Genomic DNA, 59,297 nt, shown 5'->3' on the forward strand with positions numbered 1-59,297 from the left:
TAAAGCATAATATTTAATACACTAATAATAATAATATATAACATAATAATACTAGGCCTCTTAATTTTATTTTATTTTAATTTTAAAATTAAAAAAATGAAATATTGATGCTTGATTTATGCTCGGGCTTCGTTCACAATGGCATTGGGGGCACCTCGACCTATACTTGGGCATAGGGTTCAATGTGTCAAATTAATATGGAAAGGTCAAATGCTAGAAGAAGAGCATACAAATTAGCTTTTGAAAGTAATAGTGATAAAGAGTATGCTGTTCAACGACTTAGGTGGATAAGAGAAAGGGTTGATGATTTCAATAATTTGGACAAAATTGATTTTATTACTAGATGAATATAGATATCCCAACATTTTGCTTTTTTTGGGATATCACACAAGGTTTTAGGTGATGGCGTATCTCTAGGTATGTGATCAGTGATCACATTGAACTGATTGGCGATCAAGAGCCACTCACTAATCTTAGCCTCTTGATCGCATTTAAATACTTTAAATTGATACCTGCATGCATGTGATCCTGTGTGTTGTTAAATTGCAACCGCTTTCAACTCACATAGGAGTCATCAGGCTAGTAAAATAGTCTTTTCGCTTCATTCTAAGTCTAGACATAACTTCTGCCCGATCACGTTGTGTCCAAAGATTCTGAATACACAAAGCTATATACAACTATTTGACATTCATGGGATGAGAGAAGCTTTCTCAACTAAAATGTTTACAAACTTGTCAAAGATGCATTTTCATACCTAACAGAATTTTCTGAGGAACATCAAGTTTGTGTTTAATACAAGAAATCTTTGTTGTATACGAGTCCTTTTGGGAGGGATGTAGGTACTGCGGGAATTTTTTTCTTGACGAATCCAGTTAGAATGAGCTTCACAGACCAGAACAGCAGCTCTACCACACTTAGCAGACTAATACCAAGGAACAGACCTGCAGTACCACCAATACCAACTACAAACAAACATCACTATGTTATTACAATGGGATTTACAATAAACATTAATACCACAGTATATCCAAATAATTATTTAAGTTTTATGTTCAGTAGTGAAGAGGTTATTTGACACTATATCTAACGATTTAAGAAGTTATGAATACATATACAAAGCTTGGTATTTTTTTTTTATTATTTTATAGGAATTGCGTGGCAAGCTTGCTTTATAAAAAAAGAACAGTTTTGACTGGATGGGTAGATTCTTTGTGACTTACGCCTCAAATCAGACATTTTGCTACTTTTTACCTATGCTTACTATATCCCCCAAAAATATGTTTTATAATTATAAAATTTTTGTGTCCATAAGACAAGTTGAGTGACCTATTTCCTTTAATCCCGAGGGGGGCGAAGAGCAGCAACAAATTCACTCCATACCATTTTTATCCATCTGCTTTACTTCTCCTTACTTCTTGCCTTCTTGCGACTCTATCTCAACTGTTATCCTCCACATGATTTTTGGTCATCGCCTTTTACTACTTCCTTGAGGGTTCCAGTCTAGAGCTTCCTGCTAATGTTGTTGTGACCCTAAGGTGTAACATATCCACTCACACTTCCTTCTTTGATTAAGAATTCGACAGGGTCCATCTGGGCTCTCCTCTAGTTTTTGTTTCTAACTGCATATGGCCAATGGATGTTGAAGATTCGTCGGAGACATCTATTAATAAACTTTGAGCCAAACAAGAGTACAGATGTACGACATTATTTCCAAATATTCTTAGTTTGGTGCTTCTTATTATCTGGTTTAATTGCCAGGTTTGAGTGAGCTAGCCAAAATCCCTTTGCTCTCTAATCATCTTCTTTTTTTTGTCTGTCTTCATCTGCCCCACCTGTTGTTGAAACAATGCTTCCGAGATATACTAACTCTTAGACATTTTATATGGCTTTCTCGTTTATCATTAGATGGTCATTATTTATTGAGTTTATTCTTATTTCTTTATTTTGTCCAGGTTTATCTTTAGGCAAACTTTCTTCCCTTCTTCATCTAATTCCTTAAGTTTGTCTTCCATATCTGTTTTCCTGTGACTGCAGGGGCGGATCCAGGATTTCATTTTGGGGGGCACCGGAGGGTCCGGGTGTCTTTACCTGGACAACTGTAAAAATTGTGTGATTAGAATCATTACTTTAGCTCTCCATGATTTTATATACTTTAATACATCCGTTTTAAAATTGACAAAAATAGTGATAATAAGAAACAAGACTTTTAAAATTATAAGAACTAACTTTTTTATTAACAAAGTATTGAAAATTAGCTGATCTGACACAGTAAGTGCAGTATATGGATGGAAAAGAAACAATAAAAACATATGAGTAACTGTATAAAATTTTATTAATAATTGTACCTACGTTTCATCAATTTGCATAATCAGAAATATATAATTTATAATTATGAAAGAGACATTTGGGGTAAGAACTCATCGTGTTTACGCATATGTTCACAAGCAGAAGTAAACTCAACGCTCGCATCTAAACTCACACTGACAATGACGCTGACTGCGCCCAGACACGTCACCCATTAGCCCACTAGCGATTTGAGCGAGATGCGGATATAGCTGCAACTACTAAACACTCCATCAGCCACACCATGTCTTTGAATAATTTATGATTCTGGCAACCTCTATTAATGAAAATGTTGTTTTTAATATCCTTTGCACAAGTTAATGATTTTAAATAGATTTTAAGTATGTTACATTATATATTTGTGACATAACGTTTTATAATGTTTATTAAAAAGGGATCAATGGGGTCATAATTAATTACCGCTTTGCATGGCTTCTGGGAGGATCCGCCCCTGCCTGTGAGTCATGATACTTAAATCGTCAGCAAAGTCTTCTTCCAGTCTCTCCACATATCCCCATTGTATGCATCTAGGCATTCCTATCCCTTTCCTCATTACCCCATCCAATACAATGATGGAGATGATGGGTTAAAATAAGCGGCCCACCAACCTGACCAACAACCTGGTGGTGGGACCAAGAACATCAGAACATGGGGCGAATGGGGATTACAAAAGAAGATGTGTAATATATAAAGGAGTTGTATCACTGTGACCAAGCACTGCCTAGTCAATGACCAAGACAGTACTGGTATGCAAACTTAAGTGAAAAAACATAAAAAGAATGAAAAACACTTTAAAAGATGTCAAATGGTGATAAATTTCCAGTGTAAACTTAAAGCATTGTCAGACCTAATTGGCATGCATTTAACAATAGAATAGCACTCGCCTAAGAGATCTATCCAGCCGAAGGTGACGTCTCGTTGATAATACACAGCTCCTCCGTACTTGTAGTAGAGATCGAGGTAGCCGTAGTTCTCCAGCGCTCTCTGTTGTGTGTCAGTGGTCAGGTCAGTGTCGTCGTCGTAGTAACTCTCATGACATGTCGGCAGACATCGTGAGCAGTTCAGTGGACTGACGGTCTCAGTAGCTGCAAACCCTCTCATGTTGGTGTTGTTTGGTGGTCTGTAGAACTTGAGATTGGCTAGAGAATTAACAAAGGCCTAATTGCCATCCATACACGCTTATGTTAGAGTATAATTTAAAATAAATAGTCACTTTCATTATTGTGTTACCCTAAACAAACTGCTGTAAATAAATATAAGGATTTTAAAATACCCCCGCCGCAGCAAACCTGCAGACTAAGCGAATTTCCATTTGACTGATTGGATTTACACTGAAATGTCTACTTAAAAATATAACATTTATTCCCTATTTAAATAGAATTAGTTTAACAAGTACTTAGGTTTGCTGCGTCAGGGAGGGTAAAATTGTTTTTTTTTTTTTAATGATAATAGTTAGTAAGAAATTAAAACATTTACCAAATTTGATCAAAATATGTTCATAAACAAGTAAACTACAACAGTTTACTTATTCTCCATAAGAATAACATTGGAATTTTAAATTTACAATTTTTTGGAATTTTCTCCGTAACCATTAGGCGTATAACAACGCTTCAATGTACTAAATTATTTGTTTTTTTAAGCTCTACAAAATGATTTGGAAAGAAATTGCTAAATTTTATGTTTTTTGGGTCAAAAATGGGAAAAACCTATTTTTACCCCATAAAACCCCCCATAAACCCCCGTTCCCATGGTCCGATCATGCTGGATCGCGAACTCGTTCGAATAAACGTAGGTTTACACGTTTGTACCAAATTTCATCAAAATCGGGTCATTTTTGCTCGAGTTATCGTGCTAACGGACACACATATATATATATATATATATATATATATATATAAATATATAAATATATATATATATGAATTTGAACGGATGGTGTTTTTGGCCTCTAGGGACCTCAAAATGAAAAAAAAAATCGGTCCCGCGTCCAGGTCTTACCATGAGTACTACGGTAATAGCTTATTCCCTATATGGGAAATTCGCTAAAAGGAAAACAGTAGAGTTCAGCAAGGTTATCTGAGAAAATTAGAATCTAGGGTCTAATAGATAAACACAATAAAAGAACACAAAACAAAACACTGATATTTTATCCTGATTTAGGATTTCGTCAGAGAGTAGTTTGAAGAAAATGTAATACCAAAAATGTATTTCTCTCCAACCTACTCATTGAAAAAGACATCACAGAAATATCAGTGTTGTGGTTTGTTTATTCCTCTGGTGTAAGCTGGTCAGGACCGTATCTGGTCAAAACTCAATCTAATCTACAGACATTTTAGCTATTCTCAAATATATAAATGAAGATAGGAACAAAAACATTTTTCTTCTGTCCCCTTCACATCCGATTCCTAGGACTCTATTCTCTAGCCGGGAACTGTTTTACACATTGCTTCAGATTAGACCAAGGGGTTTGTCCAGTTTTTGGCCTCATCACTGAGATAAAATCCATTGACGCTTGGCAACATTTAAACCTGGGATCTTAAGTACCCAAGCCCTGCGCTCTATCATAAGACCAGTTCCGCCTCGACAAAAACATTAAAGACAACAGGTAATACTAATGAAAAGAAGTAAAGTGTAATTCTTAGCTAACTCCAAGAGTTCTTACTTGGAGATACTAAATGGCTGTGTTTTAAGATGCTCAAGAAGGCCATTATTGAATACTTGTCTGAAATAAGAGAATCTTCTGCTGCATTGCTCTAACCTCACCCTTTGGAAGTAAAGCTTTAGGTCACAAGTAGATTGTGGTGAGACGTAATCACGGTTCCGCAGCCTCTCATTTAGCATTCACTCTTCCTTCAAAGATCTCCCATACCAACCATGACAACAGTATCATGCAGTGGAGACCTGAGGTCACATTGCTTTAACAAAATACCCCTGCCACAGCAAACCTGCCGACTAAGCGAATTTCCATTTGTCTGAATTGATTTTCAAGTAAATATATTTAAATAACATTAATGAGTACCTAGGTTTGCTGCTACAAGAAACTAATAATGTGTGTTTTTAGTAAAATATTGATAGCTTAGTACAAAATAAATAAATTTGCCAACTTTGATCAAAATATGTCCATAAACAAGCAAACTACAACATTTGACAATATTCTCCATAAGAATAACATGGGAATTTTAAATTTACAATTTTTTTAATTTTCTCCGTTACCAATCACCGTACAAAAACACTTTCATATACTAAATTATTTGTTTTTTTAAGCTCTTTAAAAAGGTCTAAAGAGAAATTGGGAAATTTTATGTTTTGAGGGTCAAAAGTGAGAAAAACAAATTTTTACCCCATAAAAGCCCCCGTAAAGCCCCGTTCCCATGGTCCGATCATGCCGGTTCGCGAACTCATTCCAGGTTACCCCGCTTTACACCTTTAAACCAAATTTCATCAAAATCGGAAAAAAATTACTCAAGTTATCGCGTTCACGGACGTATATATATATACATATATACAATTTTGAACGAATGGTGCTTTTGGCCTCTGGGGACATCAAAATGAAAAAGTAAATCGGTCCCGGCTCAAGGTCTTACCGTGCCACCTATGGTAATAGCTACTTCCCTGTAGGGAAATTCGCTAAAACAACCTCAAGGTTGCATTTTGATGTTTTTTAACTTCTTGAGCATAATGATTGTGATTCAAGAACTGCACAAAATTATTTTAAGGTCGGTATTTTGTACTGTTATTCAAGGTGTCTGTTGGCATAGACTTTTAGATACTTTACGTACCAGGATATCCATCCCATCTATGTGGACCAGCTCATGAGCCAATTTTCTATTAAATTAAATATAATTATTTTATTGAGCTGATCTATCTTTCAGTGCTGAAAAATTACAGAAACAAATAGCTGAAGTTAATGTATATATATACATGATGTATATATATATATATATATGATGTATATATATACATGATTATTAATCTTTGACTAATGTGATAACATTATGAGAATGCTAAAGCTTATACTTACATCCATGGTTTGCAATACATAGAAGCTGAGTAGCATTGCAGATTGGAATTCTGTTATCTGGAATTCATTTTTATTTAAAATCTATTGGATGAAAGTACATTTTCAAACTAGTTATAGTGTAATATGCTAATTATGTCAACTTTTTTTAACTTTGAGCTAAGAAGAGACCAAACAAAAATTGTAATGCTATTCTATAGATTTGTAACATTACATAAAGTTTCAGCAATGAATACAAACCCTTTTGTACAAACTTTTCTTGTCTAGTGTAAAGTATGTTAATCCAAACATTAAACCTAAGTGGAAGATCAGAGTGAGACAGGTGAGATGCCTTATATATCTTTTCCTACAGTTACCTAACAATGTACATATTCTCTCACTGATTTGAGAAAGCAAAGTGGCCAATTCGCTCATCAGTGAGACAATGTTAACATTGTCTTACTCTAATTACTTTGTCTCACTCCAGATTTGCAACGTGAAGGCACGAAATAGTGAGCGCGTAACATGCAGGCAACGTCGTATGCGCGCGAAATACGTTGACAGCACTGGCTGTAAATCAGCTGGTCAGCTGTTGTACTGTTGTATTTGTCACTTCACATTAAATGTTATATTAAAAGTTCACTTCTGTGTAAAAATAGGTTATGTTTCTTCATCAATTTATTTGTTTTATGGTAACTGTAGGAAAAATATAATGTGCAACTCGAGTTCAAAGTACAATTGCCTCACTCGAGAAACAATTCTAAGGATTTCTCTCGAGTGAGTCAATTGCTCACTTTTCTCACTAGTTGCACAAATAACTATTGTTAATGACAAGATCAGCTGATTATTTCCCCAAGAACTTGTTAAAGAGACTAACTTTACTGTACCTAGCATATTGAAGTAGTACGGCCTACAGCCACATATCTGATGGAAGTAGTGTAGTCTACACTCGATGAGACAGCTGCGTTGGGAGTATTGTACTGCTACCTCCAGCTCCGTCTCATCAGGGAAGTAACAGTTGCGTTCTCCCAATGGTAGCCCCCTTACAAGAGATCTTTTACAATTACAAATTCAAATTGGTCTTAGCACTTTGCTTTTGTTCTGAGGCGAGTTGCTAAAATCAATCAAATATTTGATAAACATTGACAGTTTTTTTTTTATCTGATAGACAAAAGTAGAACAAAGAGAAATACAATATTTTTTACAGAATAAATTATTGCACAATGTCTATCCTGTAAGAACATTGAATTGAGCGGTTAGAGTTCCAGAACAGGCGAGCAGTGTTGCCGCTTAGATAAATAATTCAATTCTATCACTTTGCATTCACAGTTGTATTCAAATGTATAAGTTACATCAATAAAACACTAAATGACATAACATTGGATGTGTATCTAAGCCAAGATTTATTTTCTTGAAAATTAAAAGGTAGCAAAGTGACTACTTTATAACCACTTAAACCCTGATCTTTTTAGCTGTGAAACTTTTAATACTTTATTTTTTAATACTTTTCTTTCAAATGGCGACCATACAAAGTAGGTATTTTAAGCCAAGTATGAATGGAGATTAGTGTAGGATAAGTAGCGCGATCTTGTAGTCTTCGACATATTTCTTAGGCACAGCTGATAATTAATAGCCCATACAGCTAATGGCAACTAAGGGACCTAATCCGAACCACATTTTTGCTTTGGCATTAACGAATTGGTCTAATTATCAGGATAGTACTGCGGATAATAGTAATCACTAGTGCGGACGTTAATCCACACCAGGGAGTATCACATCCACAGTGCATACCTATAAATATCCACAATTCGTGACCTCCAAGTAGCTGGATTACAGGAGGACGCCACCGTCCCAGTCATAAACATCTTACCTGATGGCAGGTAGACTTTCGGTGAGATAAGCTTTGATAGTGGTTGTCATTTTCATCCCAGGTTTGGCCGGGACTAGGACTCCCATTCCGGCCTCAGGGTACTCATCACTGGTGTGGAGTTGGACCTAACAATATACCATTTGATTGCTGATTGTTTACACTAGGGGCCACGAGAGGCTGCAGTTGGTGGCAGCCAATAGCAGGACTGGACTAGCGTGACATTGCAACATCGCCTGTTCACTAATTTTCAAAACTAATATACTAAACAATATTTTCAAATCAGCTAGTATTATTAGATTTGGCAATAACACACTGTCTTCGTTGGCTCCTTCGAAGTCACGTGGTAAATAGTGTAGTAAATCTCCCTCAACTGCAGACTCTCGTGGACCGTACTGTAGGTGTCATCACACTCATACTTGGTCTTAGTTAGTTGTGTAATTTGATTGATCTAATGTGCTGCTGTTGGTTTATATCTTTGTTTATGGTCCTCTTTTGGGTATTGTTTCTTTAGGATTAACTAGTGTACCTGTTGCTCGAATTCGAGCAATTGCGAAGTATTACAGGCGTTATTTTAAAACGAATAACAGTCATAATTTCCGATGACTTTAAAAGAGTTGACTCAAACATTATTGAAATACTCTCGATGTTCATAACAGTTCGATATAATCAAAATGTCTTGTAAATATCTATTTTTTCAGTTGTAAGCTGATCTTGTTTTTTAATGTTTTCTACCAATGTTTCCCACTCATCAAAGCCACATTAGGTTGTCCATAATAACGATTATAAACTCTAAAAAACACATTATATCTATTTTTTCTACTTGGTGGTGTTCTATGACTTTCCTATGTTTCCATAGTTTGCAAATCGGCTCTTTCAATGATTTATCAAGAAATGCAGCACAGTGTCCAATCCTATCAGTCCTAAATTGAACGTGAAATCTTTAGGCGGCTGTTGGAGAGCACACTTAAACCCAACACGGAAAGTGCTTGCTGTATTCGGCTATCAACGACAATAGTATTATCTGTATTTCATTCGCGTCTACCAGTCAAAGTTCGTTGGCCTCCTCCTATTGGCCGTCCTGATCGACGTCTTATAGTCTCCATTATTTCGAAAGTTTTTTTAGTTATGTTTTAATTTGTGCAAATAAAAACTGGTTTAAAACAGTGAAACATCAATATTTTCAACTAATCTAATAAATCCTTATAGCACATGTCTCCAATTTTAGTATAACTAGCTGTTTCAAATATTAGTGTCAATTTCAAAGTATTCATCTGTTCAAATGTAAACAAACATTTTCTCCCTAAGAATAACATGGGAACTTTGAAGGCCACTGGGGCAGAGCCCGGATGAAATTCCAAAGTTTTTTTGTTTGATGGCAAAACTACATGCTAAGACCTTTCTAACGACACCTTGGACATGGTGATAGGTAGCACCACCGCTCCAAAACAATTATGACAAAAATATGCCTAGCGTATTAAATATATAGATGATCAATTTGGTTGCTTTGGTGTTCTTGATGTTGCTAATCTATATATATAAAATCTTTCCATAAACACAGCTTTGTCAATACTGTATGTAAATTTTAAAAAAATCATCAAATATTTATCAAATTATGTATATTGAATTTCATAATTATTTGTTTCTACATACAGTACATGTTGTGTTCTGCTTTAAAACATTCTCAAACTTGGACAGTTGATATTTAGCTAAATCCTCAAAGGATTTCATATTGGATACCACTGCATTTGGCATACCGTACTATGAATTTATGCTATCCCATCGAAAATATGTACTTGGTTTGGCAATGAGCTATTAAATCCAAGCTTTCATTGCATTCAGTGTCTTCTTCAATTACTTTCATCAGGTTTGCTTTTACACTTTTTTTAGTTCCATTTTCAAAAGCAAGCCTTGGAGGAAAACCAACAATTTTGTGTGTTAAGAGTTCTTGATTGTTGAAACCCCTTTCATTTGCCAACATAACGGTTTGTCCTATCTGGTCTGAAGGCTCTTTTGGCTAATATGACTTTGGTTCTCGAGATATTTGTGTGTGGTGCCTAGCTAGAACAATGACCGTGACGCTTGTTATGCCTTTGATTAGATTTATTGGATCTGAGGATCGTATAGCTGTTAAGTTATATCGCAATAATTTTAACTATGGAAATATTATTTTCCTATTGTATACTACTCTCCAAAGTTGTTATTTTAAAAATCAGTAGTTCTAAACAACAACAAAATCCTCACGCTTTTTTCTGCATAGTTTGACATGTCTAATGTATTCATATGACTTTTGATTCTTGAGATATAAGCTATTTTGTGCGCAACTTCACCCCCTCCCTATCATGTTATTAACCACCTAGGAATGCAACAACATTGATTTTATTCATCTACTAGGTACCTATAGCAATAATCAAAAGTCAAATTTCGTTGCACTTTTATGCATGCTCAAACCCCCTCAGAGCCTGGACTAAACCGTTGAATTATGTATAACTTAAGTAAACTAGTTTTGTTTTTTTGGTATTAGATTGAATCATTAATCCATTCATTACGGCTTATCTATTCAAAGTTTTGTGTCATAGAAACTGAGAAAACTGTAAGGTTTAATAAACCTTAAAGTTCTTTCCAATTTTATTACCAACAGATTGGATAGTTTGTGTTAGAAGTCAGCAGCTGATCACTTAGCTATGAGAGGGGCAGGATAAACTAATATTTGAACAGTTTAAACCACTTTCTCTTTAAAGTGTACAGTATCCTCTATTATGAAATCCCCCCAGAGTTCAAACTACAATAACAAATAAATTTAAATGAGGAATTTTGTGTGGACAATTATTTTCTTAATTGGCGTTGTAAATTATTGTTGTGATTAAAAATGCTTCAATTGTAAACTTGTGGAATTAATTGGCAACATTATATATTCGAACCTTGACGCCAGATTCCCCTGTGATGGTAGACCAGTTGATCAGAAGCTGGGAGGTGTCAAAGTGTCGTAGAAACACCTCAATGCCCGTCGTAGTCCCAGCCGCGGAGTTTCGTCTCAAGACACACTCAGTGTCCACCTCCGCTTCCACATCTTTGAAGCTCACTTGCTCATCGTAGGTCAACTGAGGACTAATGTTATTGATTCTGGTAAGCTATTTAATTTTTACATGTGAGCTGCGGCTAGTATTAGAGATTGAGTTTAACAGTATTTTTTTTAACTAATGGGATTTTTAGTTTTATAATGTAAAATTTATGGTTTTTCAAGGTATGGATGGAGTCCTCGTGAAAGAGGACTTATAGTGAGTGTTAAAATAAAATGAGAACATGAATAAGAGAAAGATAAACTCTATGTAGCGAACAAACTTCAACCAGGACGTGATTGAGCCATGCGAATACTTATGAAGTTAAACGGGGCAAAGCCCACGGGTACAGCTAGTTTAAATAAATAAAGTACAAATTAATGAGCTGATGTCACATGTCTGCTATGTTATCTTATGGGACGTCTGATACTAAACAACCCTACTTGCGACGTTGCCAATTCTACTAGGCCTCGGCCTGGAGTTAAAGGTGGCTGTGCCGTGAGCCAAACGTACCATTGACTTTGGATACTGCAAATAGGCATTTCATATATGAACCAAATATAACATTGACACTGCAAGTAGACATCACATTGACGCGAACCAGACCATTGACTTTGGATTCTGCAAATAAACAGTCCATTTATGTCAGCCAAAAACCCTTGACTTTAGATATTGCAAGTAGAAATCACATTTACGAGAAACTGATGAAGTGATGAAGCATTGATAATTAGGATACTGCAAGTAAACATCCCATTTATGTGAAGCAGATGTACCATTGACTTTGGATAGTGTAAGGAGACATCTCATTTACCTGAATTAGATTTAGCACTGACTTTGGAAAAGAATTTGATTAATATACTAGCTAGGCTCAACATTGCAAGCAGACAACTGAATTGTAGACCTAGTTATTATTTTCCTCTATTTTTTTAGTTTTGTTCTCAGTATCTGCTTCTGAGGATAAAAAAAACAGATTTTCTTTCTCAGAGGAGCTGTTAACAGTTTATGTATGATAAGCAGGGAGTTATCAATACTGCACACCTGCCTTAGATGATAAAAAATTCAAAGTGCATTTGAAATCTCTTTTGATAGAATTAAGTGTGTATGATGTTGACGAATTTATCACTTATTTAAGGTGTCCAGTTTTGTAAATAGAAATTTATTGTAAAATATTACGATGCCATACGTATGTTTTGTATGTTTTACGGCAATAAATGATTTGATTTGATTTGCCATCTAATTTATGATCAATAATTTTAAGTTTTGTCTTGTGTGGTATGTCTCTAGCTATCCAAAATGCCCCAAGTATATAGAAGGTTTAATTTCTCATAATTCTTCCTAATTTATTCTGAACATGTTTACGTTACCCACATTTATTCTAATGTATTCTATTTCAAAAATTATTCCTTAGTTTCAATTCAATTAAGTTCAAATAAGTTATTTTTATTTGAATACAATAAAAATAACTTATTTGAACTTAATTGAAATACATTACTCAGTTTATTCCCTAAAAACATTGACTAAAGATTTAATAGAGTAGAATATATTTATAAAAACTAGACTTTGTAATATCTCACCAGTTGGATAGCCTGTGTGATGTAAATGAGTTGAAAGAGTAGCAAAATCCTTCCTCTGAGCGTTGTATATGGAAGATGTCACAACAGTTCTCTGTCATCCCGTGCCAGGCGCAGGCGGAAAATACCTCATCACAGGTCGGCATCACCTGGACAATCCACCATATTTTACTCTAACTAGAAAGTAACATTGCACATTTATGTTCTCAATTACAGTTTTTAAAAAGCATAGAAGACATTAATTTTCTGTTCCGAAATATACTTTAAGGAAAGATTTGTTTTTATTGTGCAAAAGCTTTTACTTCTTAAACAATCTTAAAGAGTATTTTATCTGGAAGCAATTTGTACAACTCAGGGTGAAATATGATATTTTTTTAGAAAAGAGAGTAATAATTCAAATTTGAGCAGCTTTTTGGGTAAACATATTTTTAAAAGGGTGGTTAAATAGGACCCCGCATTGGGATACTGTAAAGGGGTTAAAATATCTCAGTTTGAAATATGTGAATGACAATTGGTTTTATTTACATTTACCTTTGACCTTGCACTCCCGGGGATATAAAATACACTCTACTCTTCTATTCCTATTTTATGTATTCTGTAGCCTCACTCAACTCAGATGAGTTGTATCTCACACTCTCAAAACCAGATGAGTTCAAACCAACTTACTATACCACATGATACTAGCTTATATACTATATTATAAAAAAGAGGTGGTTGCTGTATGTGTGTATGGGAAAAGTAAACTCGAAAAATACTGGTCGGATTGGGCTGAAATTTGGCATGATGATAGCTCACATTCCCGATTAACATATAGGCATATTCTTATTTCAAAAATCCTTTCGGGCTCCGCCCCAGTGGCTCTGGAGTTTCCCATGTTAACCTTATGAGAAATGGAATTATTGAATCTTAACAGCTGTTTCAATTAAACAAGTTGGTTCTGTTCTATGATGTTCAATAGCATTAAAGTTACAAGGATTACCAACAGGATGCAGCACTATTATTTCTTTTACATTTATGACAACAGCTAATTTGCAACCAAAAGGTGAGTGAGCGTAGCGAACGAACTTCAACCTGGAGGCGAGTTAGCGTAGCGAACGAGCTAACCTGAAGGCAAGTGAGCGCAGCGAACGAGCTCCAACCTAAAGGTGAGTGAGCGTAGCGAACGAGCTCCAACCTAAAGGTGAGTGAGCGTAGCAAACGAGCTCCAACCTAAAGGTGAGTGAGCGTAGCGAACGAGCTCCAACCTAAAGGTGAGTGAGCGTAGCGAACAAACTTCAACCAGGACGTGATTGAGCCATGCGAACGAGATAATCTTGAAAATTAAGAAGTTAAACGGGGCAAAGCCCGCGGGTTACAGCTAGTAGCTTATATATTATACTAGCTATAAGGGATTGTTGTAATGCTAGAAGCACACTAATTTATTACCGTTGTACTCATGGTAAGACCTGGACCCGGGACCGATTTACTTTTTCGTTTTGAGGTCCCTAGAGGCCAAAAACACCATCCATATATATATTTATTTATTTTATTTATATACGGCAAACACCATTTTACATTGTACATTTGCAATTTTTTTACAGACGGCCAAAGGTATAAAAAAATGACGTTATAAAACATGCGTGTGGCCATTACAGCTATCTACTACCTACACTTAGAATTAACGAAACAAAGTTGAGAAAAAAAATATGATAAATATCACAGCAAGTGGCAATAAAGACTAGTTAACAAGCAGGAACAATAATAACAATAAATATTAACGAAGTGGAGACTAACAATACAACAATACAAAGTCCTTAGGGCATGAGGTGAAAACTCATCTCGAGACATTCTGACAACAAATCCCAGAGCAGAATAAGCCTTCTTACTTATGTTTCTTAAGTGAGGTTCTGGACTTAAATTCGAGGAAACAGTTACTCCGAGATCTTTCACTGTAGAGGATCGGTGGATAGTCGAGTTAGACTTTCTTCTCCCTTTTTCTTACGTTCTTCAAGCTCACCCCTAATTTTCTTCAGGTATTCACGTTCCTTTACCATACGATCTCTTCCTATAGACAGACCCTCATTTATGTGTCCGTTAGCACAATAACTCGAGCAAAAAAAATCCGACTTTGTTCAAATTTTGCATAAACGTGTAAACCTACATTTATTCCAACGAGTTCGCGAACCAGCATGATCGGTCTATGGGAACGGGGGTGTGTCCGCTAGCATGATAACTCGAGCAAAAATGATCCGATTTTGATTAAATTTGGTATTAACATGTAAACCTACATTTCTTTGAACGAGTTCGCGAACCAGCATGATCGTACTATGGGAACGGGGGTTTATAGGGGGTTTTATGGAGTAAAAATAGTTTTGTTTTTATTTTTAGCCCTAAAAACACAAAATTAAAAAATTTTTTTTTGTAAACCATTTTGTAAATCTTAAACAAGCAAATAATTTAGTATATTGAAGCGTTATTATGCACCTAATGGTTACGGAGAAAATTCCAAAAAATTGTAAATTTAAAATTCCTATGTTATTCTTATAGAGAATAAGTCAACTGTTTTGATCATATTTGAATTTGAACATATTTTTATCAAATTTGGAAAATGTATTTATTTTTTACCAAACTATTACATTTTAAAACAAAAACACTTTGTTGTAAACACTTTAATTTGAAGGATGGTGTTTTTGGCCTCTAGGGACCTCAAAACAAAAAAGTAGATCGGTCCAGGTCTTACCATGAGTACTACAGTAATAGCTTATTCCCTATTTGGAAAATTTGCTAAAACACCTTCTTACCCTCCCTATTACAGCAAACCTAAGTACTCGTTAAACTAATTCTATTTAAATAGGGAATAAATGTGATATTTTTAAGGAGACATTCTAGAGTAAATCCAATCAGGCAAACAGAAATTCGCGTAGTCTGTAGGTTTGCTGCGACGGGGGTATTTATTTTACAACACTATTACCGGACCTATGAGGTTCAAGGATTGAGAGAAAAGAAGTAAAATTGTAATGATTCAAACTTCAACTTATCAGCTGGAAGACCAATTTAATGGTTAATGAGTGGTTGGTACAATGAGTCGTTCATCACTTACAGTGGCAATGAGAGGTTATAAACTAAAACATAACCTCTCTTAGAAGTTATGAGTAGGTAGTGTTTGTTAGTAATTAAAAACTGGTCTTAGGTAAAGTAGTGTATGCAACTTGCGTAAATAAATAGTCTCTAGGCGGTCTGCGTAAACTACCTACTATTTTAAGATTGTTATATTTCTGAGATGAGCTATTTAATTACTTCTCAAATGTATTATCATGAAATTATTTTATTTAAAAGTTAAAAATAAATTGAGTCAATGTGAATACCTTTAACATAAAGTCTGTAAGGTTAAGCTTTGAGAGATGAGGTAGTAAATCCTGACAGTTGGCCAGGAACTCGCTCATCCTGCTGTACATCGGGTGTTGCATCATTGTCATCGCGGACAGGAACTGGTCAATGCTGTCATTGTTGACCTTCCCTGTTGTCAGGTTTAACTTTCTGTACAACAAAGATTAGATGGGTTAAAAATGATATTTTAAATCATCAGAACTTACAATTTCTTCCATTTAGCTTGACATTAAAATTGAACATTGTTTTATTGATCCTTCTAACGTACTATTATGAGAAAAAAGTTATAATGGGTAACAATAGGTTTTTATGAGAAAACTAGCTGTACCCACGGGCTTTTACTTCATAAGTATTCGCATGGCTCAATCATGTCCCGGTTGAAGTTCGTTCGCTACGCTCACTCACCTATAGGTTCGAGCTCGTTCGCTGTGCTCGCTTGTCTTCAGGTTAGCTCGTTCGCTTCGCTAACTCGCCTCCAGGTTGATGTTCGTTCGCTACGCTCACTCACCTTTTGGTTGCAAATTAGCTGTTGTCATAAATTTTAAAAAGTCATCCCTTTTATTGTTTATAATTTTTTGATAAAGGTTTTTATGTTTTAATATTTAACATTGGAAAATTTAAACGTTGTTAAGTGCACAGGTGTGCTGCGATTGGGGTTTAATACATTTGGACTTATTCAAAAGTAAAATAGTTTTCTGTGCTGCACTCTGTAGAAACACTGTGGCACTATTTCTAATGCTAAACACATGCAATTTAAAAACTTTTTAATTCTTGAAATCTTTTCCATAAACCCACTTGTTTAGGAGTTACAACCTTATGGAAAAATGACTTCCGGTGTACATTTAACATCATGTAGCTCCTAAACAAGTAGGTTTATAGCGAAAATGTGAAAAGTAAATAAGTCAAATTAGTCTTAAAATTGCATCCACATTCCAAAAAGACCATAAAATACACAGTTTTCCACTTTTCAAGTTTGCCGCCATTTTGGAAAATGGCCGCCATTTGTGAAATAATAAAATAAATATTTTTAACAAATAATATGGTCTTTTTGGAATGTGGATGCAATTTTAAGACCTATTTGACTTATTTACTCTTTGCATTTTCGCTATAAACCTACTTGTTTAGGAGCTACATGATGTTAAATTTACACCATATAAGAAGGGTTTTCCATAAGAAATTTCAAAGTTGGCCACCATTTTGTAAAATGGCAGCTGGATTTCGAAAGACTGAAATCATATGTTTAACTGTCACAAAAAATTAAGGAATGTCCCCCATTTAAAGTTTTCTTTAATTCTTACCGTTTCCGATATCCCAATGGTGGCCTCCTTGAGTTGCCCCTGTATATATCTCTATACCGGGTGTCCAAAAACACCCGTACACCCCTTTAAAAACGAGGGAAACCTTTTCTTACAAACAACAACTAATACAGAACCAGATAAATTGGACACAATCTACCAAATAGTGATATTTTTAAATCCAAAATCACACCGGAAGTGGCTTTTTCAGACCGGAAGTTGACTTTTTTAAATGTAAACTACCAATTTTGATTACAGAATCGGATTCTACGTTAAAAAATACATAGCTTTTGTCTAAAACGTTTTTTGAAAAAAACTTGTTTTCTACCTCTAATCCCCCATTAAAGTCAATCATTTTGAGTCATTCATCTGTCAAAGTTACTCGAAACAATAATAGAGAAAACAAATAACAAAGATTACATTAAGACAATAATGAATAGAATCAGCTGTTTATTGTAAACACCTTAGTAATTGAGTAACAGCTGGTCTACGTCTACACATTGCTTACCGTACTTCTCTGTGATTTAATTTTTTTTTTGTAATCATTTGTTTTTACATTTGACCACTTTAATCAAAAATGATTTATTTTTTATTTTTAAATTAAGCAATGTGTAGACCAGCTGTTACTCAATTACTAATGAACAGCTGATTCTATTTATCATATGTCTTTATGTAATCTTTATTATTTGTTTTTCTCTATTATTGTTTCAAGTAACTTTGGCAGATGAATGACCCAAAATTATTGACACTATTGATTTGTGTTTAATAGGGGATTAGAGGTAGAAAAAATGTTTTTTATTTTAAAATGTTCTAGACAAAAGTTATGTATTTTTCAACGTAGAATCCGATTCTGTAATCAAAATTGGTATTTTACATTTAATAAAGTCAACTTCCGGTCAGAAAAAGCCACTTCCGGTGTGATTTTGGATTTGAAATTATCACCATTTGGTAGACCGTACCCAATTTAGCTAGTTCTGTATTATTTTTTGTTTGTAAGAAAAGGTTTCCATCGTTTTGAAAGGGGTGTACGGGTGGTTTTGGACACCCGGTATATAGATATATATATATACATTATATAATAAAAATTTGAAAGAATGGTGTTTTTGGCCTGTGGAGACATCAAAATGAAAAAGTAAATCGGTCCCAGGCCTATGTCTTACCATGAGACCTACAGTAATAGCTACTTCCCTATAGGGAAATTCGCTAGATCAAAATCTTCATTTGCTAGATAAAACATTTCATTCTTTAGGTTTTTTATTTGTTTATTTTGGCTTACTTACTCGTAGATGTAACTGAAGGCGACATGTCTTTTGATCTTATCAGTAGGGCAGACGGAAACACCGGGAAAAGGAAATAAATACAAAGGATAGTGTGTGTCTTTCACCTGTGAACATGAATGTAAAATATAAATTTAAGTACAACCACTTATGTAATTACACATTGAAAATAAGTAATTTCTAGTATATTTCCTAGCATATATTACCTGAGTCACAGTTGGGCCATTGATATATCGCACGACCATAGAACTGCAGAGGGCCAGGGCACAAAATAGAGACATCAGAAACACGACTAACCACATGAACCTGTGCACAATATAAAAAACTAGAAATTATAAGTTAGAAATTATAACTCATCATCAATCATCATGATTTAGCTTTTGTAATTGTTGGTTTTCCTCATCCTGTAATGATTGCATACACTATTCGTCAGCTGTTTTCAAGTTGAAATAACTACTGTACCAGTAATTAAAGTGTTTAAGATTAAGAAAAGAATAAAACATTCCACCTACGAAGAGAAAATTATTTTTCCTACAGTCACCCGACAAAGTGGGCTTCCTTGCACAGTATAGTACAGAGAAAGCCTTACTTTGGCACACAGTTTTTACTTTGGCGCACACCAGTATTCCAACCAGACAACACAAAACAGCTTGCTTTTATTATCCACGTAATCCGTGTACGCTTGAAAATAAGTTGCCAACACTTAAAGATATTACGACTACGATCAGCTGGTGCAGCGTTTCCCATTTTGATCAATTTTTTTGTTTAACCTAACTTAAAAACGTGTTGTACGGTGTTTGAAAGTTATTTATATTAATTATTATTAAAGTGCCACTTCGCCCACTAGTTACACAAACAACTATTTCCTACAGTTACCTGACAAAGCGGGCTTTCTTGTACTGATTATAGCACGCAAAGTAGCTAATTGCTGCATTTACTTACTTTTCCTGCACTCCAGTATTCCAACCAAACAACACACGTGTGTATATGCTTGAAAATAAGTTGGCAACACTTAAAGATACTATGACTACGATCAGCTGTTCCAGTGTTTCCCATTTTATTCAACGCTTGGATTTAAACTAACCTAAATTGTGTTGTTTAGTGTTTGAAAGACTAATTATTTTTATGCTTTATAGTAACTGTAGGGTGTCGGAAAAATATAATGTGTAACGCGGGCGCATAGTTCCACTTTGCACACTAGTTACACAAATAACTATTGCATAGCTACTTTATCATCCATTATTTACATGATTTTTTTAATTAATACTTTACTAAATATCAACCAATAATATTAAGCAATTCTCATAAGTTCCTGCTACTCACCTATCTATCAGCGAGCATCTTTCATTAAAAATATACTGCAGACCATGTAAAGATGATTCATGAGCATATTCTTTTAGCATCCTTGTAATAGAATTATTGGTCCAACTATCACTCTTTCTTGATGTTTTTTTTCTCAAAGGAATTACTTTCCTTTTATGAATTTGTGGAACGGTGCCTGGAAAAATGTTATTTCATTTCATGCAAAATTTTCACAATTTGCATTACTAATACTACTATATCATATTATATCTATAAAGAACTGTATTTTAAATTTATTATTAATAAATACATAAAAGTTTATACCTACATCAATGTATAACACATTTAAATAAATAAACATAAATCACAAATACTTGAAAAGAACTGGTATGGATCATAAACATAAACAATTGACGTTTTTGGCCCGCAAATAAACATTATTTAACATTGCTTAATTGGAACTGCCAAAACATATATTAATGCTATTAGTATAGGATTCGGGTCAACAAAGTGATTTGTTTATGTTTATTATCCATACTATGTGACATAAATAAATACAATTTGAAAAATTAATAATAACTAAGCACATACACATTTAACGTGTCAACACACATTGAGACTTTTTTCCTTCTCAAATATAGGTTTGGGATTCTGTTTTACAAATATTGTCATTGAATACAAATACTATTACCAGATTTTCTACTGGCAACAACCACCAAATCTATTGAAATATTTAGAACATGGTGAATGCCAACAATAAGATGGTAATAAGATACTGTAATCACTTGTTAATTACAGTAATTGTTTTAATAAATATTTACAACCAACCTGGTCCAACATCTATTGTGATCGTTTGCTTGTTAAACATTTTAAGAATATTTCAAAACTTAAGCTTAAAAGGCAAGCAACTCTAATTCAATTGACAACTTCTTATAACTGGCTTCAAACTTGCCTAGAGGGAGCAAATTTTCAAACTTACATAAAGGCTGGGTGACATGTAAACTGATTGTGTATATCTTCTAAGAAGTCTGAAAAGCTTTTCCTACAATCAACAGTTTACTTGGCGCAAATGTAAACGAGTTGCCTTTATTGGTTGAATGGTGGAATGGTAAATGTAGTAGTGAGTTATTTAGAGCGGTTTGTGTTACTCGTTCGGTTTGCTCAGTTTGCTTGTATATTTAACCTTTAGTATCTTAAAGCCCTTAAAAATAGCACATAATTTAATTTAATCGCACATTTCTTTTGGGTTCAATCTTTGCGGCTGCACAAAAATCTATAACTTGGGTAGTGTGTAGTTAACTTCTGAAAAATTACTTCGCATCATATTGAGATGTAAATTTGAACTGATAAAGAATTATGTAAATAAAGAGGAAACAAGACAGTTTCCACATGAAATATTCTTCAAATACTAATCAAATTTAAAATTATAGGTAAAAATTTATTAAAGGGCCCATTCTAAGCACAAGGATCAAGTCGTTAGTTAAAACTGATTACTTTTTATTTGACATGGATGAAAATAATTTAGAAGAGCTGGTGTGCATATTTAGCTAGCGTTTTTCAAGAGATGCTGGAATAAACATTATCATCTATGCTATGTATACAACTTAATACAATAAGGGTTTTCTCCGTTGCATCTTTTTTCCATCTGTCCACTACACATTTTTACGATTGAGGTGTAATTTAAAGAGTATGATCTTGGCCACTTGCGAGGGGTAATTAAATAGGCAATTAAGGTAACTTCCTTACACGTTTATTTTATTTCTAGAGTCAATTTTCAAAAATCCATTTAGTTATGTTGGCCAACTTTCTTGATGTGAAATGTGAATTGTTATTCAACAGCTGTTTCTTCAGTTGAATGTTTAATCACAGTCAGATTGTAAACGAGAGACTAAACAGTTTATGAAAATGTATTTTGAATAGCCTACTTTTTTGACAATTTTGACCTGATTGAGGTAGGTAAATCACTCTTTTATAGTGTAGATTTAAAGTTGATCAACAAATATGTTGTAAAAAATAGTAGTTCTATCATACATAAAACCCTTAGTAGATTTCTCATCCTGACGGAGCAGCTGTAGCCAATTTTATTGTTAGTTTTGTCCGAAGCACTGACCTCTAGTGTTTGTTTTACAATTTGTTTCTTGTTATTTCAGTAATGTAAAGCCTTGTTTAACTAAATAAAACAATCTAATATAAACAATAACTCGCCCCCTAGTTATACAGGGTGTCCCGGAACTCTCTACCAATATTTTAGGGCATTGCTCCTGGGTAAGAAACATACCTAAATATCATATTTAAATTGTCCGGAAGTCCTTAGTTACTCACACGGCCGCCATTTGGTTTTTTTCAGTTATTATTTTTTTCTAAAGAATGGTTAAACATATGAAATTGAAACTTTGCACAAACATTTATGACAACTAGAAAAAGCTACAAAAAAATTATGACAATTTTTCATATTCATAAAACAATATGGCGGCCATTTAAAATTTTGTCTCTTAAATAACTCAATAACCGTTGATTTTATAAAAATTTTAAATGGCTGCCATTTTGTTTTATGAATTTGAAAAATCGTCATAATTTTTTTGTAGCTTTGTATAGTTGTCCTAAATGTTTGTGCAAAGTTTCAATTTCATATGTTAAACCATTCTTCAGAAAAAAATTAATAACTGAAAAAAACAAAATGGAGGCTGTGTGAGTAACTAAGCCCTTCCGGACAGTTTAAATATGATATTTAGGTATGTTTCTTACCCAGGAGCAATGCCCTAAAATATTGGTAGAGAGTTCCGGGACACCCTGTATAACAAACAGTAAAGCACAAATCATGAAATTAACCCTAAAATAACAGAAAAAAATTAGTCGACACTAGCAACCAGTGTCACCGGACATGAACTTGACACGAAAAATGAGCTTCAAAATTTACAATGGGATGAGAAGTCTACGGTTCTATTCACCTAATAACTGTTCCAAACAAAAAGGTAAATCTTGAAAAGGTAAATGGGTATTGCTCTGGATTCAATTTACCTTGGAACAAGTTTTTGGCCCTATAAACTGTGTAATTGGTGCACGGATCCCATCTGACATACATATTAACCAGAAGAAAGGCAAATTCTGCCAGTTTTATAATAAAAAATAGAAATAAACTAGTTCACCTGTTGCTCGAATTCGAGCAATTGAAAAGTATTACAGGTGTTATTTAAAAAAGAATACGGTAACAGTGATGATTTCCGATGACTTAAAAGAGTCAAATCAAAGTAAAGATAATGTAATCAATCACTCCACTCCAGTTATCGAAACTGAAAATGAACTCACTCTGAAAACTAACGCTCTTGTGTGTATCATGTGTTTACTTTGTACAGCTGTTTTAGTATGCAATAAATACAAATTATTCGTCTGTTTAAGTAAACAAAATCTTTTCTTCATAAGAAATAAATTGGGATTTTGATGGCCTGTGGGGCAAAGCCCGAGGACTTTTATTACAGGAATTGGTGAAAGGGGCGTCTACACAAAAAGTACTTAATTTTGACACATCGTTTGTAAAAATCCGTCTATTAATAATGGAGGAGAGTGTTTTGTAGAAATCGCCTTCATATACAGGGTGATTGATATAAGTGTGCCAGCCGTTTTATTCGCAAAACCATAAGAGATATCAAAAAAAGTTAAATGGTAACTGCCTTGGATTTTTTATTTTAAAAATTATGGTCAAGTTGAAAAAATCTTTTTAGCCGCCATTTTTCCAATATGGCCGCCAACTTTGATTTTTCTTATAGAACACCCTGTATTTCATGATGTGTTCCGGTAGAAAATGTAATTTTAAGACGATTTTATTCTTGTGTTTTTTTTCATAAACCTAACCGTTTCAAAGATAATAATGGTTAAAGTTGTGAAATTTTGAATTGTTTTTTAATAAAACAGCTGGCATGCTTGCTTAGGCCTTTAATCGTGACTCTTTCTTATGCCTAATTTTTAAAACTTTAAACATTATTATCTTTGAAACGGTTAGGTTTATGAAAAAATCCCAAGAATAAAATCGTCTTAAAATTACATTTTCTACCGGTATACATCATAAAATACAGGGTGTTCTGTAAGAAAAATCAAAGTTGGTGGCCATATTCGAAAAATGGTGGCTAAAATAATTTTTTTGACTTGACTAAAATTTTTTAAATAAAAAATCCAAGGCACTTACCTACCATTTAACTTTTTAGCGAATTTCCCATATAGGGAATAAGCTATTACCGTAGTACTCATGGTAAGACCTGGACCCGGGACTGATTTTTTTTTTCGTTTTGAGGTCCCTAGAGGCCAAAAATAGCATCCGTTCAAATTCATATATATATATATATATATATTTATATATATATATATATATATTTATATATATATATATATATATTTATATATATATGTGTCCGTTAGCGCGATAACTCGAGTAAAAATGATCCGATTTTGATGAAATTTGGTACAAACGTGTAAACCTACGTTTATTCGAACGAGTTCGCGAACCAGCATGATCGAACCATGGGAACGGGGGTTTATGGGGGCTTTTATGGGGTAAAAATGGGTTTTTCCCATTTTTGACCCAAAAAACTTAAATTTTTGCAATTTATTTCCAAACTATTTTGTAGAGCTTAAAAAAACAAATAATTTAGTATATTGAAGCGTTATAATGCGCCTAATGGTTGCGGAGAAAATTCCAAAAAATTGTAAATTTAAAATTCCCATGTTATTCTTATGGAGGATAAGTAAACTGTTGTAGTTTGCTTATTTATTAACATATTTTTCCCAAATTTGGAAAATGTTTTTATTTCTTACTAACTATTAACATTTTACATACAAAAACACTTTAACCCTCCCTGTTGCAGCAAACCTAAGTATAACTGATTTGATTTAAATAGGGAATAAATGTGATATTTTTAAGGAGACATTTTAGTGTAAATCCAATCAGGCAAATGGAAATTCGCTTAGTCTGCAGGTTTGCTGCGGCGGGGGTATTTTTATATCTCTTATAGTTTTAGAATAAAACGGCTGGCACACTTATATCAATCACCCTGTAGGGAATGTTGCTGAAAGTCAACAGTCCCGGAAGATCAAATAATTTATACCTGTGCCGCTAGGTCAAAAACTACAATTTTTGCAGTGTCTGTAGATCAAAAATCCCAGAAAGTCAAATAGTACAGTCCGGGCTAAAAGTTTAGTCTATGTTAAAGCAATTGACTTATTGGGAATTTGACCTAATGCAACAGCAGGTTTAATATAACGAAATACGGTAAAATACAAGTTCAGTTTCGCTGAGTCAAAAGTGCCGGAAGATCAAAAGCAATAAAAGTGAACGTCGATTCAGTGTAAAGTAGACCTCCTGCAACGCTTACTACACCAACAAAACTCGCTTTTAGTTACTTCGTGTTTTGTCATAATTAGAATAGAGCTAAAATTATCATATTTGGTACATAGCTTATTTATTAATGCTTCTTGCCAACTGTTTGGTCAACACTGTAAATAGGTATAGTTTATGTAATGAAAAGCCTTTCGTCAAAATTTGTGGCATAAAATACACGCAAGGACGATCTGAACATTTCTGGTTATTAAATACGTTTGTAAAAGGAGATCCGTTTAGTTGTAGAACTATTTTATGAGTTATAATGTAGTCTACATATAAACTGTGTAATGTATTACGCCACGGAAGGGTTGAAACCTGTCCAAACTATCATATATATTATTATAACGTAAATGGGGGTTTTTTCACGATTCTGAATCAACCAGTCGATGGATTTTCATTAGTTTTGTGTTGAAAGAAAGACAATTTTGAGAACTAGATAATTTCAAAGCCATAATTTAAAATTAATGTCCCAGTTTTTTATAAATTAAGTTTTAGTTTTTAAAAAGTCTAGCAGCCGATGCTAACCTTCTCCAATAAGTCAATGCTTCTAGCTAGCTTTTAGTACAATATAATTTGCTTAACATAACAGCTGTAACATTCAGTATTTGTGACACAAATTCAGCATTTGGAAGAAAATTCAAATACATACTTATGGTTGACTTATTTATACTATGTATGTGTAATGCTGACCATTGATACATTTAATTCTTCGGTACGAGGATGGCAGTTTAATTAAATGTGCATAGTAAAATAGGTACAGTAGTAGGATGTTCAAATTATTTTTTAAAGTATTCTTTGTAATCATCGATTTGTTTTAGTCCAATATAATTTGTTTTAACTAACAGCTGGTTGAATGTGCTATGTATACTTATAAAAGGCAAAGCCCTCACTGACACACTCACTTCTCACTCACGCATCATCACTAATTCTCCCACTTCCCATTTACCTAGGAGGTTGAAATTCGATTCACCGATTCTTTGGGCATTAAATAGGAAAACTAAGTAGTTTTTATTATGATCGGGCATTCGGGCTCCGCCCCAGTGGCTCTGGAGTTTCCCATCTGAACCTTATGATTTTTCATATTTAAAAGGAATTAATGAATCATAACAGCTGTGTCAATTCAACAATTTATGACAACAGCTAATTTGCAACCAAAAGCTGAGTGAGCGTTTCGAACGAACTTCAACCTGGAGGTGAGTTAACCCCAAGGCAAGTGAGCTCAGCGAACGAGCTCCAACCTAAAGGTGAGAGAGCGTAGCGAACGAACTTCAACCAGGACTTGATTGAGCCATGCGAACGAGCTAATCTTGAAAATTAATTAGTTTAACGGGGCAAAGCCAGCGGGTACAGCTTGTTATTCTATAGAATTATTAGGTTTTTAGCGAATTTCGCATATAGGGAATAAGCTATTACCGTATAACTCATGGGAACACCTGGACCCGGGACCGATGTAATTTTTCGTTTTGAGTCCCTAGAGGCCAAAAACACCATCCGTTCAAATTCATATATATATATAAGTGTATAAAACATTTTGGGGACTTGACTTTTTCGGGACTCGAGAATTTAGTACTTTTCGAGGACCTGTGCAATTTATTCCATTCCAAATGCAGCGCGTTATCGATCTTCACCCTTGTGTGGGCCTCCCATTCACTGACGGAATGTCTCGTGGCGTATGACGACCGGATATAAATAGTCACTTTAACACTCACTTATCTCGTTATTTTTTTCAGCATATTCGTTGACCCGTCTGCAGGTCTTATGTTAATGGGCTGTCAGAGCGTCTGTTGTAATAACTGGAATTCCTTATGTATGTTTGCTGCTGATTACGGTGAAGTATTGTTAGAAATTCCACATAATCTTTTAAAGTTACCCATTAAATTCATAGAAATAATAATATTTAACTGTTTGACGAGTACCCCTATTGTATTCAAAATACTCAACGGCCCAATCCAATGTCACGTTTCGTATTTTGTATACTACCGTTAATTACTAGACTTAATTACTAGCTTCATTCCCACTGTTCTTGTGAACTTAACTCTAGATCAGACTGTTGCTTCATCCGCTTCTTCATCAGTTAATTTTTCATCTTAAAATCTAAAAAATATCTTTTTGGTACCTATGTTATCACCCACGGGATCTTTGAATAATTTTAGGCTTAACTGAATCTGAAGTATGTGTTTTGGTGGTTGATCATTGTAATGAATTATATAAGATTAACCTGCATTACACTATCGACAAATTAACTATCAAATATTTATTAAAACACTGAAGCATACTGCAAACGCTGAGTCATACTGCAGCAAAAACAGCCGTATTTAGTGAGCTTAAAGTAGGTATTTTCACTATTTTCTCCCTAGGAAGTGAAAGTCAGCTGATTTAAACTCAGTTGTGAGCTTCGATTGTATGCAATCGCATGTATCGAAAGTATGTATAATTTTTTTCACCACACTATGATGTTTTAGTTAATTTACAGTCTGTTTCAAAAGTAGAAAAATAAGCAAATACATTAACAATAATACAACGTTAAAAGTATAGTGATTTACCACTCTCAACACTAGCTAACAAAGATAATTTTGATAACACAGCCGAATCTGAATGGGAGGTTTAATGTCGTAAATGGTGTTGTGATTGTCCAATAAATTTAGTGCAAGATGAGAGCTCGCCTTGTGGTCGGAAACTTGACCAAAAGTATGTATTTTTCCAACTTATCTATATTTACCCTATGCTATAAATAAGACATGTAAATGGAATTTCTTCTATTTGGTTTTATTTTCTGTTTACATTTAGTTGTTATTTCGTTACCTACATGGCAACCCATACGGCCCAAGTTATTTTTTTAATTTTAAATTCGTTTCTTGTGTTTATTTTTGAGCCTATTTTAATTTATAAAGGGATTCATCACATCTACAGGAAAATATCTTTCATTTGGTACCAACCGCGTGTAATTCGTTCCAGTAGTATGGTCAGGCTAGCTGTCATAAGTTTTGCAAAAGTTGTTTTGTATAAGACGATTTTGAATGATTTTCCAATTTGATTATCTTTTTTCACTAGATTTTGTAATTTCTTCTTTGACTTTTCAAATTCTAAGATTATTATGAAGTGTTCTGTTAGTAACAAACCAAGGTGCGTTGACAATTTTACGTAGCAATTTTGATTGGTATCGTTGAAAAATTTCAATGTTTGATGTACTTGATGATCCCCAAAGTTGGATCCCATAAGTCCAAATTGGTTTTATAACTTTTCTGCAAAGTAACATTATTTTGTGTAGCTACTAAGTTTTGATTTAGATCCAAGAAGACAATTAAGCTTAGTTATTTTAAAATTTAGATATTGTCTTTTAGTCCAGATATGTGCCTTCCAATTAAGCTTTGCATCTAAGTGCATGCCCAAGTATTTTATTTCTGTTACTTGAGGGTGGTGAATATTGTTCATGGATACTGGAGGACATGTAGCCAGATTTAGGGTAAAAGTAATGTTTTCTGATTTATTTTCACTAATTTTGAACCTCCATGTTTTAAACCAATGTGAAATTTCATCCAAGTTTAACTGTAAATTTGCTGTAGTTTGAACCGGTTTGTCGTGGACAGATAAAATGGTCATATCATCCGCAAATGTGGCAACCATAGTGTTTACAATTTCTGGTAGGTCCGATGTATAGGGAATATACAAGTATGGTTCAAGTACGCTTCCTTTGGGGATTCCTGATTCTATAGGGTAAAGGTCAGTTAAATAATTTTGATGTTTAATTTGGAAAGTTCTGTTTGTAAGATATGATTTTTAAATTTGAAAAACTGAATGGGGTAGCTAAATGTGGCATTCTTGTCAATAGTTCGATATATCGATAGTAATATACACTAACACAATCGTAATAAACGAAATAATTTTATTATATTTACTAAACAGATGCTTGTTTGCATTAGCAAAATAAATAACAATTTAGAAGTCATTTTGAGAAGTTATCTTAGTATTTCTGTTAAAGAAATGACATTTCTTCATAATCTTAACATCTCAAATTACTTTACTAAATTCAAACTCACATAACAAGAAATTAAATAACATCTAAACATAAATTAAAAAGTTTTACACCACAATTAAAAAAACAAATGTACGATTGCTCTTGCTCATTCTTCGTCAGATTAGGCATAGGCACGAGACCCTCCTTCATTGCGCAGTCTGTAGTCTTGGAGATAAGAGAGATATGCGGTAAAGATAAGGAAGAACTGGAAAGGTCCGTTGTGGGTTTGCAATATTTATCTCAAAATCCAGCGCAAGGTTAACTAAATTTTGGAATTAAGGTCTGAATACGTGATTGGTGAAATCCAGGAGGCAATACTGAACTTGCACTACTTATGTTTTATCGAACTTTTTACCTTATCTACCAAAATTATGCTATTTTCCTTTGGCACTTTAGGGGGAAACGACTATTTCACCCTGAAAATCACGTTTGGAAATCGAGAAAAGCTTTAGAAATCGGCGATTATAAGCGCTCGAAAAATCTTTTTTCTTTTAATGGAAGCCTATTTTTTATTATTCGAGTCATTTCAAACTTCTTTTCCTCTTGCACTTTTTCAGCAAACACATATTTCACCACGAAAAACACGTTTGAAAATCGTTAAAAGCGTTATAAATCATTAATATCGCCACATTTGACTGGTAAGTGTCAATAAAAGAGTGTAAAAGAGTCCTTGGAGCCTAGACGTTCTAACTCATAAAACAATGAAAGAACTACAAAGACAATTTATAGTTTAACAATATACTAGATATTTAAATTACAATCACTCTGATGTTTGAAAAAATATTTTTGGACTGTAAATAAATCTCCAGCTGCTGTCTGAAATTAACGTAATTAACATCGCTCTTATGGGGGACAAATCCAAGATGGCTGTTAGCTTTCATTGACTCCACTGGAGAACAATAAAAAAACTACAAAGAACATTTCTAATCTCACACTATACTCGATGTTAAATTATAATCACTTTGGTGTTTGAAAAATATTTTTGGACGATAAATCGCTCTTCAGCAGCTGTTTGAAATTATCCAAAATGGCCACTAGCCTCCAAGGACTCCCTAAAAAAACCTTTAGCTGAGCTCCTCAGCCCTAACCTAAGCTGGGTTTACCCAAAATCGGTAATTTTCGGCACTTTGCTATTTTTTAATAAGTACGGTAAATTAATAAGTACGCAATTAATAAGTACGGTAAACCATATTACTGCAGAGGCCGGTCTTTATAAGTTATATTGTCTATGAGAGATTTATTTTGGACCTATTTGCATAAGTATGGTGATGTAAATGCAGTTGTCATCGTATTTATAATCATCGATCAGTCTAAGTTTTATTTTGTCAATAAATGTAAATATCCTTTTTGGTTAACAAAGGATGCAACCGAATCTGTAAATTAAGACAAGTATGCGAAAAACTTAAGTTTTCCAACCACCATTATTGCCTTGTTTACAACTATAAAATCGGAAGTAAAAATAACAATTAGGACAGCGTATACTAACTATTTGATTTTTGTTGTGAGTTGTATACAATATCACTTCTTTTTGAAATTATGTCAAGTCCAAGAGACATACATCTAGTTTTGTATTAAAGTCTTCTGTCAAGAACTACACGAATGTAAATGTTACTGTGGACAAGGTAGCTGAAACATTTGCAAATAGGTGTAATAAATTTAAGAATATTGTATTAGTAAAAGTATCATATACATTTGTCATTGATATCACTGTATTAAATAATGTATTACCTAATTATTTGTAGGGAGTAAATTAGTTAGTAGACTATCTATTAATCGATTTGCAAGGTACATTATGAATATTTCATAATGTAGCTTGTAAATCGATTAATGTATTTAAACCAGACGCTCGTCAAATAATGCAGTTCAAGGCGGAAATGTAGTGAGGGATACATCAGGATTAGAATGTGTGTTACAGAACGAGAAACTGATGACAATAGTTGGAATAACTAGTCAATGTCAACGCACTCGATAAAAGCGCGGGATTAAAAAAGGCGCGAATATGTGCAAGTACTACTGTATAACCAGCGACAACACCTATGAAAAACCAGACATAAGCTATATTACAACCAGGCCTACGAAAAAGTCAAACTATGTAAAGAATGAATCACTGAATATGATTAGACGAAATCACAGAGGTACAAACTAGATATTTACGTGGTAAAGGAGTGTAGTTTCCTGATAGGTCTAAACAACGTCATCAGTTACCAAATCAATTATTTTTACTAGTTTTAGTCATACAATTGTTCTCATTTAAACTTGCGCTATTATGCTAATTCAACCTAGTTCAGATGTAGTTCCCACAATATATCTATACTTACACGAGGAGAGCGTGGTTTCGGTGATTTTGTAAAGTAAGAAATAATAGATGTAGAAAGAAATGTGTAGATTTTGAACTTTTTTCTGTTTTCATTGATTTACTGTGTTGATTATGCACCACAGTGCTTTGTACTGTAATTATTTTCTGCCATTATGAAAAATTCATTGCCAATATTTCTTTCAAGGTCCCTTGCATTATTTTGCGTGTACTAATGTGTACTAGGTGTAAAATGCAGTTGTCTGCTTGCAATATTGAACGGAGCTATCATAGTACTGTAATCCAATACTTTTTCAAAGTCAATGCTAAATATAGTTCACGTAATTGAGATGTCTCCTACAAGTTCACTAAGTCAATTGTATAATTGTTTCTCATAAATGGGATGACTACTTGTAGTATCCAAAGTCAATGCTTTATCTGTTTCTCTTAAATGAAATCTCTACATCCAGTATCTAAAGTTAATGATAAATCTATGCTAAAACTATTGCCTTGGATGTAGTAGCCTACGCCAGTGTCACGGTGATAACGGCGGGAGTGGTCGTGGTAGGCACGGATGAGTCGTTGTTCTTGCAAGGCTGTTTTTTGCCTGTCTTCTGGCTCAGTCAGCACTTACACCATCGGGAAGAGATTGTACATCCAAACTAACAAAAATAGTTTCCAAGGACCCATATTAGATTTAATACAATTGGCGGCAAACGTTATTGTTGATTAGTATGTTAAATAACAATAAAACTGTTGTAGGAGTTTGTTCCTAACCGTAGGTGCTCTGTATAATATTTAAATCGCTAAAATTATACCCCAACAATCAACGTTTACAATCGTGATACGTAAACAAATGATCCAATAATATGTAAGCCGAAGGATCGTCGTAAATTAATGTCTTTCGTGTAATACAACAATATGATAATAAACAATGTTACTATATCACTAATAACGTGTACGTAGACCGTCGTAATTAGGCTCAAATTAAAATATAATAATGCAATGTCAGTATTAAACAATCTGTATTAACAGCTGAAAATAAGTGAAATAGAAAAGGTTTTGGTTAAATCCATCAAATTGTAATTGGACACTAGTAAATACTAGTGCACTTGTTGCTACCTCCCCCCTTCGGTTTCATGTATTCCTCTCAATCAGTTCAAACCTAGGAGGATTAAACATTAATGTTAATTAATGTTAAATCCTCCTAGATTCAAACCTGAAACACCCAGATCGAAACTCGCCTGTCGTTATTTTACCATCGCCTGTTTTTTAAATATATTTTTCAAAAAAGAAATATTAGATTGATTTACTTTGGTTTTTAAAAATGTTAACGTTTTATTTTGTTAAAGATTTATGGTGATACGTAAATATTGTGGTGTAGTAGAGTATATTATATTGTAGTTAAGTGTTAAATTTTGAAATTTTAGGGTGAATCGAGATGAATCTTTGTTTATAACATGGGTCTCTCCTACCTTAACATACATACCAAGTTTGATAAACATCGGTTGGAAAAGTGCAAAGATAAATATTTGTATGTAAAAAATACAAAATGGTGGATATCTGGTTAACGAAATTATTTTGGAAAAAATGTTATCCTTGATTTTCTGTTTATTTTGACCCAAGGAATTACTAGGTAAAGTATCTCCCCGCTTATTTTAACACCCTGTTTATGATGTATTCTTATAAGTGAAAAATGTTAGCTGGTAATAAAGAAAGATTTTTTATAAATAATATGAATGTACTGGTGATCTGTATATTCACCTTTTTCTTGTCCTTAGATAAATTAAATTAGATAAATTAAAAGTCCACTCAGCAGTCGCATCGTACGATGTAGTTCTTTCCATGCGTTGCGAAATGCTACATTTGCCGTCCTCTTCAACCCAAGTTATCTACTGAACCACTGATTGTAAAAAATTCCAAAAAAATATATTTTACGCATTACACTTTTGGCTTCAACTTTGCCACAGACAAAACCTCTCTAACCCAAAAACAAAAAAAAATCTCGCATGCTAACTTTTTCATGTTAGAAATCACGATTTAAAACTATTTCACCATACAAATCATTTTTTATTAATTAGATCGGTAAATAGTTTAAAGTTCCAACAAAATAGTCATCGAGTAGGACTAACCAAGAAGCTCTGTGCCAAATTTCAAAATTTTAGCACAACTTTAAGAACACCAAAACACGAAATTATTGAAGACATGCGTCGAGAGGACTATCGTTGTTTTTAACAGATTATACTTTTGACCTTCCGGCACTGTTGACTCAGCGAAACTGAACTTATATTTTATCTTATTTCGTTATATTAAAACTGCTGTTGCATTAAGTCAAATTCCCAATAAGTCAATTGCTTTAAAATAGACTAAACTTTTAGCCCGGACTGTACTATTTGACTTTCTGGGATTTTTGATCTACAGACACTGCAAAAATTGTAGTTTTTGACCTAGCGGCACAGGTATAAATTATTTGACCTTCCGGGACTGTTGACTTTCTGCAACGCGTCCCACCCTGTATAAGGATTTCCTTGTATACAAACGTTTTGTAGCTATCTATTCTTCATTTGATTAGATACTTTTTAAACCCAATTATTTTACAATAAAACAACAACTTTGTGGATCTGTAGGAAAGACATAGAAGTAAAAATAGGTTTTAATTTGTATTACTTGGTATTAATATGTTCTCTGGAGATAATTGTAATCAAAATATACAATTATTTCAATATTTTATATATTAATTACCTAGTAATGTAACCATTCCAACTATCTGAATTATCCATAAAATATTTTGACTCTATCTGAACCTGATAATTTGATTTTGCATGGGTGAATGCAAACCTGGACATTTTGTACTATTTATATTTTGCTAAGAATTTAGTTGGTTCAATTAGAAATTGATTGCAACACATGCTTCTACATTTTTGAAACAATATCTCTTAATACATGATGACAACGAAAATAATTTATTTTTGTAAAAAATACAACCGACTTCAAAACACTCTAAAAAGAATGAAATAATTTTAATAAAGTAAACTTTTGTATTAGGCAAGCTCACGTATTTTAAGTCGGCGCGGCTCTATGATGATTTTTGATACAAAATTGAAAGAGGGTGTCCATATTGCAGGTGACTATATATAACTAAAGGTGTTTATCTGCATGCCTTTTTCATAGTTATGCGTTAAGTGTTATTTTATTACCGTAATCAGAGATCGGCATTATAGTGGTATTAATGAGTATCTTTAAAAAGATTATAACGCATTTAAATGTTTCTAACTTGGAAAAGTAACGTTTTAATACTAAACTAGCTTCTTTTCCCTATCATAATATCAAACTAAATTATTTACCTATTCAGATAGAACATTTGTGTGTGTTATTTTCATAATGCATTTATTCTGAAGTAAACATAAAATACAAGAAAATCCTTCCTATATATTAAAACGAAACAGGGTTTTTTTTATTTCACGATTCTGAATCAACCACTTGACGGATTTTCATGATTTTTGTGTTGAAAGAAAGATAATTTTGAGAACTAGGGATTGTCGAAGCCATAATTTTAGTTTAGGGTTTCAGTTTTTTAGAAATTCAGTTTTAATTTTCAAAAAGTCTAGCAGCTGACGGACGAGTTTAAGTCGTTTTAGTGGTGGTTTAACTAACAGCTGGTTGCTAACTGACATTGAAATGTTTATGTTACAAGTTGATTGTATACAAAAATATTGATAGTCAGAGTTTCACTACACACTATTTCACTTTAAAATGTAGTTTCTTTCCTACCGTAAAAGATCTATGTTATCAGTAGATTGTGTACATTTTAACATTTTAAACGTATAATCAAGTTTTGTCATAAATACTGTATGATTCAGAAACTTGATAAAGGGGTACATTCCTAAAGTAGACCAAAAGTCTCGGATCTCGGATGGGCTGGGCAGGCTTTTCATGGTGGGGAGAAGATACTTCAACTTTTAAAAGTGTATTCCAAGAAGTACTACAAGGTAGACGACCACTTGGAAGACCAAGTAATGAAAGACATCCTCAGACTGGTATCTTCCTTACAAATGGCAGGGGATAGAAGAGAACGTGAGGCCAGGATCATTTGGAAGGTTTCAGTGGTCAATGTGGTAAAATAAGGTACGGTAAGTGTTAGTATGCAGTGGAAGGTGGTATGTAGCTAGGTACTGTACTCAAAGCCAGTGTGTATGAATCGGCCACCAAGTTGTAAACTAGCTGTTCTGAATCATATTCAATTTTAATTGACTACTCGATTCCCGTACGTAGGACGGGCCAACAGCTCGTATTTCCTTTAATATATAAACAAAACAGTTCAGTATGTTTTTATATATATTCATGTTATCCAGCTACAATTTATTGATTTTCAAAATACACACACAATATTTCATTCAATCATATTTGCAGTATGAGCCGCGCCGACTTGAAATACGTGAGCTTGCCTAATACAAAAGTTTACTTTATTAAAATTATCTCATTCTTTTTAGAGTGTTTTGAAGTCGGTTGTATTTTTTACAAAAATAAATTATTTCATGATTTTTAGTGACTGTATATATTTATATATTAATTACTTGAGGTTTTTTGATAAGCAAAACTGTTTGAAACAATCAAAAGTTCCACAGAACAATCATTTTTTTTAAACTGCTTGAGTCACATGTTCAGGTTACATAATCAATGGGTATGAAAATACACAGTTTTAGATATTCCTTAAGAAAGAAAGAGTTGTCCATTACATTAGGCCTAATGAAAAACTAATTGTCTTTTCTAGATACATTGAAATGTCGGACATCGTCGTTTCCTGCAATCGGTGTACTTCTACATTATAAAAAGAAATACAGTAACGTCTCAAGCCTTTTGGAACAATATGAAAGTTATTCCTCAGCCACCAGCACTAAAAAATCTCTCAAAAGTGGAAAATTGGTCGTTAACATGTATAGTCCCTTTGGAAAATATTATATGAAAGATTGGTTCAGCTAAAAGTGGTGTAAGTCATGTAGGGGGTTTTGTTTGCTCAAGATATAGCCTAGTCGAAATTGCAAATCATCTTCCTCTAGGACTTTCCGAAGCAGGCATAATAGTATTGATATGATATAGTAACTGGGTAGAGAATATCAATAAACATTCCACATCTGCAAATGCATGTTTAGTAATTAAAATATTTAACACTTTTAAGACAATTGACGATTATGCACTGTCACACTTCTTAGGTCGTGTAAGGAATAATTGCATTTAATTTATATTTAGACCTGTTTTACGAATGCTTTGGTTTTCACAATGCACCTTTATTTGTCAATATCATACAGCTATTCACTGAAACATATATGTTTTTGTAAGTCAGAATATTCAATACTAAAAACAGAATTACTGTATACACAAATCAGGTCAAACGTTAAATACATTTTTTATAGTAACCAAAACAAAATGCATTTTTCTCAATGTAATTCATTTAGGCTCCATGGCAAGAAATAGTTAATTGATCAATATGAAGCAACTGTTTCATGAAGAATTGTCTGTAGCTTCATTTAAATGGTTTCAACTAACAGCTGTAGGAATGTTATTATTATTTATTGCCTTCTCTACACAAATGTAAACAATCTGCACAAATGTAAACAAAATAAATGTTGAATATTTAGGTTTTCAGAATTTTTTACCAAAACAAATATTATACTTAAACATAATATATAAGGTACCAAATAGAAACTCTCCTGGTTATTTTGGTGGTGGAACCACACTGATCGGTAAAAGAATCACAGAGAAATTGGTGAACATACATAGAAAAAAAAAACATCGCCACAAACAAATTGAGAACCTCCTCCTTTTGTTGGTAGTGGGGAAGTCGGTTAACAAAGATTACATGTCAAAGAGAAACATTATTGCAAACACACATCACAGCTGGATTTACAAAATGCTTATGTCACATGGAGTGATAAAAATGAAAGCTAAAATTATAAACCAGTGGGAGCTGACTGTTGGACGGGTGCCAGAATAGTCTCCTTAAACTTGTAATGTGCAAACATACTACTTCAACTGTGTTAGACAATAAATTATGGTCATTTATTTGATTTATTAAATTTGTAAGTTTACAAACATTTGACACTGTAATTAATTATTGAACATTATTTAGTTTTATTCATTCAATCTTTGGAGGCAATACCAATTTTTTTCTTAACTTACAGTAGTTTTCATTTAAATAATTGTTTTATTGAAGCATGTCCTAAAAATCACATTTCAGAAAAGGGACCTCTTGTCGGCCCTATGTTATTTCTACATAAGATAAATAAGGTACCTCTTGCCAAGACCCTTAAATTTGTTAGATATTTTATACTCCGTAAACTGAACTTTGTTGTAGTTCTCAAAATTACCACTAGAATGCAGTACAATTCATTTTTAGGACTAAAGTCTGTTTATAAAGTGAATATTAATATTAGAAATGGGACCTCTTGTCGTTATGGCGAAATAACATTGAGCGACAAGAGGTACCTTTTCTCATACCATGCAGAGGCTAAGAAAATAATTTATTTCGATCTTCACATCTTCAACTAGATATTTTAACCGATACTGTCCTGTCCTATGTTAAATGAGGTATAACAATCGATAAAAACCCGATTTTCAATATTTTTGACCTTATAATATTAGCCGTACTGGTACTGAAAATTTTGCATCGCCAACAAGAGGTCCCTTTTCGCTTTCCACATCACATATATCTATATATTGATATATATATAAATTTGAACGAATAGTGTTTTGGGCCTCTGGGGACATCAAAATGAAAAAGTAAATCGGTGCCAGGCTCAAGTCTTACCATGAGACCTACGGTAATAGCTACCGTACTTCCTCTATAGGGAAATTCGTTAAAAAGGTGTTCTAGTATTTTTGCTGTTTAAGAAAAGATACAAATTTATCATTTATTTATACATAATTTTCCTTCAGGATTGATTTGTTGACATAAAATCAGGTTCTTAACATGTCATCAATCAATCATATATTTTTCGTAGATGACTATAGTTTTGGGGTTAAAACCCCATTTTCAAATCTTTCTCTTCAGTTCAAATACCTTCTTGCACTTAACGTGTCAAACCCCACAGTCTAGTTTTGTCTTTGGCCGGACTCGCACGCTTACATATAGTTTTGTAAATCTAAATGCATAACGTAACGGCATATGGCAAGTGCAAGAAGATATGTTTGAGAATTGACGACTATTGAGAAAGATTTGAAAATGGGGGTTTAACCCCGAAAGTATAGTCATCTACCACAAATATATGATTAATTTACGACAGGTTAGTAACCTCATTTTATGGCAAATTTATCAGTTGTAGTAAAAAAACTAGTACCTAAAATTTTGGGTTATTTCGATGCTATGAACCAAATACTGCATGCATTATAGGTTTAAAAAATCAATGCTATGGTATGCTATAATTAAGTGACCCTAAATTTCCGTTTAACAGTTGCATTTACACCTTTTTGTAGAAGCAGAGTTCTCTGTTCAACTCTTCTCACTTAAGAAAATTAATTTTTCTTGTACGGTATTATTATTTCTAAATTAACCTTGTGAATTTTATCCAGAAGACTTCCAGGATAATACCATAATGTTACACTTCACATTTATGAATATATCACTCCATAAAAATATATAATAACCACCACACTAGGATAAAAAATAAATAATTGAAAAAATATATTTATTTAGCAAAATGTTCACAATGTTATCTATAAAAGCTTACAGGATTGAAACATAAATCAAAACATGAGCAAAAATCACAGCCGGGTAACAGCGTAGTATTTTGTGGGGATGAAGGGTACAAAGTTGAATTCCTTAAGTACATTCTCGGTGGCTGAATCTCTGTTGGTGACGATAGCGATGGGCGTACGCCTGCGTTTGTTCATCTCTCGTACAACGCTGGAGATGAGAAGAGTGTCGTATCCTTTGTGTTGCTCTTCTGGTTCCGTGTGTAGAATGAAGATGGCACCAGCGTGGTTGAGGACTACGTAGCTCAACAGCTTCCGATCACTCTTACGAGCCACACCTGGGACATACCACGCAAAAATGTAAAACATAAAATTGCAGTAAAGAGGAATGGCTCAAGTTTTTTTTAAACGATGATGCTAGTCGAAATTGGATGGTAAACTAGAGTTTAAAAATACCGTTAACCTTTGCAATTTACAATGTTTTTTTATTCTTCACCACATTCTTAAAAATTCACCAAATGAAAAACCTGTATATTAATTATCTGTAGGTTGGATATAAAATGTTCTTTAGTCTTGTTTTGCTATTAATGACAAAAAGCTGATATTGTATTTCTTAGTCCGTTTTGTCTGTTCAAGTAAGTTAGATGCCAAACTCACTAAGAAATTTAAATGATATGAGATTACTATATAATTAGTCTAAAGCTGATAATGGGGTGTTTTGTATCACATAGTTTAACACAATTGTTTTATACACAAACAAAATTTAATAATGGTATATTTATCCATAACTGGAACTAATTTCTTCAGCAATATCAGCGGATGTAAGTTATAGCTGATGTTCCCCACTCCAGCTGATTCCATGGTTACTTCCCAGGTTCCTTGAATAATTATGAATAGATTATTATAGATAATACTTGACTTTCTTATAAATAGATTCTTTCTTACTGAGTTGAAATGAATGCTTTTCCTCTAGACACAGTACCTACAGTATATTATTTAATCACGTTTTCCATGTCCTTTTTGTTTTGTCCAGACTGGACCAGGTTTTGACATGATTGAGGTGACTGTCCTATCACCCCTTCTACCACCAACCCCTCTTCCGAGTCTGTTTGACTAGTTTTTGGCAGTGTTCTGTCGGTGCCAAGTCTGTCAACTCAGTTTAGCCATCAACGTGGTCTAATCTTCTGTGCTTGACAATTTACAAAACTATATTTAAAACTTCAAAGTACTTTGTCCAGTGCGAGACTAAGTTTGTTCTTATAACCTTTGTTATATATATGTTTCTAATGTATAGTTTCTCTTACAATAACAACTCTTACAATAACAATATAACATTTGGTTAAAAAAACTGCTTACCCATTCCAAAACTAGTAAGAATGCAGTCTTTGATAACGTTTTCTGAATCTAAGAACTTGAGAGGCCATTTCTCATTAATTTCTTTTGCATGGCCTTCGTTGAGAAATAAAACAGTCACATCTGAAGGAGGAGTTCTGAAACATACAAGATGCGAGTTTTCAAACTATTCTTTAAAATATTAAAAATAATCACCTTGAATACTATGCCAAATACAATGTCTTTGTGGGTCTACATTGGCCAGATTCGATCCTAAGAAGGGTGCATTTTCAACTTTATATGATATACCATACGTGTTAAAAAGCACAATTCTACATTTCTTCTACACTATTTAACAAAAGTAGAAAAAAAGAATTAAAGAATGCCTTAAATCTGACGTGAATATAGTAACAGTTTGGTACAGTATCTGTCTTCTCGTACTACTCGTATTCTCAGGCCCGCAGAGCCCAAGAGGTATTTGGGTCCCCCTCCACCTTCCTTTTGGAGGAATCTCCCGGTGCTTATGATTTCTATTATTTTTAGGTGCAGGTTTTCCAAGTGTTGTAACAATCATTACTAGTGATAATAAAAAATTGTTACAAAACCAATGTTTTCTAGAGCTTTTCCTGGAATGGCTTTTGAAATATAAAAAAATTCATTAACATCGGGAGTTGGTGTTTTTTATTTTTCCTTAATATAGTTTATTTTGATTGTAGACAGCTTAATATTACGAGCTTATCAAAAATCAACTAGACTCAACCTCTCGTCTACTTTGTGTTCCTCCACTGGGCTGATCCAGTAGAGGCTGTTGGTAACCTCGTTGTACTTGAGCCCCTTAGTCTTGAGGACGTCCAGTACATAGGGTCTTACACTTCCGTAGACCACATCAAACACTATCTGGTCAGTGTCCCAGGGAACCACAGAGTCTTGTAGAGCTTGGGCGATGTCAGGGGTCTCGTCTCCGCTGCTGTACAGGTGGATGTACGTTATACCCGCACTGCTGCCCTAGTTCAAGAGTAAAAAATTAATAACTTGTGTTTTTTTATCTATACCATTGGTAATATTTACTTTAATATTTAAGACAATTCACAACTCTTCCATGGAATTGACAGCCCAATCCCTCCCAATTGACCTAGCAACCCTCGTATTTTGTCCACACTTGGTATGACACCATGGTGCATGTAAAGTAAGCTACTTTCAATAAATGATAACTAATACAGTACAACATTTTTGTTGTAAGAATTATTAAAAAAATTTGGTACCGTGTACGTATAATTATTTAGTGAAAATTAAAGAATAACTGTATCAATATTATGATTGTGAAAAAGTATCAGCTGGGTCAATGGACTCACATTTACCCTCTTATTATAAAGTAATCGAGTTGAATAATTCTCCTATGAGTCTCTCTAATTACTTGTAAAAATCTCAAATATCAGAATAATAACCATAACTTTTTATTATAACAAAAAATTAAATAATTAACTTAAAATTTGATAGAATTATTATCAGTAGATTCAAATTTAACAGCTTAAATTATTCTATGTACTTACTTGAAATGAAGTTAAAACGATAAACGTCCCATTCTCAGTGTTGTTGCCAACAGTGAAAAGCCTTTGTTTGAAGTTGCAGTAACTTGATTTCTTGAATTCGACCATCATCTTAATCATTTGATGCATCTGAAATCCAAAATTGTATCAAGCTGATACTTTTGTTACTTAGGATTTTTTTACCTTTACATTTCAGTATAGTTTGCTAGTTTTAAGAGCTTAGTGAATACAAATTTATATGATACACAAACACTCACAAAAAAGGAGAAGGGCCAGTCTTCATCTCCATGTAAAACATCAAGCACAGTTTGGATTTTTCCATCGTCTACTTCTTGTAAAAGATCTGCGTTTCCCATCTTTGCTGTGTTTCTTACTGTTGCCCCATCCTGCAGGTAGAAAAAAACTATGATAACATAAAGTTTAACCATACGACCATAATTCATAGACCCATAACCATTCATTTAACCATAATTCATCAACTTAGATAGGCTTTATTTTTTTCCAATCCAACATTTTTATAAAAAAAAAATAATTGTTTTTGTTTTACCCCAAAAAGATTTCTGGGAAACAAATTAGTGTGTTAATAACTTAAGTGCATTACTGATCAAGTCATTGACTTGGATGGAAGGAACTAATATAATTAGTTATAAACTAGTTGTTTCCAGTTAATAATATTAACTACATTTCAATGTCATTTTAATAATTATTTAAATACCATTTTACCTTGTCACTACATAATAAATCAAAAGTCAATACTCAATACTGTTTTAATAAAGGTTTTAACAGAGTTCAGAATACTGCCCTGCAGAACAGTTAATATCTTACTTTTTAAATGTTTAAGGTGAAACTCTTTCCATACTACTGTATCTCTTTGCGCAAATAATAACGTCTTGAACCGGATGACCTTGGTTTTGTTGTTCTTTAACCATTATTTTTAGTTAATCAAAAGCGCGGTACGTACAATGCCTCATGCTGAAAGCATGGCAGATAAGACCAAATTTTTCAAGTGTATTTTTTTTATGGTCATGGCAAAAGCAATTTGGCATTGGAACTGCAGACGTTTGAATTTCAGGAGAAAATTTCCTTCTGACGATTCTAAACTTAATTGTAATAATAAAACTCGTTTTCCAGCCAAACTTAAAGTAATCATTTCCAGATTTAAGATAATTAACCTCTTTCACCATTAATCTGGTTCCACTAACCAGTCCTTTTTATGGGTTTAAATTTCTTAGTAAAATTACTATTACACCTTATTTAAAGCATATGTGAGACATAACCACTTGGTGCTAAAGTGTGGATGTAACTGTTCTCCTTCTTGAATCAAAGTATCTACTGAGAAGAAACTCTACTGTCATTATTTAGTTGCTTGGCTATTTTATTATTTAATGTTCATTCTTTGGTGAAATTATTGCATGATTTTTGTCTTTGTTAAGCATCTTGAGAGAATCCTTCACTGAAGATTTTGTCAATGATATTTTGATATCTTATATTCACAAAACATTGTGGAGGAAGACTTATCAATGTCTCACAAAGAACAGTATGTGAATGAAATAAACCCCCCAAGAAACCAAGACCTGCACCACTACAACACCCGTCATGGCTCCAAATTTGCACTACCAGTTCACCGAACAACTCTTTGGGAGAAAAAACCTTCCTACACCGGCTGCAAGCTGAGGAACCATCTACCTGACTACCTGAGAGACCTGACTGGCAACAAGCTACACCAGGAGTTGAAGAAGTGGCTAATCGCAAGACCCTTCTACTCAATAAAGGAATTTTATGAAAATTATTGAAATTAACATGTACAATTCACTATTGTATTGACACTATTGTAATTCTTGACGAATTAACAATAAAGAATATTGTATTGTATTGTATTGTATTGTATTATGGCCATTCCCTTTTCGTAAAAGATATTCAGCAAATATTGATTCACTTGGATTTGCTCTCATGTTTTTAGCAAGTGAAATATTTTTAAACATTGGCCATAAAGGTGATATAATTAATTATTGAATTGTCTACCATTGCACAGCGACTTGCACCATAGACTATGGTAGCTCATTGCCAGAAATTACCTCCAAAAACCGCTCCACCAAAAAGCTTGTCTTGGCCTTCTCTTCTGGCAATATCTCGCAGTAATAATTCTACAGAAGATAAAGCATACTTATTGGACATAAAAGCTTCATCTCATAATATTATTTTACAAATATTTAGCTTCTTTACTTTTGGATTTCATTCTGAAAACTGAAACTGACTCATTTCATTGTATTGACAATTTAAATCTGTTTTGTACTGTACGCTAAGATCTTCTAAGTCAAAATAGTCTGTTGTGAAAGCATCTGTCCGAGCAATATTTAAAAAATAATCAAGCGTTCGCATAACATTTCTTTGAATTTCAAAAACCAACATAGGTAACTTTTCAAGCTTTATTATTATACGATCTCTGTTAATACTTCGCCGAATCGCAAACACGGAATTGTTTCTTCTAGGTGGCATTTTATGATAGTCAAAATTAAAAATTGGAAAACACAACACACAAAAATATCTATGAAAACATTAAAATACACCTTATCTGAAAAAAATACAATCACATAATGAAATAGATTGATTTGTACTCCCCATGAATGAAACTGTATAAATAAACTATCCCATCTCATAAGTTATCATTGTACTGTATTTGAAAATAAACTGATAGGTAAACAGAAAAAGTAAACATTAAAATGACAGTAGGGAAAAAGCAAGGCCACACTAAAAAAACAGGCCGTAATGCTCGTCAAGCATGACGTCACGATAGAAGACGGCAATGACGTAATTAAGGTTATATTTTTGTTTTCCATGAAAAGATTAAAACAAGCAGCTGATCACAAACGGCAAAAATACGTCATTGCCGTCTTCTATCGTGACGTCATGCTAGACGAGCATTACGGCCTGTTTTTTTAGTGTGGCCTTGGGAAAAAGGCTACTTTTATGAAGACAGATGATTTTGTAAAGCAAATGAATCATATGTTTGATAAAATTAACTAAATATTCACTTATATTTAAAAATACATGGAAACTTTAAAGTCCAATGGGGCGAAGCACATTGAACTGACCGTGACAAAAATTATTCCATGACTTCTGCAGATAATTCTCTTTAATTTGACACATCAATCATCAAAATCGGTTAATAAATAAAAGAGTTTTGCTGTGCACAAGAAATTCCTTATCGAATTAGAATAATATATATATATAGATAGATCTTTGGAGTATGTCAATAACGCGTGAAAACTACTTGACCAATTGAGCTGATTTTTTTCTTGAGTAGAGCCAATATAACCACCGGCTTAAAGGACATAGTCAGCTTTTATTTTAATACTCTGCCCTGAGAGTTAATTAAGTCCAATGTTGTTCGTCAAAGTAACCATGAAAAGCCTTTTGAAATGCCACTCAAACCGGTACGGCAATCAATAGTTTTATTAATAATTATAAAGTCAAATGGAGTGAAGCCCGTGGGTAACAGCTAGTATAATATAGTCTCCACAACTTTAATGACGATTTTGAAATAATCAAACCTAGTAATAAAAACTGTACCGGTACTGGAGTGGAAATGAAAATTAACACATTTTTTATGAGATGATATATTTTTGGATGCATTGGACTGTTTAAAAATCTTACAAATTTTTTCGTTCTTATCTCAGAGTCTGTTCCCCCTCAATTTAGGCTCCCTGACATGTATTAATAAAAGGTTTATAGTACTTCAGTTGATCCAGGTATTTTAATTTTCTTTAAAGAATAAAAGTGCCCCAAAGGGTATCATGTTATCCACATATAAATAGTTCAACACATAACTGTCCCATCTCTGAAAAGAACAAATCTCATCCAGTACGTACATTTATATTGCATTTCAATTCTACATGGATAGACAATCTGTCTCATCAGTCCGACCGGAGGGATCCAAATGTTATTTTTAAACTTTGTTTAACGGTTGACCCAGTCCCGATGAGTCGCGTCCTCGACTGGCACACTGATCCCTAGCGTTGGTTACACTTTCCCTTTACTTCGCTCTTCCTCATCTTGAGAACAAGAATTTGCCTATTTAAACTTTCCATTTAATTACAGTAATTCATCATTGGTAAGGTATTATTGGCTTTTATATTATCGTTTATTACATTGAGGGGTTAAATGCTGTGTTATTTAACCTGAATATGAGTGAAGAGTGAAATGAAATGAGATGTTAATCTTTTTGTTACTGACTATGCCCAGCTGCTTCTATATAAGGCCCCACTAGAAAAAACAGGCCATGCTGCAGGATCCATGACGTCACACTAGTAAATAGATTCGTTGATAGATTCACTGCCATATCCCATATGTTTTAGGTAAAGCTGGCTGTTTGTCAGATTTTAACGGTAAGATTTTAAAACAACTATCCACCACTGTGACGTAGTGTTGCGCGTTGCGCTGCCCATGCTGCAGCATGGCCTGTTTTTCTAGTGGGGCCTTGTTCTCTAGCCGGGGCCATCAATTTAAAGCCAATGAATAAAATTAATGCAGAACACTGCAATAAACTTAAAAGCTATTACATTTTATTACTCAGAAAGGGTAAATTAAATTTTAAAAGGTGTATTACCTAATACCAGCTAAACAAAAACACTATCAACATCATTATTTTATACATTTACAAGAACAATGTATTACAACACCCCCTAATACCTACCTTGATTAGGTTGATTCAATAACTGGTTTGACTAACTACAGTGAAAAATGTAGATATTTTATGTTGTGTGTGAGTGTGTTATATTTAATGAAAATGTCAGAATGCATTCTCAAAAACTGCCTGTATATTTGTAGAAAATGAAGACGAGCAATAAACGCCCCAAAACGCACGAACAACAACCTCTGGCAATGTTTAATAGTTGAACACTTGCTTGAAAACAATGCTTTTCATAATTATGTTAAATGTATAAAATTTAAGAAAACAAACTACATAAGGTATGTTGACAACTATTTGTGCAATTCTCTCAAAGCGGGCAAGCCTTTAAAAAGTTACATCTTCTAATCGTATGGATCCATACTTGGGGAGCGAGCTGGCGTAGTGGTTAGAGCGCGGGACTTCAGTTCCTGAGGTCCCGGGTTCGATCCCCGCCAAGTCACCAATGGATTTTATCTAAGTGATAATGCCGCAACCCCTAGGTCTAGCCTGAAGTAATATGAAAAACAATCCCAGGCTCGTGCCTAGCGTCCTAGGAAAAAAAACCGTATGGATTCATGCAGGATTATTTCTGCCTGAATTGCAAAATCTGGCCAAGATTGATAAAATGTCAATTGGTTTAGGTTCAAGGTTAGGCTCAACCAGAACTGTGGGTTCACCAGATGACATTAGCAAGCAAACACAGGAAAAATACCGATACAAAGGATATGTATGTAATGTCCACATCTTTCTTTACTTATGAAACTTGTTATAGATGTTGATAGTTCTGAGTGAAACTGATAAGTTAAATTTTAGGAAATAGTTGTATTTTGTATTATATCTATAAACATTTTTAAATTCATTGCTTTATTAAAAACCATGAAACATAATCGCTCCGCACAACTGGCATTCACTGCTATGAAAGCAATCCTAGTTAGTTGTAAAAAAACTGTTAGTTGCAAAAAACAGTTGTAGGTAAAGAAGTGTACACAACTCATGAAAATTGTCTTAACGACACTCATAGAAGTTTTCAACTGGTTTCGTTAACACTATTTATATGCAAACACAAAATCCAAATAACACATAAAAACACATTATGATATAAACTTTATATAACTCTACCACCCCTCTCTAGATAACTCTCTAGTAGTAACTCGATCATTGCGTAAACTACTATTTTGACAGTTGTCACTATAGAGATTCTCTATTGTATGTTGGTGTCACGAAATCACCAGCTAAGATAAGGAAGCTACTAGACAAATTATAACCTGAATATGAATTAAGATGATTGTGAGATGTGTGAAATACAATGTTGCTTTTTCTTTAGTCAGGAGCATTCAATAAAATCCCAATTTAAAATCTCTTCTGGATAATAGCTTGACACCTAAAGCCACTCAGCTACCCATGATGAGCACAAAGCAACCATAATCCCCACCCCTTCCCAATTTTAGGTTTTTGTTGGGTCGATATGTGGTCTCAAGGGTAATTAATATCTTTAAAGACTGATCTCCGCTTGTAAATCTATATAATTAATACGCTACATGAAAATTTGTCGGTTGAACTCCTCCGCCATTTCTTAACTGATTTTATCCATTGACGTCTCATTGGAAAGAGCGTGTCACATAGATTTGCAAACTGGCCTTACATTTGAAAAAGTCCCTTGGGTTCTGCCCCAGTGGCTTTGAAAGTTCCCATGTTATCCTTATGAAGAACATAATTGTTTACATTTTGATCAGCTGTATAATTTAATTGCTGCTATTTATTTTTCAATCCAATGAAACGCATTGAGTACATTTATTTACTATTTGAGTTTGAGTAAACATAACCCCCAAGACGGATCGTGTTAGTATGGTTGTATCTAAAATTGGTGTATTCATCGTTGTTTTGTGTCGCTATGACGGATCGTGTTAGCATGATTCTAACTTAAATTTGTGCATTTATCGCTGACCCTGGACAATCTCAACTATTAGGTTACAAATGCGCCCTAACACTATCCCAAAACTACTTTTCGTTCTCAATTGGCCCTCTATCAATCACCTGTGTTGCCTGTACAGGAGGCATTTAGAGAAGGAGAAAACCGGCCGGAATGCTTTAAGTTTATCAATAACGAAGATAAACATGGTCTGAGTTACACACTGGTAATCTTTGAGTTGACTCTTTTCAACTCATTGTAAATATGACTGTTATTTGTTTTGAAATAACTCCTGTAATACATTGCAATTGCTCGAATTCGAGCAACATGTACGCTAGTATTTTATGAAAGAATCTAATTGCTCAATGATGAGAACTTAAACTTGGACCTGACTTCAGTCAGCTGTTGGGCTGAGAACAGGTGTTGAGAAAGAGTGACAGTTTAGCCAACTATTGGCAACAAGAAACTAACATAAGCTGGCAAACATTCAAACACCCTGCTGCCATTCAATGTTTATGTTTTGTGTTCCATTTTGATCTTGTTCAACTCTGAACTACAACTGTTTACGACTTGGTTATTTTAGTTTTGTGTTGTATTCAGTAATCAGTAAAATTGGATCATTGGAAGCTTTCATTGCTTTGAATTTTGAGTTTCTGTATTTTGGTAAGCAATGAGTCCCTTTCCATAGTAAAGTTTATAGTTAATATTAAAATATAATTTCCATGTATAACACAATATTCTTATTCTGTGTACAGAGTGACAAAGTTAAATTGCCTTTTAAGCGACCACAGATAATAAAAAAAAAAAACACATTTCTTTGACTGAATACATCCAAAGTATGCAGAGTCACTGATACCTGTCTCAAAAACCAATAAGTTACCTCTGAGGTTGAAATATTAGTGGACTTAAAACTAATTTAGGTTAAATTTGTTTACAAAAATAAGCCAATTTAATTTGATAAACGACTAGTCAAGTTAAAATTTGGATTCTAATGCATTAAAGTGTTTTGTTAATTCCTATACTTTGGATGATTTCCATTCCAAAAATTATCTGCTGACCTCTGGTTAATTTCTAGTTACAAAATATTGCTCTTCTCATTACGGTGCACCTACTACCCCAACAAAATTCCTTTAAATATAGTCTCTTGTGTTGTATGTAACATTATTAATGTGCAATTGCATTTTTCAATATTATATTTTACTATTGGACTGGTATTTTAATCCAATACCAATAACAGCACTTTTTTGTCCTAAGACGCTAGGCACGAGCCCGGGATTGTTTTACTCATTACTTCAGGATAGACCTAGGCTGTGTACCTACTTGAATAAAATCCATTTGTGATTTGGCGGGATTTGAACCCGGGACTTCAGGGATCGAAGTCCCGTGCTCTAACCACTAGACCATCTCGCTCCCCCTAATAACTAATAACAGCAGTGCAGTTACAGTAATCCAATCATTACAGGGTAATGAAATGATGAAGAATCTGAGTATGACTGAGAATAAGTAGACACTCCGTGTGTAGACTAGGTCTAGTTAATTATAAATTTACTGTCTGTTTAATAATAGCAAGTGATTAAAACATTCCAATGGCTGGCACTGGTGTTTGGCCTCAGGTCAAAACATCTATATAGACAGTTCAATATCTCCTTAGTACAAGAACCTTACCACCCCAGTACACCCTAAATTTACTATTAGAGCTTGAAGGATTAAAATTATGTAGAAATGAATTTAGTATTTCAAGATTTATATGATACTATCATACCATAGGTACTGAAAAACTTAACACATTTACCACTGAGTGTCAGTAGATTACACATACAGAGGAGTTATATTTTTTACAATATAATAAAACTATTTAGGCAACGGTATATTTTCCTGCTGGTAGTAAAACTGTTTAAGTATTAAAAGACAAACACAGTAGTCTACCAATCAAACTAACAAAAAAAGTTATTTCAGACAAAGACAGAAAACTACGGTCTCATCCACAGACTAAGTCCTAGGAGAGCAGACAATAGAAAATGAGAAAAAAATAATAACTCTTTCCATTAAAATGGCATGGGTGGTCCAGTGTGGCCCTATTGTATCAATAAATTGAACTTTGAAATGAATCTTTATTACCATATGATTTGGTAATTTGAAATTATTTTAATAATTTGCATTATCTATCTATAATATTAAAACGAAACAGGGTTTTTTTTATTTCACGATTCTGAATCAACCACTTGACCGATTTTCATGATTTTTGTGTTGAAAGAAAGATAATTTTGAGAACTAGGGAATGTCGAAGCCATAATTTTAATTTAAGGTTTCAGTTTTTTAGAAATTAAGTTTCAATTTTTAAAAAGTCTAGGAGCCAACACTAGAAATTTAAAGTCGTTCCAGTGCGAGTTTAACTAACAGCTGGTTATAAACTGTCATTGAAATGTTTATGTTACAAGTTGTTTGTATACAAAAATATTGTTCTTTGGTGTTGGCCTGCATACAATTTCACTTTAAAATTTAGTTTTTTTTTCTACCGTGAAGGATCTGCTTTATCAGGAAATGTGTTATTTTGATCTATACATCTCAAACAGTTTAATCAAGTTTTGTCGTAAATGCAAACTGTGTAAGTAAGTTATTTAGTTTATGCCATGAAATTTCATCTCATATTTGGGAAATCTTTTTTCAGAAATTTATTGCTTAATCGTTTAAGATATAAGAGGTTTACGTGTTGATACTTCTTTTTCTGTATGTCCGAATGTATGTGAGTCATACTATAATTTTGGTTAGTAATGAAAGTGTTAATTGGTGTAGTAGGTCTCTATAAAACTGTCCAATGAGCTGCAAGGTGCAGTAGAAACCAAAGTCGACTCATACCATACCATAACTCTCCCCGTAGTATTGAAAAGTGCAGACAAAATATACAGACCAGTTCAAGATAACAGAGGTCGAGATAAAAAACAAACAGAGAGCTAAGAGAAATGTGTAAACACCCAGATAAAGGGGTGTTTCCAGAAGTAAAAGGCTTGGATGGGCTGGCTATGGGTGGTGGATAGAAGATAAATCAACTTTTAAAAGTATATTCCATAGTACCACAAGATAAAAGACCACTTTGGAAGACCAAGAATTAAGTGGAAAGAACAAGCTATGAAATACATCCTCAGACCGGGATCTAAATTTAGAAGATGCAGGGGATGGAAGAGAATGGGTGGCCAGAATCCTCATAAGGTGTCATTTCATGAGGATTCTGGCCACCCAGTCAGTCTGTGGTCACGGAGGTAAAGGTGTGGTAAGTTCATATGTATTAAGTGGTATATGCAGTTGTAGCAACTCTACTCAATACCTGTGTGTGTGAATCGGTCTCCAATCTCACTTCAAGTCTTTTCAAATCGACGCAACTGCTATTTTATGGTAAAATTATCGAATTTAAAATGCATATCACTATATTTTAGGTCTATAATCGGATGGAAAAAATAGGTAGTCACGTGACATTTATTAATAAGGTCAACAACTAAAAAATAACAATTAATTGTTAATTAGGTTGTTTTGTGGGCAGTTGGCCCCCATTAAAACTGCCAGAATTTGTCACTGTGCGTGTAAACTAGATGTTCTGAACTATTCCGTTTTAATTGACTACTTGATTCCAGTACGTAGGACGGGCCAACAGCTCGTTTACAGTTAAGAGTAAAATAAAACAAAGACTGTGGACAAAGACAATGGACTAAAATACAAAGATAGAGCAGAACTTGGCCCAAACCCGGTAAGTAGATGTAGCAACAAAGATTTAAGCATACCACAATTCCCATAAAAAATAATTTATTTTTTAGTCACAATTTAAAGGTCCATATTATTACATATCCAGGATTCCTGATATTCAAGTTGGGTTTACAGGATGCCAGTAAATGTGAGGCAATTGTCAGAAGACAAACGAGTGACATAAAATTATTGGCTTCGTGTAATTCGTGTAAACACTTCTGGCCAATTGTCTTGCCAACTGCTCTCACACTTAATCATAGGTAATATTATAGTTTTAATGGATAGAATGCAATATTGTTATATAGTATAATGTAAATTTAATCTAACAAAAAACCACTAAGTGGTAACACTTTCCCCGCCAAGTCAGCAATCCTAGTTAGGTAGTGGTCATCAACCCACGACTCGTAGAATATGTTCGATATCTTTTACTGTTGTAACAAAGTAATAACTGCTGCTTCTACTGTTCTGTTAATAACAGCATGTACAAATTCTTTGAACCAATGGGCCATCTTTGATTTGATATTTGTTCATCATTGGCTGTTGTCCAACCTGAAGATGTCTTTATGGTACAAGTGTAATGCCCTCGTGATATTGCATCTCCGTGATGAAAAATTGCTGCTGTAGGTCTATATGTTTTATTACCTATAGTCACTTGAGCACTTGGGACTCCTACTATGTTTGTTGCGGTTATCTTTTGTAGGTTGTTGTCAAAGATTAAAAATTGTAAGATAACACAGCGGTTTGACTTTGTAACGTGTACCTTGCCCAGGCTCGATCCTCGTTGGCCGCATTCATCATTACTGCACACATAATCTAACAAGGGCTCCCAGTTGTTTATCGTAAGGCTTAAAAGATTTTTTAGCGTTACCTTACCAGCCACCACGGGGATTCTGATTATATTGTCTGTCTCTTCTTGCCCTGTGAATGTGTAATGACAGTGCTGGCATTTTGTGGTTTTCACCGTGCTGTATGAGATGGCTTCTATAATGCCCTTGTTTGTCTCCAATAAGTCCAGCAAGAACAAAGCACAGTCTTGCTGCTCTGTCAGGGTATATGTATTGTTGTTAGGGAGATTTCTTATAACCACTGTATCTAAAACAACCTCCGAGGGAGAAACTTCGTAATCATGAAGATGTTGTTTTAACTCAGGACAAATTAGTTCAGAGTTCTTTATTATCTCTCTGATGTACGGAACAGAATACAGTATCTGAACTGCAACATTCGCATAACAAGACACACGATCATTGTTCTCAAACCCTCTTAATGCTAAAGTTGACTGAACTCTCGATCTTCCGGTAGTCTTTGCAGAGGGTACCGGTTTTGTACTCTCATCCTGCACTTTTTCGACATTTTTGGTCTGGCACCACTTCCTGTCTCTCACATAAGGAGCCGAAGAGGAGTCACAACTTGTGTTGTAAAGTGGAAGGTCAGACCTGTACTTCTGCCTTAGTCTGTTGTATTCGAGAATGGCGGATTTCTGAGGCTTCACATCTCTTGGGTTAAAGTTAATAAGATGAAGCCCTTCTAATGAAGTCACTCGTGACAAGGCAACATATGATTGGCCACATGTAAATATGGACTCCCCAATATCAATTATTACGCTATTTAAGCTGAGGCCCTGGCATTTGTGAATTGTAACCGCGTAGGACATCGATATCGGGAATTGCTCTCGATACACAAATGCGTTATCCATAACATGAAACTTGACGTTTACTCGCTGTAGGTGATGGGTAATGCCACAATCAAAGTTAATTGTCACTGAGTCTACGTCATCAGAATTGTCTGTATTAAACCTCAACCCCGTTACTGTTCCAATGGCGGAGTTAACTAGCCCCACAGTGACGTCAATGTTTCTAAGCAACATAACTTTAGCACCAACCTTAATAGGAATAATTTTCTCCATACCAGCCGTTCTGCTGCAGTCAGAGTTGTAAGAGGACAGTATCTTTTTAACTTTGTTTTGTTGACGAGGTAGACAGTCAACTGAGTCTTTTGCAACCAAGTTAACGACAGGACCACTTATTCTATTGACCATTTCATCATTTATTATGGAGCATTGGTAACCAGTTGAACAAAGACACACAGAATTGTTGGGTAAAGCAGACAAAGTAATCTCCTAATAGAGAAAGGTTTTCACAAGCAGTTTTTCCATTAAGATGTATTTTCTTGCTTTCAATTAGACGGATGTCCTCAACGGTCATATTGCCTACTCTGACTTTGCTTAACACATCAGCAAACTTAGAATCTTGAGCTTGTCGCATGTTTGTAGTAAGTTCATCATAAGAGAACTGTTCAGACCAGATGTTAACACAAGACAGAGAGCCAACAAAAGAACTAAGTTTGCTACTGTCAAGTTCAATGAATGGGGAGTCTTCGTGTACTGGTGGAAGTTGTAAAAGGTCTCCAAAGAGCAGTATATGTTTTTTACCAAACCAGCCGTTACTTTGGTCTGAGGTGTTGAATATTTCACACAATCTGAGATTTATGTACATCAATGTTAGATTGGAGACCATGGACACTTCGTCTATTATGAAGAGCACCACATCTTTCAGGTTGGATCTCAACATTTTTAAAACATCATCAGTAAGAGCTTTGTACTTTGGAGTTTTTCCATGCTCAACTGGCAGCTGAAACACTTTGTAGATCGTAGAACCATTGATGTTGTAAGCACTTAGTCCTGTGGGAGCTGATATTGATGTAGAGGCTTGAAGACATTTTTTAGTCCAAGAGCTGATAGTTTTTATGAGAAAACTCTTACCAGTACCTCCCACACCACTTACAAAATGTCTGAGAAATTTATCTGTCCCATCAGAGTTTGCAACAACTCGTTTGACATAATCAAACACTCTCTTTTGGTCGTCATTGAGTTTTTGGTATTTTTTCTCAAACGGCTCGTCATTCGGCGACCAATTGCTGTCCCTGACAGGCTGGGATGCGGGGACAGGTTCATTAAAGGGCTGAAAGGCTATATTGGATGGATCAGCAACCTCTCCTTCTTCTGCATTGATCTCTTCAACTCGGTTTTGAATTTTGTCTCTTGCATTCTCCGATGCCGCAATAATGTCTTTTAAACGTTTGTCATAGTTGAAGGCTTGAGTGAGAAGTGTCCGCTTGGCCATAAAAGCATCTGTGTATGTTTCATGAGACTCTTTCAGCTCATCAGTAGATCTCCAACAAAGAAACATAAGAAGTAATGCATGGTAGTATTTTTCAGGATCCTGAGTGGGGCTGTACTTATAGTGATTCAGTAAGCATGGTCTGACTCTTTTAGTGAGGAATTTGCCTGAATTCAACTTATGCACTTCACGGTCGCCTTTAGGTGGTTGAGCAGCTATATCGTACCATCTCACAAAGTCGTATAAGTTCATATCTTCTAGTTCGTCTGGTCTAGTTGGGTAGTGGTCATCAACCCACGACTCGTAGAATATGTTCGTTGAACTTGGGTCCATACTTCGTATCTTGTCGATTTTTTGTAGTCTTTTGCGTCTGGTCATGCCTACATCCAACCATCTTATTGTTGTCTCCGGGTCCGTGCCGTACAATGGAATGCCCAACAGTGTGTCACTAGCTTCTAAAGAACCACACTCACGGTTGTTTAAAGCTCTAAGGCCAACGTTAAACAGTCTACTAGCTAATGATTTTGTAGAATTAATCTCTGTAAAAACTTGGCCAGCATGACTTTGTTCACTTTTGGTAGTGTACTTTGTGACATACCAATGTAGGATAGAAGTGCTTTCGCCTACATACTGGATGTCCACGTTTCCATTCCAAGCTAGCAACACGGCCGGGTTGTAGTCATTGACAAAGCTCTCGCTTGGTGTTCTGGGTAGGTCATAAAGACGTGACTTAGACTTGAGAGCTTTTCTGCCAGCTACAGACTCGACAACGTCACGCAGAACAAGATTCCCTGTGATTGGCCGGGGGAACCCGAAACGACAAGCCTTACGAAACCCGGTTTTGGTTTTCTTTGTCCGCATACAGTACGAGTTGTGGTGATGCATTTGGTAACTTGTAACTCTGTTGTTGAGAGTAGGTGAAACGGATGCATTTGGAACCTTGCAAGTAATGTACTTAAGGATAAAGTCGGCTACTTCTGCGTTGCTGGACGTCCCCATTACAGGAGCATTTTCTACCCACAGAAGAAGATGGAAATGTTGGAGACCTCTGCTTTGGTATTCTCGCCTGTAGAAGTAGTGACTTACTTTTCCTAAAGGAGCAGCATCAGAGACAATAAAATCCAACATTGCCTTGAACTTTATATGGATAAACCGTGACGCACTGATAGGATCCATAGCCACAAGTTCACTAGTTTGTTTTTTTTCTGCGCCTGGAACACTCCGGTTAACTTCCCTAATGAACAATGCCATGTCATCCCAGTTCCAATCGCTTGGGCTTATGGTTAAAAACCATGTAGCTGGTCCATAATGCTGAGCCATGCAATTGACATCATTTCTAGGCTGTATCCAGTACTGGCTAGTGTTCCTGAGTTTGGAGAATACTGATGTCAGGTTCCCCTCTAATTCTCCCGATGCAAGGTTGTTCAAACAGTCTCTAGCACTAAGAGAGCCACTGAATCCAGTGACGTTGAGCTTGTGGAATACTCCTTGTCTTAACTGCCGAAGGTTTGCATCGTGCAGCAAATAAAAAAGGTACTGCTGATTCAGTCTGAACTGAGAATGCTTTGAAAGCAACCGACATTTGATAAATTCAGCAGAAGAGAGTTTAGTTTCTCTGGAATGAAACTGGCCAAATTTACCTTCGGGATACAAATCAGGGAAACAAAGCACGTCAATCTCTTTGTTTTCATGACTAATCGGAGGTTCATTCACTTTCAGCATCTTATAGAGCTCGGTGTCATCACTATAAGATTTTGACTCATGAAGAGCGTGGATTGTATAGTGAGACTCTTCTGAATCCCATTCCTCGTGAGTTACCTGAGTTAATATAGCACGTCTATGTAGTATTTCCTGAGGTGGCAGTTCGTTTTGATGGGTAGATTGAAACAAATTTGTGTCATCATTAAGGTTGAAGAGTCCTTCTGGATCTGTAGGTAGTACGATGCTACCATAATGAGCGTTGTTTTTCTTTAAGAAAATTAAGGCTGCGTGTACCTTATCCACACTAACCAACATTTGCCAAACTTTCTTTGCTTTGGTCGGTACCCCTCTGACCAAAACGTACAGCTCGTGGTTTGGATTCAGAGGGTCACTTGGTTTGGGCAATTTTTGCAGGGTTTCTTGAAGGGGTAGTGGCAAATGAAAACTTCTTCCAACGACTTTAGAAATTTGTTGCTGAGCTCGACTTGTTCTTTTCCCAACTGTGTTCATTTTTGTAACAACCTGAAATGCTTTGGCTCTCTGAATTAAAACTTTTTCATAACTGTTAAGGCAAGTTAGCTCTTTCGGCTGCGCACAAACATAGAGATCGTTAAGAATGCAAGTAGGAGGCATCTGACCTTTCCTTAGTTTTTCGAGGCAGCCCCGACAAATCCATCCTGTTTTGCACTCTTCTTTCTTTATGTCTTTTATTCTTTTCCATATGTGTCCTACAATTTGATTTTTTAGGTTTTTCAAAAGGCTTACTTGCTGCTTACTAAACAACTTATCGCATGAGACACAGGGAAACACTGGGGTTTCAGAAGAACGCTTCTCCAATGCCTCAAATGCTTTTTGATATTTTTCGAACAACTGAGACTCAGATTCAGGGACCTTGCTTTCACTTGTGTCATCTGTAAGAAAGGCTTTTGTTTGCTCTTTAAATTCCCTTTCTATCGAAAACAACACGTTCACCTGCACGTTAAGAATACCATTTTTAATTAGCATAATCTTCTTAGTTATTTTCAACAGTCGGTAAATTTTGGAGACAAGACTACGAATTGCAGGAAAGTGAGGATAGATTGTTCTCAGAAAAGGAAGTTTCGAAACACATGCTCCTGAGTAACAGTCCAAAGAGTGAGGATGAACACCTACACGAGATGATACACCACTTTGACATGAGTGCTCTCCCATGCTGACAATAAGCTTAGAACCTTTAGTGAGAGAGCTGGCAACTATTTCATTGTAAAGAGATTTAAGTTGCTCTAAGTGGTCAGGCTCAATGAAGCACATATCTGAGTTGCATTTCCACTGTTTCTTTGGAGAACTATGAGCTGTGCTGGGCTCATTACCAACAGTTATTTGTTTACCAGGAAACACTCTATACGTAAACTCCCACAAATAAGGCTCCGACGTGGAAACATGAAGACTGTGCCCACACAACGCCTCAACATTGTCTTCAAACGTGCTTGTTGCAGATAGCTTAGCAAGAGACTCTTTAGCACGATTTTGCAGGCTAACAAATAGCTTAAGGAAATTGTTTTTGTAATTTTTATAAGCATGCAACACCCATTTCAAGAGCTCTTTAGCCCTTAGCAACCTTTTGGTATAACCTTGCTCAAGTATTTTCTTTGCTATAAGTCTGGCTATTTTCTCACAATTTATTTTCCCCAAGAAAATATGTGAAGCTGCAACAGTTTTTTTAATTTTCCTTTTTGCATTTTGTAATGATTTTCTTTTCCCATCAGATCTATTTCTAAAAAAAAAGCGTCTGCTTTGATAGGCTGCACACTTTCGCACCCTTTCGTGAAAAACCTTAAGTTTATATCGCAAGCGAAAGTGGCCA

At 34.5% G+C, this 59,297-nt stretch overlaps 2 protein-coding genes across 2 annotated transcripts; both read right to left on the reverse strand.

The window, feature by feature from the left end:
* Positions 1 to 647: 647 nt before the first annotated feature.
* On the reverse strand, positions 648 to 21,074 carry LOC128989019 (sodium channel protein Nach-like). The gene is made up of 10 exons (XM_054410873.1): positions 21,057 to 21,074; positions 18,779 to 18,882; positions 16,182 to 16,353; positions 12,841 to 12,986; positions 11,129 to 11,315; positions 8,211 to 8,335; positions 7,228 to 7,382; positions 6,365 to 6,421; positions 3,228 to 3,482; positions 648 to 962 (listed from the first exon to the last, which is right to left on the reverse strand). Exons 1-10 carry the CDS (start codon positions 21,072 to 21,074, stop codon positions 790 to 792), a joined length of 1,392 nt encoding a protein of 463 aa, XP_054266848.1. The 3' UTR covers positions 648 to 789.
* A 33,602-nt stretch (positions 21,075 to 54,676) lies between these two features.
* Positions 54,677 to 57,475, reverse strand: LOC128989020 (uncharacterized). Its single transcript, XM_054410874.1, has one exon. It carries the CDS (start codon positions 57,473 to 57,475, stop codon positions 54,677 to 54,679), a length of 2,799 nt encoding a protein of 932 aa, XP_054266849.1.
* Positions 57,476 to 59,297: the final 1,822 nt, after the last annotated feature.

This window comes from Macrosteles quadrilineatus, unplaced genomic scaffold (assembly GCF_028750875.1).
Source record: "Macrosteles quadrilineatus isolate MER2022 unplaced genomic scaffold, UCM_ALF_1.0 Scaffold_3__2_contigs__length_128488019, whole genome shotgun sequence".
In the NCBI taxonomy this organism is placed as follows: Eukaryota; Metazoa; Arthropoda; class Insecta; order Hemiptera; family Cicadellidae; genus Macrosteles; species Macrosteles quadrilineatus.

Excerpts from the sequence above, each read along its gene's own strand:
- LOC128989019 (XM_054410873.1), bottom strand. Across the intron at positions 12,987-16,181 it reads TTACAGACTTTATGTTAAAG|GTGATGCCGACCTGTGATGA; the intron begins GTATTCACATTG and ends TGGATTGTCCAG. Across the intron at positions 8,336-11,128 it reads CAGGGGAATCTGGCGTCAAG|GTCCAACTCCACACCAGTGA; the intron begins GTTCGAATATAT and ends GTATATTGTTAG.
- LOC128989020 (XM_054410874.1), bottom strand. The coding sequence starts at position 57,475 with ATGCTGAAAGTGAATGAACCTCCGATTAGTCATGAAAACAAAGAGATT.